Genomic DNA, 72,089 nt, shown 5'->3' on the forward strand with positions numbered 1-72,089 from the left:
AAATTTTCTTACACTTCCCGAACTCGAAAATCAATGAAATTTTGATACAACTTAGTTTCGGGTGTCTACTTTGGATCTGGAAATTTTCACGTGTTTTGCTTGCACGAGCTATTTTTGGTGAATTTTACGGTTCAGGTCACTTTTGTAGTTTGTATTACCATGAGAACTTTAACTCTATTTCTTTAAATTGACTTTTGTAGTTTGATGTAATGGAATTGTGAAATATAAGTTTTCGTTGACATCATCTTAAGATGATACAAGGAAATTTGCCCGCGCTCCACTGCGGGTTATGAACTCGTAAGCTTAACCCAAAATTTACCATAGGTATGAACAATAATTTTATGCATCTTTGAGACAAAGTTCAACATGATGTTGCTACACATATATTAGTATACACAAATCAACACATTCATTTCAAAACATTTTATAAATTAATTGCACAACTAAACAAACAGGGTAAAATAAGTTTCCAAGTTACATTTACATACACTCCCAAAAGTCTCCCACATTGATTAGCCGTTCATTTTGCACCTGTATTTTACTAACTCTATGTTAAAAGTTCTATGTACAACAAAAAAACAACAGATCTGAACGACTTTCAAGTCCCAAATATATACAGTTTCAAAAATTGCCCACATGGTTCTATTTTTCATGTTGCTTCTCTGTTCTTGGGCTCATCCAAAAAATCTTCCATTTGTTCAGTATAGTTACAAAGAACCTCAGTCATCTTTGCACTTGTTCTTGCTGTAGATTGAAATTACATTCCTTGTATAAGCAATATGATTAAAAGGGAAAATTAACCAACAAAAATGTAATCCAGTGTGAGAATTGTAGCGAACACCCTTCATAAATTAAACTTAACAATGACTGATAGTCTGATATTGGTTAAGGTAGATGGTCAAACTAATGTGTTCGCTACTTTGCTCCTTTTTAAGTTTGAATGGATCATAATTCTCTTTGTAGAAAAAGAACTATACGATCCAAATGTTTTAGAAGCTTTATCAAAATAAACAACAATAAAGCAGAACAAAATCTTATTTTGCTTTTCTGGGAAGAGCCAAATGTTTCAGTATTTGTTAGTTGTTAATATTTATTGTGACCTTTGTGCGAATTCCAACTTCAGTAGTTACTTATTGAATAAATGGACAAAAACGAAAATTAACAAATTCTGCCTATCCAAGTGCAACTCTAAACAAATATAAACTTAAGCATTTGAGCTTTTTCTTATGTTTTCACTAAGTTGGGAACCTAATAACAAAATTTCATCTCAATAGTCCTAACCACAAAGTAAAACCATACTTATGGGACCTAACTAATAGTTAAAGCATTAATAACAAATAGATGTAACATACTGGGTTTTGGAAGCTTACACTACTTCAGATTTGCTTGGAGACACCTTGTTCTTGAGAGATTTGATGGGAAAATCTTCAGCGTCCGAAGCACTTTGTTCATCTATTTCTTCGGTAATTTCAGTTTCCCTTAAATCAATATAAACAGAAAAGAGATTAATACATTAGTAAATATCATGTTATTTGAAAGTATAGATACAAATGAGACAGTTCCAGTGAAAACTCTTACCTTTTGTGTTTTTTTCTATTCTCAGGGCTGAAAAGACTCTTCCGAATTAAACTTTTCGTAGGCAATGGTGTGACAACAGTGGGTGAAACGGTGGCAGAGATATTTTTTAACTCTTTATCAAAAAGTGGTGGGGTAGATGAAAAATTCTGAGCTGTCGTATCTTCCTCCTCAAATTCAGCCAGTGATTCATAAGAAGCTTTGGAACTTGATTGAACAGCTTGTATTTTGTCGTCGAAAATCGCTTGGATCAAAAGATCATTTCTGTTGCAATCATTTTTCAAATGTCCAAATCGAAGTTGAAAAATTTTAATCTGCCCTTGACATTGGAGAATTGCATATGGTAACTCTTGTTGATCAGTAAATCCTTTTCCGACAACTAAATCATAACATGAAGTTCCAAATAAACGTTCAGCCGGTTTACCAATGATGATAGCACTGGTCTCATCGCTGGCGTCTTCGAGGATTAAATTTACTTTGAACCTAAGCATATGAAGAACAATATTTAAGTATAAAGCTTATGAAATTAATTATAAACATTTGGTTTACCAGGAGAGGGTACTTAAATATTATGAAATTCGTTATAAACATTTGACTTACCAGGGAAGGGTAGTTTGAACATCGTGCTTTACACAAATTAGCATGTCATTATTTTCATCTTTTTTGAGTTGTTTGTAGCAGCATGGACATGCTTTGTACCACCATCCAGCATGCGTGTCAAAACGTGTAACAGCTGCTCTACATAAGACTGAACTGCTCTGAAATATATTTACAGACAGTAATTAATATATGGATATCTAAGAATGATATGTACTTAACTAATTTGTCATATATCATATGAGGAATATAATTTATTTAACAATAAACTATGCGTATTAGTATCACAACAGGTGCACATATCTGAATTCTAAAACATTGAGAAAAGTTTGTTTACCTTGTACAAATCTGGATCCAAAATATTCAGATCTTGAACAGACATTTTTTCAGCGTTTTCTAAATGTTCTGGTCCCATTAGTTGCCTTGCTGATGTTGACAACATTTTTACAGAATGAGCCAGACCAACAAAGCTGCATATATTTTTGTATTCAAATAAAATAGTATAAGAATCCAAACCATGAACGGATACTAACGTATTCATTAAGCATTTATCAATTGAAAATGAAAATTTAAAATATTACATCATCAGAAATTTGAAAGAATAATTTTCATACTTCTATAGATTTATTGCATGACTATGTAATGCATATACAAACATGGCCTGTGTTTATAAAATCAAATATTTTGACCTTACTGGGAAACAAATTCCACCTCATCTACTGTACAGCAGCAACAACCACTTTTTAAACAATTTTCATAAACTTGACAAACCTTTCCAAGTTTGCACATAGCTTGCATAAGTTCACAATATTACAAAAAAGGTCTGCTACTTTGTAATTTACAATTTTAGCTAGTTGTAGCAAATTATTTGATCAAACTTACACTCAAAAAAAGCAAGATCATAGCCTTTTTAATTATAGAAACATGTATACTAAAATAAATATATAAACATTGTATTTCCAGATGTGTTTAATTGAAATAACAGTTTCATCTTTATATGCATATCATCAGTAAACAGATATATCCATAGTTTTTCCCTCATAATCAATTTAAACATGAAAAAAAATATTTTAAAGTATTTGAAATTTAGGAACTGACATTGCTTTGTAAGGTGTTGCCTCGGGAATGTCTGGATTGATGAAAATCATTGTGGAAATACTGCTGTTCAGCACGATGTTTCCTAGTTGTTTATCGATGAGCAATTAAATCATTATTTTATACAATAAATATGAACAATTGAAAATAGAAGTGATAAATTTCATACCTCTGAATTGTCTAACTTTAAGGCTTGTAAAAACACCCAAAACTGGTGGTGGCAAGTGTTCCAGAGCTTCGAAATCAAAGGTCTTTGCAGTGTCACCCCACAATGTTAGGTTAACATCTTCTTTCCTAAGTGAATGAGTATTAAGAAAAAATTAGTATTTTGAATAAGATGTGCAGCAATTTTGAGAAATTTAGATGTTTGGATAAACTGTTTACCTGATATTTTGCAACTTAACCTCGCATATTTTCTCCGTTCTCTCATTGCCGATCATTCTGTCCTCCAAAGGCTTTACTGCAGTAATGTGTCCCAGAACATCTAAAAATTTGTCCAAAAAGTGTAGTCAGATCTCAAAATTGACAATATGAAACTAAACTGATGCTGAATTTTTTTATTCTATATATACATTTACCTGTGAGAATATCAACTTGATCCATGCGAGAAGACAGTTGGGAATAATCAAGTAAGTAAAACCGATGTGAGGGAATATTTGGATGAACACCTGGCAACTCTTCAAAATTTGTTTTTGTATTGAAGCACACTTGCGCGTCATGTGGGACAATTTTGTAGGACGTTTTGCAACGACTGGTATAAAAGCGAGTGATCTCATAAACATGATCAGCTTTAATTTTTGGAGCAACATACTCATAATCAATTTCTTTTGCAGAGGCCTGAATTGCATCTTTCTACATGATTAAAAATAAATTCAACAAATTAGGCATATAAATATGAACAGCACATCATTTAAAGTCAAAAAATTATAATCTGATAAAATGATATACATCAGAGCAAAAGTTAGAAATCATAACCACAATTTAAAATTGAAAACCTGAAAAAACAAAATTCTTACCATTTCGTCAACCAATATACATTGAAGACCGCCAAATGTATTATCTTTTCCTATAACCTTAGGTCTCCAAATTCTGCATACACGGACTCTGATTTTCTTATTAAACTCAAAAGGTAATAAACTTCGGATAGGATCTATCTTCATTCCGCTACAAAACTGCAAGTAAATTTACATGGCATTAGATGTCAGTCGCCCGGGGCATTTGTTTTATTTTCTTGATCACCTTTAAAATAAGAGGTGGTATACGTTATTTATAAATGTAGACATCGAAAATGCTAATACGCAGAAAGAATGAAACAGAGAAATTGAGGATGAAATTGAGCATGACATAAGCGGAAAGAATGACACAACACAGTACTTGCACAATAAACAAAATAGCGGAAGGAATCAGCAAGCTATAACTTCAAGGACTACTAAAAGCAAACAGTCACTGTCCTATAGGACTTGTGCCTTTATTGAATAAAAAAAAATACTATTCATAACATACTCAATTTGTTTTCTTAATTATTCGTTTCCTCTGCACAACTCAAATTAATTCAAAGCTTTTTCATACCTCAGGGAAGAGCACCGTCTCTCAATTTGGGTTGTGCAGATTGGTAAAAGTTTTATTAGGATTAGAGACTCATTAATACAACTATGCCTCAGTAGAAAGTTGGAAAGACAGACAGAGGGTGAACTCTGACTATTGTCAATTCGGCCAACATGCAAGATTTATTAGAATTAGAGATCCATTAATACAACTATGCTTTAGTCTAGTACTTTTTTTTTTTTAATTTTTTTTATTTATCATTAATAGAGAAGACTGAAAACTTCAAATTAAAAAATTAGACAAATAAATTTGAAAAGGATGAAGATTTTAGAGAGAAAGTAAGGAGAAAGAGAAATAGAGGGAGACCTTGGGTGAAGAGGTGATTGACGATTTCGTTGGGGGAGTACCTTAATGCAGTTTTTCACAATTTTTTTCAAGTTCTGTATCAACAATTAAAAAACGGATAAACACAACATGACTGAAGGACACAAATCGGAACAAAAAACAACCTAATTTCGCGACAAACCTGAGTAGCAAGCAAAAGCCCCGGTTTTTTTTTTTTTTTTTTTTGGGTAATGGCCAAGCAACTAATATATGGGCGTGTGGCACCTGTGAGAAACGATAAGAGTACAATTTTAAAACCATTCATATGCAAGCTAATCAATTCAATCATGCTCAAACCAATATAGCCTAATACGAAAGGAAAAGTTGGAATTCAATCATGTTAAATTCATAATTTTTTAACATCCATTTCCATCATAATAACCACCACATCATCATATTATCACAACCATTAAATCAAAAGAGATATTTTAGATTAATTACTCAATTCATCTTAACCACCAAATCCAAAAAAAAATCTTGATGTAATGAAGATAAAATAAAACAGGAAAATTAAAATTTCTAAAGCATATATGTCTCATATAGGTCTGTTTGATAAGATTTGAAGTCAATTAGTCAAATGGCAGGCCTAGATTTCCATCAGTTGCTGAGGTAGTGGAAAATAACATGCGAACTAATTCAATGATTTCATGTTCGAGACTTTGTCGGTGCCGAAGCGAAGAACTAATGAGAGAATCAAAGTAGAGAGAGACTATGTGTACCTGAATTGAGTTCAGAGGCAAAATCCTTGAACCAACCTGGGATATCTAAATCTTAATGTTGAAGAACCCTTCGGCTCTGCATAAAAAAAAAAAAAAAAAACGTTTTTGTTATTAAATTTTTTTTTTCTCGGAAACCAAACGATGGGTTAGAAAAATCGGAAAAAAAGGCCAAATTGGGAAGCTTTGCCCGCGTCGATGGTGGTGAACACGAACACAGAAAATTAGTAAAAAAATCAGAACCCATAGGATTGAATAAATCAGTCGGAAAACTCAGGATGTGACTATAAATTGAAACTTTCAATAGAATAACCCTCGAATTTTAAATTACTTACCTTGAGAACAGAGGGTTTTGCAACCTACAAACAAACATCCAAATTTTGAAAAACCTACGAACCCAAAATCACAAAAACACCAAAACTAAAACACGGAATCACATTTTCTCAGCCACCGAGCAAAAAATTACGAATCCAAAACTAAAATATAAAAAAAAATCCCAAAAACTTAGGGCTGCATGAAGTCCGTACCTTGGATTTTGAGGAAAGGAATATGGGTTACGACGGATCGGCAACGTTTGAGAGCGAGAGAGACTAAACGCTTGAGAGTGAGAGAGGCGAGTTTGAGAACGGCGGAAGCAGAAATTTGAGAAAGAGAGAGAGGGAACGGATGGAAAAACCATGAAGATGCACTGGAAGTGGAAGGTCCAGCGATATGATGAACGGACGCAGGACTGGAGAGTTCTAGAGGCATCCACACCAGATGCATTGGTTTTCAACGATAAGGCGGAAGCAAAAGCAGAGAAAGAGGAGATGAGTAAAGTGACACCCGTCCCGCTCAACACGCGTCACTATGCTAAGCATGCCAGGTGATAGAATCATTACTGTAGAAAGAAGTCTCGTGAAGAGCCACTTGTGTTTCTGAGGCAGGAGTCAAGAGACATCTATTGGACGCAGAGGGTCAAAACCGTCATTTTACTGTGTAAAAGACCAAAAAAGCAAGATTTGAAGAGCAACTGAAGGGTAAAATTGGAAGAACACTGGCGAATGAACAGTAAAAAGGACACAAAGGGAATTAATTGATAAGTTAGGCGTTTAGTATATATATAATTTGTTTTACATCCTTGATTAACCACTCTGTATTACAAACTGTAATCTTTTGTATTACAAACTGTGAACCTAAACTGTGATGTAATCATTTATTGGTTATGTATGTATATGTATTTATATGTATGTATATATACAAACTGTGAACCAAAACTGTGATGTAATCTTTTGTATGTATATGTATGTATATGTATTACAAACTGTGAACCCAAACTGTGATATTGTCGACGATCATGGGCTTCAGTGACTGCTATGTACACAGTGAGTGTACGTGCACACATACTACCATAGGCAATGATCAAGGGATAGATGATACCAATGGTACATTCTGGCACAAGCTAAGATTCCAACCTAAGAAGCCGCATCTTTGTCTTCACGAAACTTGAATCCGCACTCAAGTCTTATTGCCGCTAGGAGTTCGGGAGACACAACACCCTGAGAAGAAGCCTTTTTTCCCTGTGTTAATTCTGTTCCTATCATTAAGGCCGAGATCATCTCCTGCGCCCCAACCCCTGTAAAGTACAACTTTGCTAGGCTCGTGGGAGAATCATTTATTGGTTATTTCTTGATATATATATATATATATATATGTATGTATATATGTATGTATGTATATGTATGTATATATACAAACTGTGAACCCAAACTATGATGTAATCTTTTGTATGTATATGTATGTATATGTATTACAAACTATAATTTTTTGTATTACAAACTGTGAACCCAAACTGTGATGTAATCATTTATTGGTTATTTCTTGATATATATATATATATATGTGTGTGTGTGTGTGTGTGTGTGTGTATTTATATGTATGTATATATACAAACTGTGAACCTAATATGTGATGTAATCTATATGTAGTTGTATGTGGATTATTTATTGGTTATTTCTTGGTTATATTACAATATCATTTGTTCGTGTTTTAATATATATATATATATATATGTATGTATGTATGTATGTATGTATGTATGTATGTATGTATGCATATATACAAATCAGTAGTTGGTATCGATGGCAAAGAAGGGGGCATCTTCGTCAAATCTTGTAACTACATGGAATGCGCACAATATCAATATTTTGTGATGTTTGCATCAAGGAGGTTGAGGCCGGACATCATTCGGGCACTCACTTTGACAAAGAAGGATATGCAAATATTAGAGCTAACTTCAAGGCAGAGACAGGGCATGATTATGAAAAAAAGCAACTAAAAAATAAGTGGGATGCACTTAAAAATGAATGGAAGTTGTGGAAAGAGCTAGTTGGTAAAGAAATTGGCCTAGGGTGGAATTCAAGCAAGGGTACCGTTGATGCCTGTGAGGAGTGGTGGAACAATAAAATTCAGGTTTGTGTATTTATCTTTTAATATGTATTATGATATTATGCAATATGTATTAACCATATTCTTTCTTACTTGTAGATAAACAAAGAATATGAAAAATTGTGAAAAAAATGCATTAGTCCTAAGATGGAGGACAAGTTAGATAGGATGTTCTTGAGTACAATTGCTACCGGTGAACATGCCTGGGCACCTTCATCTGGAGTACTATCACCAGAGTCAAGAGAGGAATCTGTAGGACAAATTGATTCATATGATGAGGAAGAAACTGAGATTATGCAGGGTCTAAGGCAAGCAAGTAAGAAGGGAAAAAAAAAGCGGCTAACCAAGGAGAATTGCAAAAGAAGAAGGTTGATAAGAAAGGGGAAAAAATTGGAGGTGCTGCAAAACTTTGTGGTCAAATTGACCGTCTTGTTGAAGCTTATGAAACTAGGAGTTCTGCAAACTCATTGATGAGGTCGCTGCATATAGGTAGTAGTATTCCGGAAGTGTTAGCGGTTGTTGCACAATTGCCTGGTTGTGAGCCACCTAGCGAGTTATGGTTGTTTGCTACATGTTTATTTTGTTCTACAGAGAAGCGAGAGGTGTTTACCACGATACAAGATCCTGAAGTCCAGCTGACTTGGTTGAAATATATGTTCAACAAAGAACAATAAGAAGCTATAACTATGAATTAGGACTTTGTGTAGTTTGTACTTTGCATTAAGACTGTGTTGAATGTTGCTTGTATTTTGTGTTTATTGAATGTTGGATTATGATTTCTTGTTAAACGTTGGATTGACTTGTTCTTGAATGTCAGATTATGACTTCTTAGTGATTGTTGGATTATGACTTGTGAAATGTTGAATTATGTGTTAGGTTACAGGTATATTCAATATGAACACCTTTGATGATGATGTTGAGGAGTTGGAGGATGGTCTAATTATATGCGATGTAGCGAGAGCTGTTGAAACATATTATTTAAAATATGTCTACAAAACTCCATGTATGAATTCTTCCCATACAGGTAATATTTGGTTGATGGAAGCACTACAAAGAAATGATGTGCGATGCTATAGAATGTTTAGGATAAACAAAGATGTCTTTTATAGATTATCCAATGACTTGCAAACTAATTATGGATTGAAAGGTTCAAGGAAAATGAATGCAACTGAAATATTAGGAATGTTCTTGCATATGTTGGGACATGGTGTGAAAAATAGATTAGCTCAAGAGAGATTTCAACATTCTGGTGAGACTGTTAGTAGATATTTTGGTGCTATGTTGGATATCGTATGTAAGATGGCAATAGATATTATCAAACCAATGGATTCGGAGTTTCGTGGCATTCCCCAAGAAATAATGAGAGATACAAGATACATGCCTTATTTTAAGGTAAAATTTGACTCGTCTTCTAACTTATTTGCAAACTATAAGTGTAGGTTGACGGTTTTCTTCTATATTATTATTTTTAGGATTGTATTGGTGCCATAGATGGAGTGCATGTTGAGGCTTCAATACCACCTCCGGATCAAGTTCCATACATTGGTAGGAAAGGAATACCGACTCAAAATGTTATGGCTGCATGTAATTTTGACATGCAATTCACATTTGCTTGTGCCGGATGGGAAGGCACTGCACATAATACAAGGGTTTTTCTATCCGTGCTACGGAATCCAAATTTAAACTTTTCTAGGCCTCCAAATGGTAATCTTCATACTTTTATTATAACATTTTACATGCTTTGTATAATTATTACAATACAAAACAAATTTTCAATTGTCAGGAAAATATTACTTCGTAGATGCGGGGTACCCACAAATGAGATGTTATTTGGGACCATATAAAGGTGAAAGATATCATCTCCCGGACTTTCGTAGGGGTGCCGAACCAACGGGTCACAAAGAGGTATTCAACCACATACATTCTTCTCTTAGGAGCATCATTGAATGAACTTTTGGGGTATGGAAGAAAAGATGGGCAATTTTAAGGGATATGCCTAATTACCCGTTCAATAAGCAAGTGAAGATTGTCATTGCTACAATGGCTCTTCATAACTACATACGGAGGTATTCTGAACGTGATCGTCATTTTGATGACCCCAGGGACTTTTTCGAAGAAAGCGATAGTAGTGATGATGATGATGATGAATATCAAAATTATCAAGTTGAAGGATCACATGAGATAGAGGCATTAAGAAATAGAATAGCAACAAGTTTGATGAATGCATCTAATTAGACTACTTTCAAGTACATTAACAATATTGTACTAATGAATCCTAGCTATTCACTCTAAAATATTTCTATTAAAGTAGTTTGTCATACTAATTAATATTTAAGATAAAGTTTATAAATATTTTTCTTCTAAAAATAAAATATATTTAGTAATTCACTTTTATTTGTTAAGAAAATTAAATTAATAGCACATCTAGTATTATACCCTTTTTGGTCATTTCATACAGTCACAGCTGTTTTATAAAAAAGTTTACCAAACACTATCATACTGTTTTTTTTTTTTTTTTTTCAAAAGCACTTTTACAAAAAAGTTTACCAACCACTTTGCTGCTTTATTTCTCAGCCGCTTATTCTCACAACACAACCGCTTATTCTCTCAGCAGCTTTTTTTCAAAGCACAGCAATACCAAACCAGCCCTAAGTTTTATTATCGAGTATCTCCATCTTGAAGAACCTGTCCAAGTTAACCATCCATTGAATGTATGACACGATCCATTGCCGCTTTGCCTTCGATTATGATTTTCTTGAGTCTGCTCCACTTTTTGTTCGGAGTTGGGACGTTTAACCTGAAAGAGTTTTTCTCATTCTAATGTAAAATCTAAAATAATAATTTAGAAAGTATATTGGGTGCCCATGAATGTTACTTTGGTCAAGTGGTTTGTAATTCTAAAACAAAGGAAGCCCACCAAATAGCAAGGCCGAGTTAAATGCACAGAGAAACCCAACACAAACAGGAAGGGTAGCAAGGTCCAGGAGGACTTTTGCATGCAGCCAATTAACAAAGAAAATTGTTAGACCCACCTCACAACCTTATTTATTCACCCCATCTTATAATCTTACCCCTCATAAAAAGTTAAAAAATTAAAACACTCTTTTCTCACCCACCATATTCCTAAAATATCCATTAATTTAATTATTTTTCAAAAATTAAAAACTAGTAAGTTTCTAATGATTCTTCAAAAGAGTGTCGATATTAAATCATAGTAAATTGTGAAGATCTGAACATAAACGTGGCTGACTTGCATTGAAGAAGAACAAAAGTACAAACACCAACCTCTGAACTTAAATTGGAATTACTCTCTCCTTTCAAAATATTGTCCAAAATCATAGGAAACTCAGTGCTAGTTTTAGGTTCCACTGCATGTCTTCTCCAGTTCAAGATGGGAATTGGTAGTCCTGCACATCTGTAATGCCCAACCTCACAAGGCCTTTAATCCATGATGTCCGTATTCACCAATGAAACAACTAGTACGTTTGAAGATCTGGTGGTAATTAACAAAGAAGAAGGTTTGTAATCAACATAAAAAATAAAACCAATTGGGTAATTTTACCCTTTAATCCACTCCCTTGTGAAGGGTTTAAGACTTACAAGCTACCAAATAAAGCTAGTGCATTCTCTTTGTGTTCTTTATTTTTTTTTTCTTTTGGCTATAAAATATTTAGGATTATTTTTTATTAGGGCTTTAGAAGTCATTTTACAAAAGGTTAAATGTGTCATTAAATTTTTCATCAAAATGTGGGTGGGAAAATACGAGTGTGGGGTGAGTATAACAACTCTCTTAAGAAAACACTGTTTTGTCAACAGTGTTCTTCCATTTTGCCCTTCAGTTGCTCTTCCAGTCTTGCTTTTTTGGTATATTACACATTAAAATGACGGTTTTAACCCTGTATGTCCTATAGAAGTCTCCCGACTTCTTCCTTAGAAATCGTAGAAATCAAAAAGGAAAAAGTTGTGCTCTGCAACACAATCGGTGATTTTGATTCCGCTTCGTGAGATCTGTGCGATCTTTGCTTCCTCATCTGTTCAATCTCCTTGCCGCCCCATCGTGCTCCCAATTTCTGTAGCCTTTGATAGGTAATTAAATCTCACTTCTTCTCAACTACCCAAAAGCCAAATATTTGATTTTTTTTGTGACATCCCACATCGCCCAGAGGTGTGATCCTTATATGTGTATTCTCATCTCTACCTAGCATGAGGCCTTTTGGGAGCTCACTGGCTTTGGGTTCCATCGGAACTCCGAAGTTAAGCGAGTAGCGCGCGAGAGCATTCCCAGGATGGGTGACCCATCGGGAAGTTCTCGTGTGAGTTCCCAAAAACAAAACCATGAGGGTGTGCTGAGGGCCTAAAGCGGACAATATGGTGCTACGGTGGAGTTGGGCCCGGGAAGTGGTCCCGCCCGGGCCGGGATGTGACAATTTGGTATCAGAGCCTAACCCTGGTCGTGGTGTGCCGACGAGGATGTCGGGCCCCTAAGGGGGGTGGATTGTGACATCCCACATCGCCCAGAGGTGTGATCCTTATATGTGTATTCTCATCTCTACCTAGCACGAGGCCTTTTGGGAGCTCACTAGCTTTGGGTTCCATCAGAACTCCGAAGTTAAGCGAGTAGCGCGCGAGAGCATTTCCAGGATGGGTGACCCATCAGGAAGTTCTCGTGTGAGTTCCCAAAAACAAAACCGTGAGGGTGTGCTGGGGGCCCAAAGCGGACAATATAGTGTTACGGTGGAGTTGAGCTCAGGAAGTGGTCCCGCCCGGGCCGGGATGTGACATTTTTGGTTGTGCTTTGTTACTTCTTTGTTGAAATTTGGTGGTGAATTCGGTGGTTCATGTAATCATCTTTAATAATTTCTAATCAGATTACAGAAAAGAAAAACACACTTGTAAAGGAATTTTGGGAAAGGAAGAGAGAGAAAATATTTAAGGGTGTAGTCAACTTGGATTTTACAGAATTTTAATAGATTTTTTTTTAAGTAACGGATTTGAAAGGATTTTAATAGATTCACAATTTTACGTGGATTTTAACAGATTTATATGGATTTTTATTATAGATTTTTATAGATTTGTATAGATTTCTTAGGGACTGTTTGGTATCCTATTTGAAAATTTTTATCATTTCTCAAAACATTTTTTAAGAACATTTCTTGAAAACAATTTTCTTTAAGACTCAAAAACTTGATTGGTTTGCAATTTAAAATTTTTAAATCTTACGACTTAAACTAAAACAAAGAGATCTAAAAAAAGGAGGTTGCAAGAGACGTAGAAAGAGGAGAGAGGAGGAAAAAAAGTAAGAGATGATTGAAGGAAAAAGAAAGAAGAGAGAGGATCAGACGAGATAAAGATGAAGATAAGTGAGAAAAAGAACCTAAAGAATGAAGAGAGTGGATTGGAGAAGAGATGAAAAAGGTAAAAGAAAAAAAAAGGAGAGAGAAAGAAGAAAAGAGAGATAGATTTGGAGTGAGAGAGGAGGAGAGAGAGAAAAGAATGGAGTGAATTTAAATTTAAAAACTCTAAAAACTCACTTTTTATGTTTTTAGAGAATTGACTATATTTATGAGTTAGTCTTGAGTTCAATTTTTGACAATAGTCCTACCAAACAAGTTTTTAAGGCCTAAAACTTGAAAATTGTTTTTGAGTTTAAAAGGTTGGATTCAAGTACACCACCAAACAGACCCTTAGGATTTTAGTTGACTCCTACAACATAAAATAAAATTTCTTTCCTAGTTCACAATCTGAAAGGAACATAAATATATATATCTATTGATATAGAAATACAAACGAATGAAATATGTAAATAGAATGGGTCATTGAGAATACCGATCCAAGAGTTTGAATAATTGTAAAGGATACTTTCTGCTTTAGAACATCATATCCATTCAAGAATGATGATTTCAAGTTCAAGAACAGCATATCATGAATAATAATATATGTGAAGGAATACCAAATGACAATCGAAATTGAGTAGGAACGTATATGGGCAGCAAAATCCTGGGATAAAAACATTTTAACTACGGCAAAAAAAAAAAAAAAAAAAAAAAAACACTTTATCTCAAAAACATGGACACTAATTATTCAAAAGTGCAAATGGGAAATGTTGCAAGTGTGGCAAACAGGTTCGTTGGGGCAGTCACGAGCAAGGTGACTGGGTTTCCGACAGTTGTTGCAGGCCTTCTCATTTGTGCAATCGACTGCAATATGACCCAGCCTGTAGCAATTGTTGCAGAGCCTTGCATCGCGGGATGAAAGACTAGGGTTCAAGCAATCACGAGCCAGATGGCCTTTCTTACCACACATATGGCAGACTGGATCCACTGGGACATTGGTTTGCTAGATGTCCAGGCTCCTTGCAGTTCTAACACATAGTTGTTGAGTTGCATTCAGCAGCAATGTGGCTGATAAAACATATAGCATTTGAATATTAAAAACACTTTCACCGGAGAAAATCAGGATTTGCGGTCCTCCATTAAACCTGTTTCGAAACCTTAAACGGAAAATGAAAGGTTCGGCAGAACTCACCCAGGAAGTCCGCAGTTGTTGCAGACTCTCATATTCGGGCAATCTCTTGCAAAATGCCCTGGCCGTCTACATTTATTGCAAAGATTATGTTGCCTGAAAAATAACTGAATAATCATTTCGACATGAAATTGAAGGTGAAGCAGCAAAAGACTATATCAGTTTTGAATCTTTGATAAACATATGGAGTCCAAATACCAAGGAATCAGTTTGGGTGCAATCTACACGATTTAGCTATCGAATTATTATCAAAAAGGAGGACTCAGCCAGTGAAAATTAAAGTCAACTTGAACAGTTTAAACAAAATTTCTTTGAGTATTCAAATGTCGCACTGGCACATGAACACAGAAAAGTTTTACAGGATAATCCCAATTCAAAAATACATACAGCTATAATCCCAATTCAAAAAAATCTTGGCCCGATTGTTACCCATCTTCCTAGATGAACAAACCAAGAGCATGAATTCAAAAAAATACAAAAACATGCAAAACGCGGGAGTCAATTGGGAAATGCTCTGAACTCATGGTAGGACTGTTCATCTTCTATGGTTTGATGTGAAAAGAAATCTGAGGGGGGGAGGGTTGGATTGTTGATAGCATTTGGTATTTATATTACCCACTCTCAAATCCATCAAAATACTTCATTCACAAAAATCCTAATAAATCTTTGACATTTCCACTACACCTAGATTTGTATGGACATTTTAAACTTTTAATTGACTACCCATGGAGTTGGATGTATTATTTAAATCCTTCAAAATCCTAATTTGACTACCCTATGATTTTAAAATCTTTTAAAATCCACATTGAAACTCGTAATTGACTATACTCTGATTTTAAAGTTTATTAAAATACTATCAAATCCTAATTTGACTACACCCTTTTTAAGTTCAATTTTTATTTTTTTTATTGTGTTATTGATTTTTTAGAGGATATTTTGAGAGTCCGGAGGCCATTGCATTTCCCAATTCCTATATTAATTTGAGAGTATTTATATTATTCTGATTAAACATTTAAGTGAATTATTCTTTTTGATTTGTAAATAAATAACAATTGAAACCCTTGGTTTTTTTTAAGCGAAGGTGAGCAATCATTGAAACCCTTGGTTTGATTTTCGGAACTCCCTTAATTTGCGTTTTCGTTTGATAAAATTGAAATGTATGTTTGGAATGTGATCTCCTTAATTCAATGATCTGCTGAATAGACTCATTTCAAACTGACCAAAAACCTATATAGAGGAAAGATTCATATTAGTCATCATTTATTTTAGTAGCAAGTGAATTTTAAAAAGTGTGTATTGTTTTGTGCTTCACTCTGATACTTCAGAGATATTGTCTCACTACCATTTTGACTTCCTTTCCATTACCATCTGTTTGGCTACCAAGAAAACTGTCAAAAACACCAGAGGAATAGAGAAATTTAAGTCTCACCCTTTCTGTTGTGTATCTCTAGAGAATATGAAATCTTTAATTTGTTCATTCTGTCTCGACTACAGTATCCGGAACAATTGTTACAATATAGTGAATATTTTCTTGGATCTGTTTGTTTTCAGTAAGAAATAGTAATTAGATATTTGTGAAGGCAATTATCATTAGAGGGTTTTTAACTGCACTTTTTTAAGCAGTACGAGAAACGTAAGAAGGATATAACTTTAGCACATATGAATCGGCCAGAATATTAAGTCACTCTAATGACATCGATCTTCCCCGGAGGGTAGAATGAATAACAGATTAATAATGCAATAGTTACACCTGCCTTCTTAATAATGGTAATATAGCTTAAGTTCACAGCAGCAGTCTTACTTGGAGACCTGCAACATCATCTGTTGCCAATAGGGTTACAAAACCAAAGTCCGAATGAGCTCCAGCTCCAAAAACTCCATTCGCTGGATCAGAAACTTGACCTATATAACAAATGGGCATCGTCTTAGGAGTTAAAATAGTTGTAGGATATTAAAGTTACAAAACTTTTGATCGAAATATACCATCGTAATGTGGCAAACGCAGTGTTGCTATAGCCTCGCCAAGCATTTCTGGTTTGTCGAAGAAATGGATGTCGAGATCAAGAGTAAGGGCCACAAGCCTACCAACTGACTTAGCCACCTCCCTGAAATGATTTTCATGAAAATCATCCACTCTAGAAAGAACTAATCTAGAAGAAGAAATATGGAAAAGTGTTATTGAAAGTTATGAAACTAATCAATTATGGAAAAGGATTATTGCTTATTTATTTGGAAATTGATGAACATGACTCACTTTTCTCAAAGTAGTTCGCGCTGCTTCCATTGTAACAATCTAAAACTATGTGGAATATGTTGATATAGGAATTTAAATTTTTTTCAGTTTTTAGTGTGTTTATATATTTCAGCTTTAATTTCTATGTGGAATTTGATATTATTGGATGGTTGTTTATTTGAAGTAGGGTTGGAAGTAGGGTTCCTAAGAGTTGGAAGCATCATGGAGTATCATGGAAGAATAGAATAATGGAAAGCTAGCTAATGCATGGATTCAAACTTTCGGCTAAAACTTAAGTGATGCTTTAGTGCATCTTAGTTTAATATCTACTTTAGGCATAATGCAAGCCTTGATGATGTTTAGTTAGGTAGAGTGGAGACCTCATCATCATTGTAAGGATTAATTAGTGGTTTAAGTTAGGTGGAGGTGTCATGGAGGGGTCTTAACTCTCCATTGTTTCCGTAGCTTTCCTCTTAGTTTTCTATAGGTTCCTCTATATATGTTTTGTTGTTCTTGTAACTAAAAATGATGAATGAATGAGATACAATTCATTCCTTGAAAATCAATATGGTATCAGAGCCAGGGGACGGGCCCGTACTGCCACGTGATTGGGTGGGTCCCCATTGGCCCCGCGTGATTGTCCACGTAGGCCAAAGATGCCACGTGTTTGGGTGGGTCCCCATTGGCCCCACGTGATTGGGTGAGTCCCGACATGGCTCCACGTGGTTGTCGATGTGTGGAAATTCACGTGTGACCCATAAGTGGGGTCTCACGTGCGGGGGAGTGTTGGAACCCCCAGTCCCACATCGGACAGAGGGAGAAGAGAAGAGTGCTTTAAATAGAAATACCCCTCTCTAATTAACACCGAGGCCTTTTGTGATAAAACCCCACACCTGAGGATTGTGCAGGTGGTTAAGTGGGGACAATATCGGTGTTGTTGGAGTGGGCCTTCGGCCCGTCGACCTGAAAATTTCCACATGGTATCAGAGCAGGAAAAATAACCTGCTTCTGCTTCATCCGAACGTGATCAATCCTCAAGATGGCTGAAGACAATCCTCTTAGGTCAGATGCTGAAAGTTCACTGGTTCTTTCTTCCGGAAATATGTCTGAGGTGGATGTCAATCCAAATCAAAGGTTAAGCTCAGTCTTGTTAAATGAGTTTAATTACTTACCTTGGTCGAGAGCAGTGAGCCTTGCTCTAGGTGGAAGGTTCAAGCTAGGGTTCATAAATGGAAGCATCGAAGTTCCTGATGCTTCCTCACCAACATATGAAAACTGGCTTTGCAAGGATCAGCTAGTTATGTCATGGCTCCTAAATTCCATGGAGCGTAAACTAGCTGAAATATTCAGTTATTCTGAATCATCATTCGAGCTATGGGAGACAGTCAAGGAGATGTATGGCAGTCAAAACAATGTTGCACGTGTGTTTAAACTAAAGAAGGACATTTCCAACCTGCAACAAGAAGGAAAGCCATTTGTTCAACTTCTTGGCAGCATGAAGAGCATGTGGAATGAGTTGGAAATGTATCGGCCTCATACAACTGAAGCGTCCGTGCTACTGAAAAGGGCAGAAGAAGACAAGATATTCCAACTCTTGTCAAGCCTCGATTCAGGATACGAAGACCTACGAAGCCACATACTCATGAACCCCGAACTACCTTCCTTCACCAATGTATGTGCAACAATCCAACGTGAAAAAGTACGAAGGAAAGTCATGAACATTGGCACAAAGACCAATGTAACTGAAGCAAGGTCTTACCTAACCAACGAAAGAAAATACAAAGTGAAGAATCCACACTTGAAGTGCCAACATTGCAACTATACTGGCCATGTTAAGGAGACATGTTGGATTTTACATCCAGAATTAAAGCCAGAGTTCATGAAGGATAACAAGGGCTCACAAAGACTGAACCGTGCACCACACAGAGCCAACAATGCATCTACCTCAACCTCACATGGGTCTGACGCACTCAAGAGCTTCACAGCAAATCCGGCTGCACTCATAAATGAGTTTGTAGCATATCTTCAAAGCAAGAAAGAAGAGGTTTAGAGTGATCAAACGGTCGTTTTTGAAGATGGAAACTCAACAGCTTTGCTAGGCAAGTTCGCTGGTTTTCTGACAGACACACAACACATGTCCCGAGATGACATGCAAGGTATCATGACTGCTTTCAAAACTGCTCTTAATGTAAATATGATGCATGATTTTTGGATTGTTGATTCGGGTGCCACAGATCATATGATCAATCATGTTTCTAAGTTTCAAAAGTTTGAAAAATTTTCGCAACCTTCTCAAGTCTCAACTGCCAATGGTGAGAGTTCCAAGGTTTTAGGCAAGGGAAATATCCACTTAATGTCAGACAAAATTGAGTCAGTAGCCTTATATGTTCCTTCTTTTCCATTTCAACTTCTATCTGTGGGAAAAATCACCAATACCTTGAATTGTTTAGCCATCTTCTCTCCTCACAATGTCATTTTTCAGGATTGTCTCACCAAGAAGACGATTGGTGAAGGGTTTTATCTAGATGGTCTCTATTACATATCAAAGAGCAGTCCCAGGGGATTTCAAGCCAAGTCCAATCCATCCCAAGATAGTCAATTGTGGCATCAACGTCTAGGTCATCCTTCTCAACCTGTTTTGTCATCTTTGTTTCCAAATTTAGGGAATGATTTAATTTCATGTGAAACCTGTCATTTGTCTAAGGACACTAGATTGCCTTTTAACCCATCCTTATCTAGGACTAGTAAAGTTTTCGAACTAGTTCACTCAGATGTATGGGGACCAACGTTTGAATCTTTTGATGGTTATAAGTATTATGTGATCTTTGTTGATGATTTCTCTAGAGCCACTTGGTTGTACCTTTTAAAGTCTAAGAGTGAAGTGATGGAAGTATTTAAGGATTTTCACAACCTTGTTAAGAACCATTTTTCTTCTCAAATTCAAACTTTAAGATCTGACAATGGCACCGAATACACGTCCCATCTCATGTCACAATATTTGAGCAATCATGGTATCATGCATCAAACAAGCTGTGTTGGCACACCTCAACAAAATGGTGTAGCCGAAAGGAAAAATCGTGACATACTGGAAAAAACAAGAGCATTAATGTTACACATGAATGTACCAAAGAGATTTTGGTCCCAAGGAGCCATGGCGGCTGTGTACATCATCAATAGACTTCCTAGCCGAGTCTTGGGGTTTAAATCTCCCCTTGAAGTCATGAAAGGAAGAAAAATCGACCTCTCACATCTTAGAACCTTTGGTTGTGTCTGTTTTGTTCATGTTCAGTCACACCATCGAGATAAATTGGACCCTAGAGCTCTCAAATGCATTTTTCTTGGTTATTCATCAACACAAAAAGGATATAAGTGCTATGATCCTCAACTGAGAAAAATCATTGTATCCAAAGATGTTCGATTCCATGAAGCTAACCTTTTTTTCAGCAAGTCACTTGAAGCCACAGGTCAGGGGGAGTGTATCTTTGATCTGCTTCCTCTACCAAGAATCAGCACTCCAGATGAAATCAGCACTCCAGATGTTTTAAACGAAAGAGGTTCTAACCATGACAACAATGATGAATCTCCTACACCACTCACTGAAGTCAACAATGAAGGCACTCATCCTGATGGTTCTGTGGATGATGATAACAGCAGCAACCAAGAAAATCTTCAAAGTGTGGCTGATAATTTGAACGAGGATGAGACAACTCTCCCAGTACCTCGACGCAACCCTCGGCGTGATAGACAACCTCCCACAAGACTTCAAGATTTTGTCACATATAAACCGAGGTATCCAATCTCCAATTGCGTGTCGTATCAAAAGGTGACTCCATCTCATGCTGCTTTTCTTAATACCATTTCAAGTCACAGTGAGCCTCAAAACTTTCATGAGGCTAATAACCAAGTTGTGTGGAAAGAAGCAATGCGAGATGAACTCAAAGCACTGGACCAACATAACACCTGGAGCATCACCAAACTTCCAAAAGGAAAAAAGGCAGTGGGCTGCAAATGGATCTATAAGATCAAGTTTAATTCTGATGGTTCAATTGAAAGACATAAAGCCAGGCTGGTGGCTCGAGGATTCACTCAAACATTTGAGGTAGATTACAAAGAAACATTTGCTCCTGTTGCAAAAATGAACTCAGTTAGGGTCCTATTGTCTGTTGCCGTCAATAAGGGTTGGTCCATGTACCAAATGGACGTAAAGAACGCCTTTCTACATGGTGATCTTGAAGAAGAGGTCTATATGAGATTGCCACCAGGACACCCTCAAAGCCAGGAGCCTGATTTGGTGTGTAAGTTGCATAAGTCGATTTATGGATTGAAGCAATCGCCTCGTGCTTGGTATGCAAAACTAAGTTCAGTTCTTCATAGTGTTGGTTTCAAAAGGAGTAATGCAGATTCATCATTATTTGTTCGCACGGGAGCTGCGAGCAAATTAGTTGTGTTGATATACGTGGATGACTTAATAATTACAGGTGATAATGCTGCAGAGATCTCCACACTCAAAAAGTCACTTCAACAAAGATTTGCGATTAAAGATCTTGGGGTGCTGAAGTATTTTCTTGGAATCGAAATGGCATCTTCTCACAAGGGACTATTTCTTAATCAACGAAAATACGTCATGGACCTACTCAAGGATGCTAATATGAGCGATGCTAAGCCTGCACTTACTCCTCTCGATAGCAAGCTCAAACTTGACTTGGGAGGCACACCACTCTCGGATATCAGCTCCTATCAGAGGCTTGTCGGTAAGCTGATTTACCTAACGATCACCAGACCTGACATCTCATATTCAGTGAGTATAGCCAGTCAATTCATGCATTCCCCCACCATCGAGCATTTGAACCTTGTAAAAAGGATCTTACGTTACTTAAAAGGGTCTGTTGGTCGTGGCATCCTCATGACGAAGAATGACAACACTCAAATCATGGGGTACTGCGATGCAGATTGGGCAGGAAATGCCATCGATCGCAAGTCCACCACTGGTTACTGTACCTTTGTCGGTGGAAATTTGGTCACATGGAAGAGCAAAAAACAAACTGTCATCGCAAGATCAAGTGCCGAAGCTGAATATCGTGCAATGGCCTCAACCGCGTGTGAGCTGATATGGCTAAAAGGACTTCTATGTGACTTAGGTGTGTTCACGACTCAACCAATGACCTTATTTTGTGACAACCAGGCTGCTATGCACATAGCATCAAATCCAGTCTTTCACGAGAGGACGAAGCACATTGAAGTCGACTGTCACTATGTTCGTGAACAAGTACAGTCGCAGGTGATTCAGACACATTATGTAAAAAGCTCCGATCAGCTGGCCGATATATTCACCAAACCTCTGGCCTCTCATCAGTTTCAAAGACTCCTCTCCAAGCTTGGATCCATCAATCTTCTGGATCCAGCTTGAGGGGGAGTATTGGATGGTTGTTTATTTGAAGTAGGGTTGGAAGTAGGGTTCCTAAGAGTTGGAAGCATCATGGAGTATCATGGAAGAATAGAATAATGGAAAGCTAGCTAATGCATGGATTCAAACTTTCGGCTAAAACTTAAGTGATGCTTTAGTGCATCTTAGTTTAATATCTACTTTAGGCATAATGCAAGCCTTGATGATGTTTAGTTAGGTAGAGTGGAGACCTCATCATCATTGTAAGGATTAATTAGTGGTTTAAGTTAGGTGGAGGTGTCATGGAGGGGTCTTAACTCTCCATTGTTTCCGTAGCTTTCCTCTTAGTTTTCTATAGGTTCCTCTATATATGTTTTGTTGTTCTTGTAACTAAAAATGATGAATGAATGAGATACAATTCATTCCTTGAAAATCAATAGATATATTACAGAAAAGTAAAACGAGTAAAGCCAGTAGCCCTGATCCTAGGTAGCAGAGGCAGAAGGTGAGTGATTTCAAGATTTTAGAGCTTTGATTTAGAGTTTTGTTTGGTTTTTGGTTATATTAGACTTGAATTTACTTTTTTTTTTATTTTTATTCATTTGTCTGATTATATTCGAATCAGAGCTTGGGTTTAGATTGCCTAGAACACTGTTCATTCAACAGTGTTATTTCATTTTTACCCCTTTTCTGTCGTCACTGTTCATTCTACAATGTGATTCCGTCTTTAGCCCTGCTTTAGTCTTTGGTCTTTTATTTCATTTCTGATTCTTCCTTCCCACGGCGTTTCAGTCTCTCGACCGTCGAATGTGAACCACACAAATGAATTTATACGCTGTTTGCCACATCCATATCTTTTTGCATCTAAACGAAAAACACTTGGTTTGTGTGTTGCTGATATTCATATATTACAGTTTTGTATGTGGTGTAATTAAGGTAATATGCATGCTTTGAAATGCTCAAGTGGAACACACAGCTCAATGGCTAAGCTAATAGCTTCCATAATTTCGATTTGATTTGGTAAATATTTATAAAAAAATGCTACTTTTATTACATATATCGATTGCTAAGATTTTGGAAGGGTGTATGGGTTTGGGTAGTTTTCATATTATTTTGTGAGTTTGCCCACTAGAGGTAGAGCTTTTGTAGACAAATATTGGTTATCTGGGCAAAGTTCTTGCCTTTCCAAAATGTTGAAGAGGTCATTGAAACTAAACTAATTGATTAAGTTATAAAAAATTTATAATATTTTAAAACATTATTTGAGAATTCTGACATTTGAATTGAATTGGTATTGATTTTTTTTTTCCGTATATTTTGGATCGACGAGATGAACCGTAGGTTGGCATATTGCTGTGCTCTTGAATGATGTTTTGTTTGGCATATTACTGTGATCGAACCTGGTTGCTTTTCATCTAAATATTACTATATTTCAAGTCACATCTTATGCAATTAGTTTTTGTTAGTAAACGTACTGATAGGAAGTAGACTACGTAAACATACCGATAGGAAGAAGTCTATGGTTTAGATAAAACATGTTCTTTTCTAGTCTTCTGTTAAGATTATCTGTATTTATAGTGTTATGGAAAGATTATTTGTTTGCTACGTTTTTGCATAAATTTTCATACATTTCTACTTCTATTCTAATTCCATGTATATTTGCTTGCAGTTCTGCAGCGGAATGAATATAGATCCTATCCAAAGTTTATTACCATTTCAATTTAATAAGAAGATCAAAGTCCATGTGTGCAGAATTTGGAGACCTAAAGTGATAGAAAAAGATAATACGTTTGGCGGTCTTCAATGTATATTGGTTGATGAAATGGTAAGAATTTTATTATTTGTAGGTTTTTAATTTTGGTAATACCGTATTCCACGAATTTGTCAATAATGTTAAACCATATTTTGCAGAAAAGGTATGGATATTTTAGTTATTCGCAAACTTATGGATGATCTTTCCTAAGAAATAGAAGAAATTAGATGTCTACATTGAATGGTTCTTAATTAAGGAAAACTAATGAAAATAGTTTCAAAAGTTTACATTTTAACAAAAAATCAGACCATAAGTTTATTTAATGGTTAGTACAAAGCTCAACATTTAATGAGTCAAATCAACATGGTCCAACATAAATAACCTTGCTGTTTTTCCAAATTTACCCTTGATGACTTTTTATTTTATGTTTGTAGTTTTCCGTTAGTGTTTTCAGTTCGGACAATGCACGCCATTCCGTTTGAACATCCCATAGCTCGATCCCGTTTGAACATCCCATAGCTTGATCATTCAAGCTTCAATCCTCAGCAATTCGTTTGATCGACGACTTTTGTAGCAAAACCGAACGGTGGATTTTGTGTTTCGATTTCAAATTTTTGAGCTTTTTCTTCTACATGGACATGATTCAATTGTCAGTTTCTGGATTTTTGGAATCATCGGTTTGCATGTGATTCAATTGTTGAGTTTTGGAATTTTGAGATCTTCATCGCTATTTTATCATCAATAAGGCATTGTAGGTAAGTTTTGATTCACTCTTTGTATTCTATTTTCGATTTGTTTTGGATTTTCGTTTGTTATTGTATGTATTTTTTGTATTTATGATCGCTGATTCTTGTACATTTATCGTTTATAAATATGTTCGTCGATTATTTTGTGTTTGGATATATGTTTTCTGAAACTGTTAGTACATATGTTTCATAAATAGTGTTCAGTTTCGATAAATAGTGTTGTAGTCTTCATAAATAGTGTTTTGTTATTGGTTCAAATTAATAAATAATGTTTGTTATTCGTTGAGTTTTAGAAGTAGTGTTTTGTTATTGTTTTCTGTTCTAGAAATAGTGTTTGTTATTGGTTCAATTTCATAAATAGTGTTAGGTTTTGGTTCATTATATATGTATATTGTTTTATAGATTGTTATTGGCTATTTTGGACAGTTTAAGAAACTTTGTTGTTGGTAATTTGTTATATATTTGCAATGATTTGTAACTATTTGTTTTTGTGTTTATTAGATATGGAGAATCGTAACCTGGCTCAATTTTCTTATAGTGGTGTATCCGTCGTTAGTTCTATTACTGCAGAGTCTACGTTCAACCAGATAAACTCTCAAGGTCGAATTTGCCCACCTATTTTTGTATCCCTACTTCAATGATAGTGTATAAAAACAAAAGCTTGAAAAACCGATTTACATCAGTGTCAATGATCATATATTTTTTTATAGGTAGCTTGTATTTTTTATCAGCCTCAAGATAAAGCTTGAAACACTGATTTATACACTACCGTCCATCAGGTATTCCTTGTGTCTCCTGAGACAACAAAAATGTACAAAATAATTTGTATCAATGAATGCTAATAAAAAATGCTATACAAAAACACTATTTGAAGAGGATAATACTATTTGATAGCATTTTTAAGAAGAAGAATTTTTTTTATAAATGAATGCTATTGAAGAAGGTTTGTGGTGTAGCATAGGCCACAATGTTTATGAAACTGGACGAAAAATTAGGCATTATTTTTAAAACTGGACCAATAAGTACACACACCATTTATGAAAACAAACAAAAACGAGAGTTAGGCATTATTTTTGGAATTGGACCAAGAAGTAGGCCACACTGTTTATGGGACTGCACCTATAAGTAGGCATTATTTATGGAACTGGACCAAGAACTAAGCAATATTTATGGAACTGGACCAAGAACTAAGCAATATTTATGAAACTGGACCAAGAACTAAGCAATATTTATGAAACTGGACCAAGAACTAGGCACTATTTATAAAACTAAACCAAGAAATAGGCACTATTTATGAAGATGCACAAAAAAATAGGCACTATTTATGAAACCAAAACAAGAGTTGGACATTGTTCATGGAACTGGACTAAGAATTAGGCCACACTATTTATGAAACAGAACGATAATACAACAGTGTTTATGGGACTACAAAAATTTAATGAAGTCATGAAGAAAAGAGACGACAAGGTGAACGATGTAGTTTTTATACAGAGAACTAGTAGTTATTTGTAGAAACATGTTATTTAAAGAAATATTTGCCCACTGTATCAATCGCAAACATACAAAAAGAAATAGAAAAGGGGTAAAGTCTTCCCGAATTATTACAACAAGAAGTAGCAGTTAACATAACCAATTAATATTACAGATAGATACTGATATCACCCAGTCGCATTTTCGGCAGAGATCATTCTCCTCGTCATCGCCATGCTGTATTTTCGCTATCTCAGCCTGTGCTCTCTCCATAATTTACCTCTTCTGCAGTACCAAGTCCTTGTGGAAATCCATCCTCATCTTCTCAACAAAAAAATTAATCGATTTTGTAGTGTTTTTCGAAGTAAAATTCATAGATTTATGGAATCACAAACATTCAAATATATACCTCTTCGTTGACGGTGTGCTCAGATGAAAATTCTGGCTTTTGTTCGACTTTTTTCGGCAATTGGTCAGCCATTGATGACTTTTAGTGGTATTCAACTTGATTTTGTTCTTCAGATTACTAAATGTTGCTAGATTTCGAGCTTCAAATTTCAAATTTTAGGGTTTTTGGTTGGTTTACAGTGGAAGAATAACCATTTTCAAATTTTAGGTATTTTAAGGGTTGAGTTTGGTGGAAATTGATTGTGCGAATTTAGAGGATGACAGTATTGTAAATATATGAAAGTTTTAGCTGGCTGTGTAACTTTCCGTTAGGGATATTTTTGTAAATTGACTTTTTAATGTTCTGGGCTTAGGGAATTCAACATGTGTTCAAATTTTAGGGTTTACCTTTATTGTTAATATTTAAGCCCTTTTGGTTAAAGAAAATTTTATGGTGGTTTTTTGTTAAAATAAAGTTGGGCCAAATCCTTTTCATTAAAGTTCCCTATTAATTAAAACATAAGTTATAAAACAATTTTGAAATAATATGTTGAATAGGTTTAAAATTATGATCATTACGAAAATTTCTCGAATGAGGATCAGAGGAAGACTAGATAGATTGTTCTCCACTCCTCTTATCTCCCAAATAAGAAATATCATAGCTCTGTTTTAAAACATCTTCCTTATCACTGCCAATGCTTGAATTAGATACGGAGAAACGCCTACTAGATTTCTCTTCAGATCTTATATCACCAAAATAAGCAACGTTATCAGGCTTGTTTCCAGTTTGCATCTCACTCCCATACTCCACCCTAGTGTTGCTTGACTGTTTCCAGTTTGCATCTCACTCCCATACTCCACACTAGTGTTGCTTGACTGTCTCTTCACACTCACTTCACCTATAGAATTGTATCGGGAAAGTCTACTTGATTTCTCTTCTGATTTCACATTACCCAAATAAGAAGTTTTATCAGGTTTCATTCCAATTTGCACCTCACTTACATTTAAATTGGATTATATTTTCTGACTTCCAGAAATCATTAAATACACTGGTATGCTGCTCATAAAGACTGTATCATAAAGACTTTTACAGTACTTGGCATCATGTACTCTGTGTGTGTGTGTGTGTGTGTGTGTGTGTATCTTCTTAATCTTCTTTTTTTTAATCGTGTAGAAAGATGCAATTCAAGCCACTATGAAAGAAATGGATTCTGAGTACGTTGCTTCAAAAATAAAATCTAATCATGTTTATGAGATCACACACTTTTCTACCAGTTGTTGTAAACCGACCTACAAGATTGTCCCCCACGACTTGTGCTTCAATACAAAAACAAAATTTGAAGAGTTACCAAGTGTTCATCCACAGATTCCTTCACATCAATTTTACTTACTTGATTATTCTCAACTATCTTATCGCATCGATCGATATGATATTCTCACATGTAATTGTATATATATTTAAAAAAAAAATGATATAACCATAGTATCATTTTGTCAATATCTTTTTAATCATTTTGATTAATCTGACAACAATCTTTGGATAATTTTTAAGATGTTCTGGGACGCATCACTACAATAAAACCTTTGAAGGACAGAATGATCGGCAATGAGAGAATCGAGAAAATATGTGAACTTAAATTGCAAAATATCAAGTAAATAATATATCAAAACATACGAAATTTTTTAAATTGTTGCACGTCTTATTCAAAAGATTAATTTTTTCTTGATATCCATTCACTTAGGAAAGAAAATGTTAACCTTACGTTGTGGGGTGACACTGCAACCTTTGATTTCAAAGTTTTGCAACACTTAACACCACTAGTTTTGGGTGTTTTCGCAAGTCTTAAGGTTAAACTATTCAGAGGTATATAATTTTTCTGTGCTATTTTCAATTGTTCACATTTGTTTTATAAAATCATAATCTAATTCCTTATTTATAAACAACCAGAAAACATTGTGCTGAACAGCAGTATTTCCACAATGATTTTCATCAATCCAGACATTCCAGAGGTAGCCCCTTATAAAACAAGGTCAGTTCCTAAGTCTCAAATAATTAAATTTTTTTTTTTCATCATGAAATTGAGTTAAATGGATATATCTGTTTACATCTGTTTACTAATGATATACATATAAACATGAAATTGTTATTTCAAGTAAGCACATCTGAAAATGCATCATTTATATATTTGTTCTTAGTTTGCGTGTTTTCAGACTTGAAAAAGCTATGATCTAACATTTTTTAGTGTTAAGTCTTGCCAATACTTCACCACAACTTATCTGCAAAATAAACCGGTTAGAAAAACTTAGAAAAATCCATTAATCATAAATTGTAATATATATATATAACAATTACCTAAAATTGTACGTTACAAACTAGCAGACATTTTTTTTCTTCAATATTGTAAACTTATGGAAGCTATGAAGAAACTTGGCAAGGTCTGTTAGCTTGACTAGAATTGTTTGAAAAAAATATGCATACTACGAATTGTTGTTGTTGCTATAGAGTAGGTGAAGCAAAATTTCTTTCCCCTTAAGGTCAAAATATATTAACTTATTAAAATTCATGTAATTTTTTTTTTCTTATTAGCAAAAAAAATACTCTCATCAAAACGTGTTTATTTTAGTCTGCCATAATAGCATTTGCATATACATGTAGACAATCTTTCAACAATCCACACTTTAGAAACACAAGTCATATTTGTATATGCATTGGACAGTGATGCAATAAGTTTATCGATGTATCAAAAATATTCTTTCGAATTTATGATGACACTATGTTTTACATTTTTTTCTTCGATTGATCAATGCCTCATGAACAAGTTATTACTATCCCTTTATCATTTAGATTCTTATTCTATTTTATTTGAATAAAAAAAATTATGCAACTTTGTTGGTCCGACTCATTCTGTGAAAATATTGTCAACGCCAGCGTAGCAACTAATGGGATCAGAACAATTGGAAACCACAAAAAAACTGTCTATTCAAGATCTGAATATTTTAGATGCAGATTTGTACAAGGTAAACAAACTTCTCACAATGTTTGAGAATGTAAAAGTAAAGCATTTCTTGCATGAATTTAAATAAAAATCTAAATCTAAAGAGAGATTAGTATATACATGTAGGAAATGTTTAAAATTACCAATTAAATGATACTAATTTGAGTTATGATAAATAATAAAATCTAGCTATGAAGTTTCACATACATGTGTCTCTGTGTTACATTCTTTTTCTCGCTACTTTTTTTATTGGAATTATGCGTTGGTTGTTGCCCGAATAGAAATTTTAATTGGTTAAGCTTTGACGACGGAAATAATATTTTCCAAGCAAGAAAACAGAGGTAAATAAATAAAACTGTTGATCGATGGTTTCATCCCTATCACACTAGGTTACACGTGATTCAAGTCTCGTAATAATTTTAATGCTGGTATCTTCTATGGGCATTCCGTTTGCATCATCTGCAATATTTTTTGTATGTGCGGATATAGCAATGTCATCTGCTTATATTTATCACAATGATTTTTCATGTGCATCCTCAGTTCTCTCTCTCTCTCCCTCCCTCTTTCACAGAAACACACACATACAGACAGAGGGAGAGGGATGTTGTTTTGGGGGGGGGTGGTGTTGTGGGTGGTGGTGGTGGTGTTAGGAACTGGAAAACATTTGTGGTCTGAAACAATGAGGACTATGGTTAACATAGTGATCATGGCAGGTGGGAATTGGAAAGCATATTGTTAAGAATTGTTCTTTTTTTGTGGTTGAACCGTAAATTATCTTATCGGGAGTATATGCACAAAAAGACAAACTAATAAGAAATTCTATAATCTTAATGACTTCATTCTGTCTCAAGATTACTCCATTTCGTCAATATGACAAATTAGTTAAGTACATGTCATTCTTAGCTTTAAATCTTGAACAGAAAAAACATATAAGTGAAAGCAAAAAAAAAAAAAAAAAAAAAGATTTGGTTTCTCTTTTGTCCAACATGAACAGTATGTTTTGCATATACATATATCTCAAAATTGGAGTGATGCTTTCGATGTACTGTCTATACACATACTACAAGCACTGTCTTATGCACGTATATGTATATTTCAAGATTGAAGTGATGCTTTTGATATGTTATCCATCTTCCATCAATACATGATCCATATATTAATCATTGTCTGTGCACATATTTCAGAACACTTCAGTCCTATGTCGAGCAGCCATTACCCGTTTTGATTTGCATGCTAGATGGTGGTACAAAGCATGTCCATGCTGCTACAAACAACTCAGAAAGGATGAAAACAATGATGTGCAAATTTGTCTAAAGCACGGTGTCCAAACTCCCCTCCCCTGGTAAGGCAAATGTTTGTAACTACTTTCATAATATTTAAGTACTCTCCCCTGTTTATAACTTATTTCATAAGCATTAGGTTCAAAGTAACTTTAATCCTTGAAGATGCTAGCGATGAGACCAGTGCCATCATCATTGGCAAACAAGCTGAACATTTATTTGGAACTTCATGCTTTGACTTAGTTGTCAAAAAAGGGTTTACTAATCAACAAGAATTACTGGATGCAATTCTCCAATGTCGAGGGCAAATAAAAAAATTTCAACTTCAATTCAGAAATTTGAAAAATGATTTCAACAAAAATGATTTCTTGATCCAAGCAATTTTCGACGACAAAGTATAAGTTGTTCGATCAAGCTCCAAAGCTTCTTATGAATCAATGACTGAATTTGAGGAGGAAGACGTGGCTGCTTAGAATTTTTCATCTACCCCACTACTTTTTGAAAAAAAGTTAAAACATCTCACCATTTCACCCACTATTGTCACAACATCGCCTACAAAAAGTTCAGTTCGGAAGGGTCTTTTCAGCTCTGAGACTAGAAGAAAACATAAAAGGTAAGAATTTTCGTTGTTAGTATCATATTTTTATCTATATTTTCAAATAACCTGACAGTTACTAATGTATTAATCTCTCTTCTGTTTATATGAATTTAAGGGAAACTGAAATTACCGAAGAAATAGATGAACAAAACACATCAGACACCGAAGATTTTTCCATCAAATCTCTCAGGAACAAAGCGTCACCAATCAAATTTGGAATGGTCTTTACTGCTTCCAAAACCGAGTATGTTACATCTATTTGTTATTAACCCATGTATTCTCATAACTCCAATTTTATCATATTTCTTATACAAAAAATTTAATTCCAATCTATAGCAAGAAGAAGTGCAAAGATGACTGAAGTTCTCTGTGACAATATAGAACAAATGGGAAATTTTTTTGATGAGCCCAAGAGCAGAGAAGTAACATGAAAAATAATGTGGGCAATTTTTGAAACTGTATATATTTGGGACTTGAAAGTCCGTCCTTTTAGTCGTTCAAATCTACTTTTTTTGTTGTACATAGAACTTTTAACATAGAATTAGTATAATACTGGTGCAAACGACTAAACAATGTGGGAGACTTTTGGAAATGTATATAAATGTAACTTAGAAATCTTCCCTTTGGATTGCAAATATGTTTTTGTTGTAAAGTAAATAGAATGTAATGTGAACTTAAAAAACTATTTTGCCCTGTTTGTTTAGCTATTCTATTAATTTATAAAATGTTTTACAATGAATGTGTTCCTTTGTGTATAGTAATATATGTGTTTGTCAATGTAGATAAGCAGTTTCTAACTTTTGAATATCAATTATTATTAGGTGCCGTTATTCAACTTTGTCTCTTTTTGAAGACATGATTCGTATTTGCTGTAAAATGTAAAATTATTCTGACCAGCAATTTTACATTCCAATGACGCAGCCGACCACCCTCCTCTCTCACAAGTCTTTTCCCTTACATTATAGAATTGAAAGAGTTAAGCTCTCCTTTTACGCAACAAACAATCCCTCTCTCTTTGTAAACCAATCCAACCAAACCTTTCTTATTTATCTTAAACATATAAAACCAACACATTCTGTGATAGTAAAGATAAAAATGCATTTTTTTTTAATGAAATGATATGGATTAGTCAAGTTATATATAAGACTTTGTTGTCGGACTATATTATAGATGAATAATAAATATTATCTGGATTCAGTTGCTTAATTTATTTTTGAATAATTTAGAATTGAGTGTGCCAAATTTTTGTTACGGTTTCAAACCCACAGCAGAATGCAGGCTTGTTTGCTAGTATATTTTATGATTATGGTTAATACATATCTTACAATTCTAGGACCTGTTTCACTCAGCTTATATTCAGGAGTTTGTTTTGTGTTTCCACTTTCCACTAAGGCCATATTTGAATATGTAGGACTAGACTAGTTAGACAGTTAAATGACTAATTAAATTTAATTATGTGTAACTCAGGGAGAATGGGGATGTCATCTTCTTACTCGGAGGATTAGATAACTTTTAGAAATCAACCTCTTATGAATAGTTCATCCTAATCTTCCCCAGTAAGAAGACTGTATCCATATATTCTTTCCTTAATTGCACGTGAAATCTAGTCTAATCCTGTGTGTCAAGCGTGATCTAAAAATTTAAGTGATTACACTTTAACTGTTTTTTTTTTTTTTTTTTTTTTGGGTGTTGGGTAAGGGGTCAGAAGTGATTTTATTTTACAAAGGTGGGGGGTGTTCCGATCATTTTAAGTTGATTGTAAGAGCCAACTTTGTACATTCTAAAGTGGGAAAAAGAGTGCCCTATGAAGACTCTTCATGTGGAAGTCCCCCCTTCTGGGAAATAATCCGGTATTAGATTCCTAGTTACGTTTAGTCCAATGTGGTAAAACTACAAGCATATCTCATTCAAAAGGAATGATAGGGAAACAGGAAAGAACAGCTGAGTTAGCTTGGATTAGGCAATTACTTTGTGATTTGCATGTGCCAATTACACAGCCTCCCATGATTTACTGTGACAATATATCTGCCATAACTTTGTCTACAAATCCAGTATTTCACTGTAAGGCTAAACACATAGAGATTCACTACCACATTGTTCACGAAAGGGTAACCAGAAGAGATCTTCAAGTTCAGCATGTATCTTCTACAGATATTCTTACCAAATGCCTCTCTGCTCCACTGTGTAACCAGCACTGTGGCAATCTCATGCTTAGCTCCTCGCATGATCCTGAGGGGGAATATAAGGGTGGTGAAATCAAAGGCTCTAAGAATGACACTTGTCATCAGATAAAGGAGAGCTGATTGTTAGGATTGTTGTCTGTTATAACAGTTGGTTTGTTAGGATGAATTGTCAAGATTCTGTTAGAAGGCATTCGATACCAGTTGTGTATAAAACAGCAAAACCTCTATTAGTTGTAACTGTGTGATATCAATAAGAAATTTATATATGCAAGATTGAGAGAGAGGAAATTACATGAGCTAGACCTTAAAATATTTCAGTACAACTAAGTTGCTCTCCCTCTCCCAGAAAACTTTGTCTCGTTCATCCTTGTTTTCGTTGATCATTGTAATTATAGTCACATTAATTGTGTGAGACAAATCCTTGTGCTACCATGACTCTACACAAAAACAAAACAGTTCCGGCAGTAATTGTGTTTGGATATTCGATTGTCGACCCGGGCAATAACAACGACATTGAAACTCTGATTAAATGCAATTTCCCCCTTAGGCCTTCTCCAATCCTGGGCTAAAACTCAAATTTCCACTTCTATTGCCCCTCCAAACTCAACCTAACCCAAGGCTAAAATGTGGCCTAAAACCTAAAACTCAGTATGTTTTGAATGTTTTGGTTGATTTTCTGAATTTCTTGTTTTGTTGCATCAAAACTTGCTTTAGTGTGATCTGCCAATTTTTCAATTGCGACTTCCCAAGAAGGTTTAGCCTGAGCAGCAGGTTGTTGTATTTGTTGTTGAAACTGTGATTTAATCTGTTGATTTGTATCCCACTTGAAATTTGGGTGATCTCTCCACCTCGGGTTATAAAAATTTGAATAGGGACCATTCTTAGGCCTTTGATAATTATTGAATGCATTAATTTGTTCTGTAGCATGCTTCGGATATGCGTCCCTATGCAGGGAGCCCATAAAATCATGTGTTGTGATGCTACAAATGGTACATGCGGCTGTAGTAGGCTGCTGGACAGCAACCTGCTGCACAGGTGTTGTCATTCTTTGTAAAAGCATGTCAAATTTTGCATCAAAAATTTCTAACTTTTTCTCCATCTTTTCCATTTGTGTAGATACATGAGGTGAGCCACTGGACATCTCAAAAAGGCCCCTGGTTTGAGGTAGATCAACCGCCCATTGTTGAGATTCTGTCGCCATTTTCTCAAACAATTGATACACATGCAGTGCATTTTTGTCTGAATATGTTCCTCCACAAGAAGCATTAACAATAGTCTTAGTAGTCAAATTCAGCCTTCTGTAAAAAAATTCATTTGAGTATCACCATTAATGCCTGAATATGGACATTTCCTGAGCAAATCCTTGTAACGTTCCCATGCTTCATGAATTGCTTCATTAGGTTTCTAAGCAAATGTCAAAATTTGAGTGCTCATATCAAGTGTTTTTGAAGATGGGTAGTATTTACTTAAAAACGCAGCACTGGGTTGGTTCCACGAAGTAATGCTTCCAAATGAAAGTGTGAGTAACCATCTCCTTGCACCATTCTTCAAAGTGTATGGAAAAAGTCTAAGTTTGATAGATTCTGCTGAAAATCCTTTCACCAAAATATTTTTGCATCCCATTAGAAATTTAGTTAGATGCATGTTAGGATCATTTGTTGATAAACCATGAAATGAAGGTAAAATCTCCAACATATGATGCCGTATCTCAAACGTAGACCCATCTTCAACTTTAGGATAGGTAATGCAGCTTGGCACCTCAATGGCATGGGCTGCCAGGGATTCCCTCAGTGGTTGTCCCGCTGTTGGTAGAACAAATGCCATAACTTCTTTGCTGTCCAAAACCCCCGTAAATAGATTATGTAAAATTGTTCCCTGCAGTGAAGATTCCCACTGCAGATTCTGCTCTCTACATCTCTGTCTAGCTGTTCGTTCAGGTTCTGGATCAAAATCTGCAATTTGCTGTTTTTGTGATCTGGTACAGACCATGCACAATCTGCCGAGAATAAAAAAAAAGATGAAAATTAATTTTTTTTAATTATATACGGAAATAATTAATTGAGAATATGATAGACAAAAATCTATTTAAAATCAATTCCCGACAACGGCGCCAATTTCTTGATAGGATTTTTACCACCTGCATAAACGAGTTAAAAACACCTAAAATACTTGCAAGAGAAATAAGGTTATTGTAGTATAATTGGCTCAAGTAAGGTAGTTCTCCACAAGGATTAATTTAAAAAGATCAAAGCAAAATCAATTCTCAACTAATTAATTAAAACAAAGTTTTTGGAAGAGGTGATTTAATGACCTAACTTAAGAAAAACGAATTTAATTAAAAAGATTACTTAAAAACCATAACTTTAAAGAAAGATAAAGGAAACAATTTTTAGCATTCAAAGTCAGAAAGTACTAGGGTTCCGCCGTCACCCTAACAATCCTATGTAGCTCTTCGAAATTACTTATGAACCATACATGCATATTTTGAAGGTTAGGTTTTCCTAGAGTATATCTTACTTGGAACCTCCAACATAGAACGTATATCTAACATGCAACCCGTCCGTGGTGTCCAGATCGAATGTGAACATGCAAAACTCATTAAGTTTTATAAAAACCCTTTGAAAAACCATATAACCCGTTCGTTGTCTAGCTCATTAAGTTTTATACAAGACTCATCAATTTTAGGGACAGCCCTCAGCCAAAATTGCATCAAATTACTTTTCTAAATATTCTAGTGGTTGCGAATCACTAAGACAAATAGATAGTTTAAAGCACAGTGATTAACAATCCAAAACTTGCATGCATAAATTCATAAGAAAATTAAAAAGAAACTACATATTCTTGCTAAGAATCATGGCCTCACCCTAGCAAAAAGGATTAGTTACGCATATTCATAATTAAAATCAACATAACTGTATTAAACTAGAAAAAGAATGAAAACACCTTGTAGAATAAAATCTGAAAATCTCTAAACTTTCCCCAAAATCTTCTCTCCAAAAGTTGCATGCGTTCTCTCCTCTCCAAAAAACCCTAGGTCTGCCAAAAGGCTTATTTATACTACCCGCATTAACACACTCCTAATAAATGGTCTTAGAATAAGACTAGGAAACTAAATAAATTAAAATAAAATAGGAAACATAATCCTGAATTGACTTGGTAAATTCGCCCAGAAATATGCACAACCATGTTTTGGACCCAAATCAGCTCCAAAACTGGCCCAAAGCTTGGACTATTCTGAACACTTCTCCAAAAGGCCCTGAATCCATCTGAGGTCATCTTGGGCTCCAAAAACGCAATTTAAGCCCAGAATTATCACTTTCCAACAACGCGTACTGCTCCATTATTTAATCTCCAGAAAATAACTGCTTGGTAGAAAAATCCCAAATTTTGATATGAAAAAGCCAAGAGACACACAAACGTCCTCCAAATTGAATCACTCCAAAATTCGTCAATTTGATCATGTTTTGCTCCAGAGGAATTCGAATGTCCTATATTGAGAATATAAAGCAAAGTATCAAAATTCTACCAAAATAATTACCAAATTATACTAAGAATATGGTGAAATATATAATATAATATTGACTGACTCGTCAACATCTTCCTGCCTAGAGTGACATAGGTGGGCAGCCACTTATTGCCGTCGAGGAAACTGGTGGGTTTCAGCCAGCTGCTACAAAGGTCGAGCTAGCCTCGCTACAAGCATCTGCCGAAGCCAGCAACCATGAATTTTGTGCCGAAGCTTCCCCCCTTTCTCTAGCTCGATCGTGCCATTGTCGAATACGTGTTCTCTTAATATCCCTGAGGTAAGTACTAGTGATGCTCATGTAACTAATGATGTTATAAGTACATATAAACTGCCACCAAGACAAAATCATGGTGTACCTCCTAATAGGTTCTCTCCAGAAGGAAAAGTAAAGTATCCCATAGCAAATTATGTGTCGTGTAAAAACCTATCACCTGAACGCCAAGCTTGGGTGAACAATGTGGAGTCAATTCAAGTGCCAACTCGAGTAGAAGACGCTTTAAGTCGAGAATGGACGAAAGCAATGGATGAAGAGATGAAGGCACTGTAGAAAAATAATACATTGGAAGTAGTATAGTTGCCAAAAGGGAAAAACCCAGTTGGATGCCGATGGGTTTTCACAGTTAAATACAAAGTTGACAGGTCACTCGATAGGTATAAGGCGCGGTTGGTGGCAAAAGGATACTCAAACGTATGGTGTTGATTACTAGGAAACTTTTTCTCCAGTAGCTAAGATGAATACGGTACAAGTTCTTATCTCATTAGCTGCGAATTTGAATTGGCCATTGAAACAGTTTGATGTCAAAAATGCGTTTCTTCATGGACATTTGGTTATGGACTTTCCTCCATGATATGATAATGGAGGAAAAACAGGAGTGTGCCTATTGTAGAAGTCTCTTTATGGGCTTAAGCAATCACCTCGTGCATGGTTTGGAAGATTCACTCAGACCATGAGGAATAATGGATATTATCAGAGTCATTCTGATCATACTCTATTTGTGAAGCAGAGGAACGGTAAAGTGACAGCCTTAATTATTTATGTGGATGATATGATAATAATAGGGGATGATTAAGATGAGATTGTAAAACTGGAGAAGAAACTTGCGGCCAAGTTTGAGATAAAGAGTTTGGGTGACTTAAAGTATTTTCTGGGAGTTGAGGTGGCTCGTTCATCCCAAGGTATTTTCTTATCTCAAAGGAAGTATGTTCTTGATTTGTTAAGGGAAACAGGTATGCTTGGATGTAAACCTGTGGATATGCCTATTGTGGAGAAACATAACTTAGGGATTTATATGAATCAAGAACCAGTGAATAAAGGCAAATATTAGAGGCTGGTAAGAAGACTAATTTATTTAGCTCATACCCGTCCAGATGTAGCCTATGCAGTGACTGTGGTGAGTCAATTTATGCACTCACCAAGTATGGATCATATGAGTACTGTTATGCATATCTTGGCATATTTAAAGTGGCCTTAGGGAAAGGAATCCTGTATAGAAATTCCAGTCATCTGGAAATTGAGGGGTTCATTGATGCTGATTGGACAGGTGATGTGACTAATAGGCATTCTACTTCTAGATATTTTACGTTCTTTGGTGGAAATTTGGTCACTTGGAGAAGTAAGAAACAACATGTGTTGTCTAGGTCTTCTGCGAATGCCGAATTCAGAGGTATGGCGCATGGAGTATGTGAAGTACTCTAGTTACGTAAGTTGTTTTAGGGTCTTGGCTTCAAACCAAAGGGGGTGACAAAGTTGTATTGTGACAATAAGTCGGCACGAGAGATTGCAGAGAATCCGGTACAACATGACAGAACGAAGTATGTGGAGATGGATCGACATTTCATTAAGGAAAAGCTCGAGAAGAAGATTGTGTCAATACCGTTTGTGAGCTCAGAAGAGCAGCTTGTAGACATCCTCATTCATGTCGTGTGTAGTAGAGTTTGTGATGACTCACTTGTCAACAGTGGCGAAGCCACGTGAGGGCAAGGAGTGGCGACTGCCACTCCCCTAACCCCAAAAAAAAGACTTAAGCATTGGTTTTGCCCCTCCTCTGCCAGAAAACCCACTGGTTCTGTTGCTGCTGGTCTTCGTCTCCGACTCTCCGGTGGTCTGTCTGGTTCAAGCACTGACTTTTTTTTTTTTTTAATTTTTTTGTGTAAACAACCAGGCCAAAATGAAACGGCTCGTTTTGATAAGTTGGATAAGTTGGAAGGCAAATAAGTTGGAAGAAATAAAAAAAATTATATAGGGGGACAACGCGTACCCCATTCATTCAATCTCTTCCTCTCTCTCTCTCTTTCTCCGTGGTGTCGTTTTCCCCTTTATCCCTTTTCATCCTCCAATCAGATCAACAAAGTGCAGCCGCTGCTCCCCCTTTCAAAGCAGAAAACGGAACGGAACTAATGAGCATAGTAGCACCGTTCGGCAACAAACCAGTCAGCACTCAGCAACACTGCCAGGGCCCAGCTTCCAACCATCAAACCCACTATTTAGGTAAATTTTTTAATTCCCAAATTTATAATCCCTAACCCTAATTAATTATTTAAAATGAATTTTGTTTAATTGGTATAAAATCATATAGATATAGTAAAGCATTCAATGCACTAATATGGTTATTGGTTATTGATTATTGATATGAAATTATGAAATTATTTTTTAGGGTAAAAATTAAAATTTGAATTCTTAATTATTGATTAATTAATTGAATTATTACATAATGTATTATGTATACAATTATTCATATGATTAGTTGAATTGAATTTTTATTTATCGAATAATTTGTATGCTTATTGGTATCGATTAATTGAATTGTTGGTTGGATTAGCTATTATGCATACTATAGTATAGTCTACTCTAGGATTAAGAGTCTAAGAATCATTTTTTTTCTTTCCATTTTACAGTTGTGTAATGGAACGATACTATAAGAAACAATGCTTAAATCCTCCTTCAAGCATTTTGGGTAGTCCTTCTCCTTCACATATTCCGAGTAGTCTTCCTCCTCCTTCAAATATTCCAAGAAGTCCTCCTTTGAATATTCCTAGGTCACAACAAAGTAAAGCCACTGAGTTTGATGAAATATTGGCTAATCTTCCTGCAAACCCTGGACATAGACGTCGAATGCTTGATTTTCCACCTAATTATCGTGAAGCAATTCGTAGACACTATCTCCAAAATGATCCTTGTCAACCTAGAGACCACATTATGCTAAGAAAAGTTAGTGACAAAAGATGTTTTATCATTGGTTGGTTTGATAAGTTTAAGTGGTTGGAGTATAGTATATCAAAAAATGTTGCATTTTGCCATTATTGTTATCTTTTCAAATGTGATTTCGATCAAATGGGTAGCACTAGAAGTGATGTCTTTACTGAGAAAGGGTTTACAAATTGGAAGAAAGGACCCCAAAATCTTCGAGTCCATGAGGGAGGTGTTGGAAGTCTTCATAATAAAGTTGTACAACAAGCTAGAGATTTGATGGCACAAAAACAACACATTGAAACATTTGTGAGTAAGCAAACCGATGAAGCTCGCATTAATTATCGTACTTTATTGAATGCCTCACTTGAGTGTACAAGATGGTTGTTGGGACAAGGTTTGCCTTTTCGTGGCCACGATGAATTGTCCAAATCAAGCAATAGAGATAATTATTTGGAGCTTATGCAATTTCTTTCCAAGCATAATGAGCAAGTTAGGAAAGTTGTGTTTGAGAATGCTCCCATAAATCTTAAGTATACTTCTTCCGATATTCAAAAAGATCATGTCCGTGCTTGTGCTATTGAAACTATAGATGCAATCACTAAAGATATGGAAGGTGCATTTTTTTCTCTTTTGGTTGATGGATCACGTGATTCTTCAACTAAAGAGCAAATGGCAGTGGTATTGCGTTATGTGAACAAAAAAGGAGAAGCAATTGAAAAGTTTTAAGGTGTGCAACATGTCACCTCTACAACTAGTAGCTCGCTTGAAAAGGCTATTGAGAGATTATTTGCTACAACAAATTTGAGTATGTCCAAGTTACGGGGACAAGGCTATGATAGAGCTAGTAATATGAAAGGTGAGCTAAATGGCTTTAAAACAAAGATTTTGAACAAGTATCCTCAAGCATTTTATGTTCATTGTTTTGCACATCAACTTCAACTAGCTCTTGTAGCCGTTGCAAAGGGAATTGAAGGTGTCGCCAGTTTCTTCAACAATGCTTGTATCTTGGTCAATACTATTGGATCATCGTGTAAGCGTTGTGATGCATTTAGAGAGAAACAACTAGAACAAATTAAGAAAACTCTTGATATTGGTGATCTTGAAACGGATAGAGGGTTAAATCAAGAGAGTAGTCTCATATATGCGTCCTTGTGATACACGTTGGAACTTACATCATGGTACTATAGTGAGTATTATTGTCATGTTTGAAGCCATGGTGTAGGTGCTTGAATGGATTAAAGATGATACCAACCAAGACAATTTCGGAGAAGGAAGTAAGTTATTCCATGACATACAAACTTTTGATTTTGTGTTTCACCTTTTTTTTTATGAGACTCATATTGGGAAATACAAATGAGTTATCACAAGTATTACAAAAGAAAGATCAAGATATTATGAATGCGATGGTGTTAGTGGAAGTATGCAAGCAAATGCTACAATCCTTGAGAGATGATGATTTTGGGGACTTGCTTGATGATGTACAAAAGTTTTGTGAAGAGCATGATATTGTTGTTCCTAACATGGAGGATTTGTATTTCGTACCCGGAAAATCAAGGCGTAAAGCTCCAAGACTCACAAACTTCCATTACTATCGTGTGGACCTCTATTTTCAAGTCTTTGATATGCAATTAAAGGAATTGAATGATCGCTTCGATGAGGTGAACACCGAATTGCTTCTTTGTATGGCATGTTTGAGTCCGGTGAATAATTTTGCATCTTTTGACAAAGCAAAAATTGTTCGTCTAGCCCAACTTTACCCTCAAGATTTTGATTGTATCGACCTCATAAATCTTCCAATTCAACTTGACAATTAAATTCACGATATGAAGATGCATAGTGAGTTTTCATCATTGAGAGGAATTGGTGATCTTGCAAAGGAGTTGGTGAAGACCGGAAGGTGTGCAAGCTATATGTTAGTGTATAAGCTTCTTACATTGGCTTTGGTGTTACCGGTTGCAACCGCTTCGGTGGAGAGAGATTGTGAAAACACCATTGCGTAACAAAATGGGAGATCAATAGTTGAGTGATAGCATGCCTGTTTACATTGAGAGAGATGTATTTGCTTTTATTGATAATGAGCCTATTATGCGACATTTTCATGATATGAAACCTCGCTGGCAACAATTGTAATTTGCTTGCATTGGTAAATTATGGAAGACGTTACTATATAAAAGGATTTGGTTGTTGCTATTCTTTTGAACCTTGCAATCGTTTAACTTCGCCCCTCCCCCTGTCAATTCCTGGCTTCGCCACTGCTTGTCAAGTTGGGCATATGTGATATCTATGCTCTAACTTGAGGGGGAGTGTTGCGTGAGTTAGTTTTCAAATAAGAATGTAAATATTGTGTAAATATTAGAGTCCTTTATTAGGAATGATATTTCTTAAGTCCTTTTTTTAGTTTACCTTGGAGAACAAGGATTGTATGTAATATATTCCCAATTATGCAATACATGAAATTTAAATTGTAGATCTCTATTTTGTCTACCTTGATGTCTATAATCCATCTCTTGATCTAGTTCGGAACCCGACCGATCGACACTTTGTATACATAATACAGTAAAAAATTTGTGAGAGAAAATATGTATTATTAAAATAAATAAATAAATAAAAAATAAAACTCATTGTCAACCATTACGTACGAAATTAACTGGCTTATAGGGTGTTGTAAGGTGAAGCTTATAATTAATTTGCGCATCCCTTGTTGCTCAATTGCATGGTTTTGCGTACAGGACTCAAAGTGGTGGATAAAGCATGTTGTGGCACGGCAGACTTAGAAGACGGATTTCTGTGCAACTGTTACGAGTAAACGTGTTCGAACGACTCAGAGTCCATGTTTTGGGATATTTACCATCCTTCAGAAAAGTCCTACCAGGTACTTTCCTTTCTTGTCCTCGAAAAACTATCAACAAATTTTTCTGATGTTGGCCGAATTGACTGTGGTATCTACTTATGGTGAAGTAAGACACACAATGTTTACATATGAACATTATAATTATCGATCGCGATGATAATAAATTAGTAAACTGGTGAAGAATCATATTAGAAAATGTGCGGTAAAAGAGGTCTCTTCAATCAGAGAATGTGAACTTTGTCGAGGACCATATCCCAGTTTGGGTACAAAAGCTATTTTGCTCCAAGTCTATTTTGATGGGTTTTCATTTTTTGGACTTGCCTCCATCTAACGTTTTCTCACCTGGATCCGAGAATAACGACATGAACTAAATGTCCTGTCCAAGCCCAGGAACTCACTCCGAGTGGTCCTAACAAGTGATGATTTAGATGAGATTTGACATTTTTAAACCACGAAACGCTCGGTTTCCATTTCAGTTGTAGGTGTAACCAACCTACTATTAATGATATGGCAAAAAGAAATAATAGAAAAAGAGCTCCAGTATAAAGATCCTAGACCCAAATAAAAAACTTGGCTTACAACCTTCTATATGCCGTAATGGCGGAAAACAATTATATTTATTCATCTTGGTTAGAGTTTGATCCCCAACGATTACCATGTACCCTAACTATTTACCCACTAACACTATCGCTCTACTAAAAAACATTGTAGCCTACCTAAAAATGAAAACAAAAATATCATGGTGTGACCATCTTGATATAATTACAACCTTAACACATATGTAGGCTTGACCAACTAGCTAGGGCAACACGCATGTCCCTTGTAAGTACTGAATTGCCTTAGTAGACAAGGTATTCATTTTTTACTAACTACGTCCAAGTTAAAACTCTTTCCCCTCCCCTTAGTTTTGCTTAAAGTAATAATATCGTTTATAATAAGAAAAATGTGCATGTGCCTTAAGTCCGAGTTCAAATCTCCTTTTTGCAGGTTTTAATAGTTTACAATATCGTTTTGGTTATATGAAACAAAATACAACCTTAAGAATTCTTGAATTTCTCTAGCTTAATTTTCTTTTCTTTTTTCCTTTGTTGTGTAGATTATTTGTTTGTTGGCTTGTTTGGCCAATGTACCCACAAAAATGTTGTAGAAAATTCACTTTTGTTTATTTGAGTTCCTTCATACATTTTCAAAAGCACTTTTAATTATTTATTCAAACGTAACTGAGGCTGGTATAGCTCATTCGACATAAACTTATTAATCTTGAGTTCTGACTGGCGATGGCCATATACGTTATAAAGTGACATCAAAATCATTGTACTCACAACTCAGGAATGTAGGTGTTGGTAAGTGTCGAATTATTATCGATTAGACTAACGAATAAGTAGTCATGATTTTGTGTGCACCTCAAGCCCATGATTTGCAATTGACCTGATTATTAGAGAGAAGAAAGAGAGGGGAGGAAGTGAGGCAATCACTTCGTACGACATAAATTCAAAGACTACAATAATTCTTTTACCATAAAAGCTTTATGATAGACAGTTGTAGATGAAGATGAACAAATATCCTGTGGGGACATTCTCATCAACAATCTACCTATTTCCATAGATTTAAAAACTACGCAGAAAATAAAAATAAAAATAGCTCTCATGGTTGATGATTGTAGTCGGGGTCAAGTTTTATGTTCTCAAGTTGTCTTTTTCGAATAATGAGTAAAACTCTCTTGTTCTGTTAAAGTTCTTTTAATAAAAACTACAAAAATAGAATGGTGAACACACAAAAAGATAAACTTTCTATAAATTATAGACTACACCAAGATAAAACTCGTAGTTAATGATTATAGCCTGGGACCAAATTTTACGTTTCCACGTAATCCTTTTCGAACCATGAATAAAGATCCTTCGTTACGTCGAGGTTCTTTCAAAAGAAAAAAAAAAAAAAAAACCTACAGAATGTAAGAGCAAGCACAAAAAAAAAAAAAAAAAAAAAAGGAAAAAAAAAAGAAAAAAGATGAACATGTTGTATATCTAACAAGAGAGGTAGCTAGTTACATGAAGTATTACTTGGTAGAAAGGGGGGAGAATACAATTGGAGGAAGGGGCAAAACAGGGGGAATAGAACAGAGTATGCCATCTATGGGAAATTTGATAAAATTATGGTCTTAACCTATCCTGATTTCCGAGTACCGTGATTGAAAAACCCTATTTCTTTTAGCAAGAACTAGGGTTTTCTTTGTCTGTTCTGCTGTGATTTATGAGGCTGCAATTCTCTCAAAGTGTCCAAGCCTGTTATCTGCAAGTCTTGAGCTGCAGGCAGATTTTTTGTACTCAAACCATGTAAACTCTTCGTATAGGCTTTCCTCCTCTCCGTTCATGACAGATTGCAATGGAGCTATCTTCTCACTTAAGGGTGGTCCCCCAAAATAAATCATTGACACTCTTGATTTAAAACCATTTGCCAAAACCCTGTGCCTCACACTTTGAAACCTCCCATTAGTCAAAACCTGCAAATTCACCAAAAACCCTAATTAGTAAAGGATAATACTTCCCTCGTTCCCAGAAAATCGAACAAACCAGGGAAACTCTTATATTTTATTTTCTTCTCGTAGAGTTTATATTTTTGTGATGGGCAGAAAAGCAAAAAAAAGGGGGATGGTATTCATATCTTATCCAGGGTAATAGGGAATTGAGAGTAAAATAGGAATCTTTCTCTACAGTAAACTGATTGGGATCTTTGTAATTATTAGTAGTTGTCAGTAAAAGGAAAAACAAAAAGACAGCAAGGAAATTAATTAGGAAAGTTTCCTATTTCCGCACATGTTTTTCTCATTTTTCTCGTTCCAAAAGTAATAAGAAGTGTGCGAAAATATTTTCTCAAATATATTTACTAGAACAGTAGTAGTACCTGTAAAGAGTCACCAACATTGATGAAGAAGGAGTGCTGATCAGGGGGGACTGAAATCCAACTCCCATCTCCCAAGGAAATTTGGAGGCCAGACGTGTTGTTGGATCTTAGCACAGAAATGATTTGTGGGTCTGTGTGCTCTCCAAATCCAATCACATTTCTGGCACTGGCACTACTCAAACCTTGAAGCTCTGGGCATAGTGGGTAGTGATTGAGCCTGAAATAAGAGTCACTCTGTTCATCCATCAGAAGTTTGCTTAACACATTCCTTGGTTGAATCTTCAACCCTTCAGCCATCAGTTCTAGAATCTCACAGGCCATTTTCTTCACAGCTGATATGTAATCATTCAAAGCAGAACTGCAATTACAACCAAATAAAATCTAAGATAAGACCTTTTTGTTAAGAGCTTTTCATTAAAACAGGAAAATGATTTCGCACATCATATTTATTTCTGCTATATACCAGAAAAAAAAAAAAAAAAAAGGGGTTGTGCACTGCAGGGAGGGAAAGGGGTGTACAAAAGTTATTTCCCTATTAGAAAAGATCAAAACTTTGGAATTAAATTCAAGTTATGATTGGATAACTTTTTTTGTCAAGAAGTTATGATTGAATAAGATACCAAAACTCTTCTGGGTTATTTCCAAAAACTGATAGAAACCTCTGGGAATTGGACTCTGTATTGGTTGTGAGGAGGAGGTACTCTACCCCCCCAACATCACCATTCTTCCCAATATGCTTGTTCCCATATCCCAACGGATTAGGAGGCCCTGCCTTTTCCTTCTCAGAGAGTGGCATGGAGAAGAATTTGATGGCCTCAGATTCCAATCTGGTAATGAAATCCATTGGAACCCCATGGTTGATGATCTTGAAGAAACCATACTCCTCACAGGCCTTGACAATGAGTTGTTTGGAGTCTGGTTTTGTGAGGTCTACCAGAGGAATCCCAGAAAATAATTTGGAAACATTGTTGCTGGTTCTAGCATAAGAAAAGTTCTCACTAGGTGGTTTGGTCACAAACACCATTGCAGTACTTGTTATATTATGTTTATCTAATGTGTCAAAAAAGAGGGAGAGAAAAGAGGAGAGTGAGAAGGGGTTGAAAGATGAGAATTCTAGAGAAGATGGGGGAATATTGGTGAGGCGATGGATGGTGGGATTTTGATAATCTGAACAAAGTTGATATGGCTTGAGTAGGAGGGCACTTGGAGGTAACTGGCTTTAGGTTCTTGGCTATTTATAGGGGAACATAGAGAAAGGGCTGGAACCTTCATGGAATTAATATTTTAAAGGATGACAATTTTTTAGTGTACACAGAACACAATCACATGCTGTTATATTAATTTAGTATTTATAACTTTGAATGAAAATTTATTATGACTTTGAATGGAATAAAATATGAGTTTCCTAGTATTTTACTCTTCAATCTTTTAAATGCCATCACCTTCCAAAGGGATCTAATGAGTAGTGACTATACGCTGACTGCTCTCCCCTGAAAAGGACATCACAGTCAATTTGAACACAGAGGAAATGGATACATATGATATGGTGGGTTCATTGAATATTTATCCTCTATTTTTTATTTCCTTATAATTCATATCGTTTTCTACATAAAATGAAAATGGCTATATAAGTTCTAGCTAAATGGGATAAGAAGTATTTTTCAGATTCAAGTCGTCTTTTTTGTTTTGACAAGAGATTCAAGTTATAAGTTCTAGCTGAATGGGTAAGAAGTATTTTTCAGATTCAAGTCTTCTTTTTTTGTTTTGACAAGAGATTCAAGTCTTTTTGTTGTAAGCATTAAGAAAGATATGGGATGCACGAATTACATTTAATATAATTAATCTCTTTGGACACATGTCCTAAACAATAACAGAGATATAAAATGCGTAAATTATGTAGCTAGTCGGCCTCTTGCACGCATGCAAATAAGCATGACAATAAAATTTTGAAATAAGTAAATAATCAGAACTAATAAATCAGATTATGGTTGGTGGATAATATTTAAAAATTTTAATTATTTTATTTTTAAAATTGAGACTAAAATAAATCTACCAATATAAATGGACGTTCCAACCAATGAAAACCCTAATGAACCTAAAATTACTTGTTTTCCAAGACCCACTATAAGTTCTACCTTATAAATTTTGATCGCCAACTTATAAATTAAGATATAGATAAATAATTAGTCATTATTATAATGCTAGAGATACCGTATTTTATAATTTTAATCATCTCTCCCATAGACAATAATACAAGTAAGTGTCTTACGTACGTGCTCTTCTTAATTAGTGTTTTTCGAACATAAAAGCATATTTCCTTTACATATAGATAGGGGTACGTACACTTTTCATACGATTTCCCACTACATATAGATATATTGACTTGCATTTAAACTATATATTAATGGAATTCTCTTTGTCAATCAAAACAGGATGAAAAGACATTTTTAACTTTTATCAAAACAAAAAAATTAAGGACAGTAACGTAAGTATACAAAAAATTTCTATTTTTTGCTCAAGCCTCATCTACATGTGATTTTATCATTTCTAATTTTTTTTTTTAAATAGAAAATAAAATAAAAACCTTTCTCCCTCTCTCCCCACTTCGACGTTTTCTTTTACTCTCTTCCTCTCTCTTTCAATTTAAAAACAAAAGTAAAAAAGTTCACACACACTTTGTATTTGGGCATATACTATATATTATAGATTACCTAAACACTTTTCATATGATTTCTCAATAAATAGATATATTGACTTTACATTTCAGAATTCTGCCCAAACTCAATCTATTCGAAAATAGTTATAATTCATTTACTCGTATATCATGTTTTCGTATCTATAAGAGCTTCGAAGGAAACTGCATGATATGCCATATTCTACTAAATACATCCCCGACAAGCGTTTGTTCATGTTATTTTTTTACGTTATAAAACAATAAAAAAAAATACTCTTTTAAACTAAAAAAAATTAAATAAGTCAATTGGCTTGCATGAGTGAAGGCCAAGAGGCTAGTGAAACATAAAATAAGAAAAAATTGTAAATATTATTTATTATATGATTGTTCACTTTTGGATAAATATATAATAAGTAATTAGTCAGGATATATTTCTGTGCACATCTTAAGCCTATAAATAGGAATGAGGTGAGGATCTTCAGGATCCTCAAATCATGTCCGTTTATCGTACATCGTGTGATTAAAAATTATTTTAATATTTTTATTTAAAATTAAACATGAACAGTATATTACAAAAACTGACTACATGATATATGATGAATAGACATGATTTGAGGATCCCTGGGATCCTCATTTTAAAAATAGGACATATTTTTCGATAATACATATAAAATTCATGCATTTTACACATATTTTTAACATAATATTAAATAAATAAAAATATATATTTTTAATAAATAAATATTAAAAATAGGCCAAATTTTTCAAAATATTATTCAAAGTTATCGAATGATACACGTGCATATGTTTCACGTATTATACCCATTCCATATTTTACTAACTATGATGAAGAGGTGTTACTAGGCCAATAATATATTCTATGTGGTCTTACCCTTTTTGTTTCCAACAACTAACAAAAAGATGAAAGGAAATAACGTAATCCAATTTATTCTACTTGGTTTGCTTAATCTATTATTGAAGTGACCAACTTTTTGATGAGGTAAATAATTAGAAAACATGTGATATAAGTTTGTATGGTAAACTTTTAACTATATGGTACCATTAAAGATGCTTACCACTAGAACTATAAAGAAAAATTAATATATTTATATAGTCTTAATTATTTCTTTTATGTTGAACTGAATCTAATTTTTCTTAAAGAGAACTGGTAATCCACCCCTCAACTTTATTTGCCCACCCCATTTCATATTCTCACCACTCATCAAATGTTAAAAAATTCAGTCTGTCCTTTTTCACCCCTCAAAATCTTTAAAATGTTCTTGCATCAATTTAACTATTTCTAAAAATATAAAACTAGAACTGAAAAATAAGTTCACGCAACTACCCACCCGACGCCCACACCGCCTAACACAATTTGACTGCAACTCCCTTTCACCATGCATCGTGAACCCGCCCTTGAGCACCTTCTGCTTGCCGACGGCGTCCTGTGTGACGCCACGCTTTGTCGCTGACACCAGAGACTACAAAAAGATACTCTCAATCTTCCTCCTCATTGCATTCACTGCTGATATCGACAAAAACTCTGTTGGATCTCCAAAACACTTCTCTTGACAAATCTCAATTACGTCGTTTGGATTCGAAACAATATTAGTTCAAAAACGAATTTTTGAAATTTTGATCGGAAACGATTTAGAGGAGAGTGTGTTTTCTGAAACGGATAGCTAGGCTCTTCCATTTTCTTCTTATTTTTATTCTAATTTTGCACTTTTGTATTCTTCCAGTTTGAAGAAAGCTATGCATTAATTCTCTTTGCGTTCTTTAAATTTTCATTTCTTTTGGCTGAAAATAGAAGTCATTTAACACAGGGTCGGATGTGTAATTAACCTTTTTATTAAAAAGTTGGTGGGAAAATAAAATTGTGTGGTGAGTCTAGCAGCTTTCTTCTAAAATTACAAAGAGCGACGAGTAATTTTATTTTAAAGAACATTTTTATGATTGTTTCTCATTATATGTCATCCAAAATGTGATGTGTATACAACACCTATTTTTAGCGAAAGAAATTTCATTAAAAATAGTAAAACAGCGTTCATACTACATATTAAATGTGCCTTTTAAAACAACTCAAGAGCCCACACATGTCAAAAGAACATCACAACCTTCCAAGTACATCAAAAGTACAATATATTCTTCAATCATGGATCTCTTAGTCCTAAACCTTAAACTAGTCACACAAACTAGAACATTGCAAGCCCAAGAACTATTTTTGAGGCTGCACGAGTAAAAGACCGTATCAATCTCTAATGATTTTGCAATCATAGGCTAATTAAGAAGCATTGCTTGGAGTCCCATTCAACAAGCGTTGAGTTTCCTTCTCGTAGTCTTTTGCTGAGCGCACAAACCATAAACAACACCACCTCATATCTGAACAACAATCACCGCTCTAGAATCTGAGATTAAATAAACCACGACTATGACCACAACCAAAAAATCTCTCAACAAAGTGAGAGAGCGATCATAGTTACGAACTGAAGGCTCTCCTCGACAGGGCGAGAGAGTGACTGCAACTAAAAACAAATGGTGATATGTACATAACACTTGATTACGTAGTCTTGCTAATATTAGTGAAATTTTAGTAGTTTAATTTGATATTTTGATTTGTCATGTTTGTACAGGTTGAGATCCGTATTCAGATTGATACATTAGGTTATCGAAAAAGAATGTATTTGTAGACATCGAAATTTCGGTGAAATAAATGTTCATCAACACATTAAAGTTTGACATGCTAGGGCATACGTGGCAGGTACCAAGTGTCTCACAAATCATACACATGGATGTGATTCATCAAAATTGGACAAGTCATTAAGAAGGACACATATAAACACTTGGCGGAATATTTGATTTTGATTTAATTAAATCAATGTTAATTGATGGAGTCAAATTACGAACCGGCCCACAAATCGAGTCATGGTTCTTTCGTCAATTAATCAAGCCCACAATCAAGGCCAAATCCATCCTCATGCAAGGTTTGGAAAGTCTATAAATATGAGGCTCCAAGACAAAGAAAATGTCCAGAAATCATTCACACTCAAACGTTGAAGACCCTTGAAGAACCACCAAGCACCTCTACACGTACTGGTTCCCCCATTGCCAAGAGCCTCAGCACGACCCTTGGATCGACAACAGACACATTACATTTCGGAGATTGAATCATAGGATTCAAAGTTGTAAAGAGATTGTAACCCTACATTTACATTAATATTATTACTTTGTACATGTGTTCTCTTGTCTTATTTGTCTTATTTTCAAAATACATAGTTTTTAATTTTTTTATATTTAAGTGGGTCCAAATTGACACGTGGCGTCAAGTCATTGTCCATGTATGCACCACATCATCAGTTAACAGAGGTTTTGACGGAAAACTTAACGGATGTATGAAAATATCCTAAAATTTTAACTTTAGGCACCAGACTGGGATGAAAAAAACTTGATGTAAGAAATGTTGAAAACCAGGAAACTTCAGGGTAGTAAACTAAGATTAACCCTTATTATTATATCAAAAAACCATAATAAAAGTGAACACATTTCATAGAAGTCTTCTCACAAACAAGTTAAAGCAAATTGGTGGTCAATCAAATTTATCTTAGATTGTTCCCATTTAACTCTAGTTAAATGTAGTCTAGTATATATTGCAAGAGAAATGAGTAAAGCTGTAACCTTATGTTAACAATCACGAGCTGATGGTCCAATGGTAAAGGACGAATTGTAAGGCTTCCTTCAAACTAAAAACTGGAGGTCTCGAGTTCGAAACCCGTTGCTGGTGTGGAAGCCAGACTTGTGGCCAGGAGAAGATAGAAATGCCTTTGTGAGTCTTCCCAACTCCTGGAAGGAGTGGATAACCATAACTTGCCACTCCTTGTCCCCTTAAAAATAAAAAATAAAAAATAAAAACCTTATGTGTTATAAACAGTATGAATTCCTTATTCCCGTGCCTCGTCAATGAAAAGACGTCATATGCATGCAAGGAAATATTCTGCACAAATCATTGATGACCCCAATTAACAACATTCGTAAACTAAGAAAGTATAAGCCACTTAAGTAATTTTGTTCAGAAAATGACATAAATGTCGTCACAACATGCTTTTTCTATCTATTTTTAAGTTATAAGACTAACCGAAAGAGCTCCTTAAAAAAGCAACTACTTTGAAGATAAACATTTTGAAGCTAGATGCTCACCATCATAGGGCACTAAACATACGCCAATATTTATCAAACTTATGAAATTTTGGCATTATGTTACATCTAGCAAAGATTCGAACGCAAGTTGGTGGCTAAAATTGTTATAAAAACGAAAAATATCCATGTGAGAGTTGGTTTTTCCCTCTTCAAACAATTTCTCTCTTGTTACAAATGAATTTTAAAGATTATGGAAGAGAGGACCTTGACTCTTTGATGAAAGTTGAGGTTACACTATAAAATTAGTTGGTAATATAGGGAGTAGTCCAACTACTTATAAACACAAGTAACGTCCCTTCTTATCCCTATGTGAGATTGACTCTCAACCCGCCCCATCACATGTGACGAATTTTCAAACCTAGCACATGAACAACACAAATTGAGTGACGTAAAACACGTGTGGTCTTTGAGCATCCCACATGGTACAACATGCTCTAAGACCATGAACAAATTTAGGGTTCCACCATAAAACCAATTGATAATATGGGGAGTAACCAACTACTTATAAGTACATGCAAGGTCCCTCTTTTCTTGACGTGGGATCAATCTCAACACTCCTTAATATTGAGAGGAGTTTCTCCTCAATTTACTTCTTGTTCAATTCACAAAACTTGTGCTTATAATTGGAACCGATTATATTATAAATCAAAGATCATCTCCACAAAAGGTAAATTAAAACTAAAATTGTTTAGTCAATCAATGGTAGACGGTAGCGAATAGATTGACGGTCTTCCCCCCCCCCCCCCCAACAAAAAAAAACCAAGATAAAGTACATTTTGGCGACTTACCCATTCAGTGACTTTGGCATTGGACGTTTCAAAAATAGGTACTATCGGGTCGGGTGAATTGAATTCAATAATAGACGCCTGTTGGCATTCCAGCCTTCCTTCTTCTTTCAGGGCCTATCCGAAAGAGAATCCAATACTTCTTGATTTGCCTGTCCACCAGCTTACTAAGTGATAGATGTTTCGGGATTTTTAATTATTTCCAGAATCTATGTATTGCTTGACCAAGAGGTACCAAATCCATTCATTTGTTTTTGTTTAGTTTATGATTAAATGATTTTATATTTTATTATTTTTAAGATATATCTTTATAGAGTGATTTGTAATTTCAACTATTCTGATCATAAGTCCAAAATTCCCTAAATTGACCACTAAGTAAAATGAAAAGAAACTCCTTCTCAACTATTGAAGAGCCAAATTAATTTTGTTGTGGAATAATGAGTTTTAACTCAAAACTTCTACATAGCTTAAACATTGTTTGAGAAGTGAAAAAGTTTATTTGCCTCTATGATTGTCTCCATCTCTTACCCAAATTCATTCGAGTCCTAATTCCAAAATAAATATTTTGTCAAATGATGAGAATATAGTTGTAAGTACACAAAATTACCGGAACAAATTTAACTGCTAAAGTTTGAAGCACGCAAAAACTTTACTGTTAAAACCACTAAAAAATCTTTTGTTGATTCTCTTTCTTTCATAATATTACTTGGAATTTAGATCCAGGTCCAAAAACATAAATGGTTTTTAGGAGTGAGTTCAATTACCTAATTATATGTATTTATTTTTTTAATGCTCATTTTATATTTTCTAAAAATATTAAAAATCAATTAAAATCTTCTAATGTTATGAATTTTCAACCCAAAAAAATATAATTAATATCTTATAACAAAAAAAATAATATATTGACATAAATCTATCTGCAAATTATTCTACCCTAACTCAAGTAACAAATATATGAATGTATATCATACCTATAAGTAAGATATGAAACTTAACTAAAAGGTAGAAAAAACATAATATATCTACAAGCAAGACACATGAATCTTACTTGATTATAAAAACGAATATGTCATATAGGTAGATAAATATAATTAACCTGTGATATAGGTTGATTATAAAAATAAAAAATAAAATCTATAAATTAATGGGATTTAAAACAGGATAAAGAACAAGAAAGAACAAAATAAATAAATAATCAAAGAGATAATTAGGAAGAAATTTGATTTTTATAATAAATCTTATCATTTAAGATATGATTATTGATAATAAAATAATAAGATTTAAGGAATTGAACTTATTTTAATAAATTGGACTATTCCTACTATTGGTTCAAAAAATTGGACCTATAACAAGTTTCCCCATATTACTTTTGCGTAGAAAAAATTACAAGTTACGAGCTCTCTAGCTGCCTCAAATTCTCAAGTAAATTTCATGTTGACAATTAGAACCCACGTTTCAAAGTCCCAATTTTGCGACAATAAGAGAGCATCATATATCATACATATACGTGTTCAAAGAAAGTCCTCCAGTTGAACAGACGGTTATCAAAGTAGGAAATTGGCGAGATTTGCTTTTGCAATGGAAGCAGAGAGAAGCCCCCTCTCCCCACCTGCCCATCTCGACCGTGTTTCTAGCAACTTCTCCCGCTCAGAAGGAGAGGTCGTACGTAAGCTTTTGCCTTCCCAATCTGTCAGGGACAGCAGATCCTTGACCGGAGATGGTGTCTCCTTCTATGTTTTTTTTTTATTTATTTGACGGGGATCTACTGTCTCTAAAATGGTGTCTCCTTCCATGTCTCATTTCTATTTATTTGATATGTGTCATCCACTTTAACAGAAGTTTATTTCTATTAAGTTGTATTATTTTGAGTTCGGACGAAAAGAAATTCCCCAAAAATACATAACGAGTATCATAATCCCGAGCAACTGGTGCCATCAGCCAACCACCTCAACCACCCCACCTCACCGACGACAGCACCCTCGGCCTCGATTTGTATCTCTCTCTCCCTCTCACTCCCTTTAAACCCCCGCTTCAGAGTCTAATTGATCCCCACGATATCGTTCTCTTCCAATTCATCAGAAATTCAATTCAAATCGCCGACTTTGATTTAGTTCGATTCAAATCAAATCGACGGATCCAATTCAATTCAAATCAAATCAACGGTTCCGGTTCAATTTGATTCCAAACGACAATTCCGTTTCAACTCAATTCCAATCTTTATCGATATATTTTTCATGTGGAACATCGTTTCCAGTTTTTCCTGGAACATGATCAGTTTTAGAGTGGACACCATCAATGAGAATTATGGCAACTTTTGGGATGGTTGGGGTATTCGGCTCGGCGAGTATTTTTTGGGGGTGGGCAACATTGAAGACGAAGGCGTTGGGGAAGTAAACAGTCTCGGCGAACCCAGATCCACTTCGGATCTACTGATCCCGAGGCTAAGGGTCAAATGATCCGGATCGTTGAAATTTAATCAAACGGCTATAATTATTATAATTTTAGAGGAACTTCTTGTTTGTAACCATTAGATCAAATTTCAATGGTCCTGATCTTTAAGCTTAAAATTATTAGATTTGGAGAGGAGCTGGGTCTTCAGCTTGACTTTTGGTATATTGGAGGTTTTTTTATTATTTCTCAACATAAAATAATAAAGCTTAACAAAAGTTAACCACTATTAAAATGAAAGACACGTGTCAGATAAATAGAAATGAGACACAAAGGAAGACACCATTTTAAGGATAGCAGATCCTTGGCCATCTGTCAGAGTCTATCTCTCACAATCATGATGTGGCCTCTTAATATTCTTAGCTCTATTTTTTCGGTTCTTGTCGGTCGTAGCCGACTACTTCTTACTATAAAGAGATTATATTCATATACCTTAAATAACTTCTTTCATATTTTTTTAATTTTTTTAATATTTTAATATTTTCTATACACTACTAACACTTGATAAAAAAAATATTAAAAAATTAAAAAAACATGAAAGAAGTAATTTGAGGTATATGAATATAATTTTTTTATTATATTATTGCTATTTGCTGTCGACACCGGCACACTTGTTAGTTGTTACTGTTATGGGTTGCCAGCTTGGCCAACTCTCTCTCTCTCTCTCTCTCTCTCTCTCATTCATTTCCCATCACCTTTGCTTTCGTACTTGCTTTTGCTACTCCTACTCACTTCCGGTCGATGCTTCTTATCATGATGATTATAACGTGTGCCGCTAGGATCTCAGTCTCATGAATCTCATCTCCCTATATGTAATAACCTACCTAAATTGTTTTGGATAAATTTTAATGAGATATATTAACAGGAATGTGATAAGGATTGGGTTGTGCATGATGACCTAATCTTTAAGCATTTGAATAAGAGAAATTGTTATTGTCATTTTAAAAGGTGACTGTATGCTCATCTCTTATATATGAAATAATACGAAGAAAATAAATGCAAATAAATGAGTGGGAGTATCCAAACGATATTCATCTACCTCTTTATACGTCACTGAAATGATGAGAATTTAGTCAAGCCAAAGTGAGTGAACGACCACTTGTTCAACTTACGACAACATGAAACCCTACAAACATATGTATTAATTAAGCTTATGACCATTTGTATGTACACATATCCATAACCATGTAATTAACTGGTAAAAGAAAGGTTGAGAGCATTTCAAACGCAGATTTAAATTCTTGTTGGATATGACAGGAAGCGTATTTGATATTAAAAGTTATTTTAATTAAAGTGTTATTTGCTGACTGAATTTGAAGTTTTTGTGAGTACGTGTCAAATTTGACACTAATGAAAAGACTATTTTTATTAGTTTAATGGTGGGTCTCTTATTTCACTAGTCAGGTCAGTCTTGAGAATTTGAGAGTCTTAGGCAAGCCTTCGGATTGGGGCTCTAGACCACCAATCATTTGTATATTGATATGTATAAAAAAAGAATTCGCTAAATAAAAAAATAAAATAAAAAGTCTATGCTACATTAAACACTATTAAAATTTAATATCATAAGAAGAAAGATATACAAACATTACTTAACTACACATGTCTTGCATTTTTAGACACAAATATACTAATTAAGTGTACATAACCTAATTTTTCAACCTTTTTTTTTTTTTTTTAATTTTATCAATTAATAAAAGAGCTAATCTATTATGTTGATGCACAAAATTAGTGAGACTTTGGAACAACGTAAAGTGTCAAGTTTGTGACCTTCGCATGGTTGCTTCGGTCACATAGTGATGATGATATGTAAAGAGATAGAAGCAAACACAAGATGTACGTGGTTCACCCTAAGTTCGGCTACGTCCACAAGGAGAGGAGTTCTCATTAATATTGAAGGGTTTACACAATACATAGGTTCAAGCATAATCATCATTAGTGGGTTCTAATGATGAGTTTAAGTACAATAATGGCATTCGTCCTTCATTGTAGGAGAATGATCTTCTTTTATAATTAAGGAGAGTATCCGACTTTCGTCTGAGGTCGATGTGGGACTCTAGAAGCTTTATTTTGACGTTGGCACATGTAGTGTTGTGATTGGCCTCCTGAGTGGAAGGAAACTCTTGTGCTTTGACATGGGTACCTCAGCATGAACCTCTTAGTAAGTCCTTGAATGTATGAAGTTGACCCGTGCTTGGTAGTTTCATGATAGGTCAAGGGTACAATCCCGAGTGAAAAAAGCTTCTCAGTTGGGGACTTACAAAATCCAAGTCACTGAGTAATCACAAAACTTTCGAGTGCTGAAGTGTATTAGCGTATAGTAAGAGTCCCCCAAATTTCCAAGCGAAGAGAATAGCTGAAGGAGTGGCTTGATATTCTTGAGTCGTTAAAGAAAAAAGACTTAAAAAATTCTCTCTTTTTTTTTTTAATAATTTTTTTTATTTTATGTAGCCCTATGTATATATATTTTCTTAAGCCCAATTCCTTCTTTCTTTTTGGTGAGAAGAGAAAAAGTAGTTGAAATTTTTTTCTTTCTATACATGGCTTGAATGGTTGAAGTTTTTTTCCTTTGGGCACATAGCTTAAATAGTGGAAGCTATTCCTAGGACACCATAAATTAATTTTGCTTCACATTGTCTTGATCAAGAGTGTGTGAAGCTTTCTACATATTGTAGTGTTAAAGTTTTGTAGGTGAAGCTTTTTGGTTGAAACTTTGTAGGTGAAGCTTTTTGGTTGAAGCTTTGTAGGTAAAGTTTTTTTGTTGAAGCTTTATGAGTGAAACTTATTTGTTGAGGCTTTGTATGTGAAGCTTTTTGGTTGAGGCTTTGTAGGTGAAACATTTTGCTTAGGCACCTAGCTTGAATAGTTGAAGCTTTTTGGTTGAGGCTTTGTAGGTGAAACATTTTGCTTATGACATTTGTAGTTGCCTCCTATGTGTTGAAGCTTTGTTAGCCTACTCCAAATGTCATAATTAATAATTACTTAATTGTTTAATTAATAACTATCGAAATAATTATTAATTAATTAATTTCGGAATTTTTATTTATTTATCTTTTAGCAAAAAAAATTTTTGTCTTTTTTTTTTTTTTAACTAGACAAGAAAATGTGGGAGAGACCACATATACAGATTTTACTTCCACACTCTTGAGCAAGAGAATGCTAGGCAAACCACATATTGTAGTAGTTGAAGGTTCAGAAGAACCATATAAATTGATTTTACTTCGTACAGTCTTGATCAAGAGTCAAGATTGTGCGAAGCTTTCTACGAGTTGTAGTATTTGCATTGTTACAGATGAAAAACGTCTGGAGTAGATGCAAGAGGGTTGAACAGCTTGATCTTTGTATGCCATGCACTGAAGCCTTTGTTGGTGATTATAACCCTTGTTGGGCATAAGTGCTCCCCCAGTTGGGTTGAGTTAAGCTTGCTTATCCCCTTTTGGTTTGTAAGGCTTGAGGGTTTTTTTTATTATTTGTGAATGCTAAGAGTTCACATGTACAAGTTATACTGCTCCTCACCCAGTTTGTGGGAAGAATGGTGAGTTGCCAAGGCAAAAATATTTACTAATAATACTAGTTGTACTCTTCATTGCCTGGTTAGTGATACAAAGGTGAGTTCCTTCATCACCTATAGTTGGTGTTAAGAGTGGCAAGTTGCCGAAGGATATTAGAGTACGGGTAGTACCCTTCATTGCCTGGTTAGTGACACGAAGATGAGTTTCTTCACCACCTGGTTAGTGGCAAAAGTGGCAAGTTGTCAAATGACAAAATTGTATATTAGTCTACGGGTTGTACCATTCATCACTTGGTTGGTGATATAAAGGTGAGTTCTTTCATCACCTGGTTGGTGAGAATAACGGCAAGTTGCTGTATGTATGAATGTTTATGTATGATGTTTTGTACACCTTCGAAACTCAGTTGGTTTATGTATGAGAATAATGGCAAGTTGCTGTATGAATGTTTTGTACACCTTTGAAACTCAGTTGGTTTATGTATGAATGTGTTAAAATGTATGATGTTTATGTTGATTGACATGAGTGATGCTTATGAATGTTTTGTTATGCATGAAGGAATCCATTGTTTGGATATGTGAGCCATGTTGGTTGTAACACTTAGTTTTAATTACTTTGTGTCAAAATATATATGTTGAAGCTCTGAGTTAGAGTATAGAGGTAGGTTAGCGTAGATAAAGTGTTTCAGTGCTAGGAATGTAAAAAACTCAGACGAAATTGTCTAAATTCCCTCTTCATTAAATATTTTTTGAATGGCTTGTTTTACAAAGGATCTTAAACAGTTGAAGGTCAAAACATTTGTAATGTGTATGCTTTCTTATAATAGCATTTCCTTCAGCACCTAGTCCCCCACTTTGAAAGAGCGAGGCTTAACTCCATGGTCATAATAGTTGAAAGTACATTCACCCATGGTTGTCTTGATACGAACCTTTGTCCTTCTTGTTGTAATGAGCTTACTGAAAGTAAAAATCCTTCATCTTGTCAAGAGACGAATACGTTTGATTACTTAGCGGATAGCTAAGTGAGGCAGGAGAGGATGCGATGGGTGTCTGAATAGCCTTCTCAATGACATGATTGTTGATAGGGGTTAACCATATGAAGGTTCCCTTGGTATGTCCTTGCCTCAGCAATGACATGATTGTAAACTTGTATCACCACCTCAGAGTAAGTCTTCCAAGTGTTAACATTGATTATATACTTGAAGAATTATTCATGCATGCCAACCATGAAAGCCCTGAGTGCTGTTTTATCATCTGCCTCAGGGTAACAAAAGTACTCGTGGCTGAAGTAACTGGCATATTCATGCAATGACTCATCCGACTTCTGACGAATGGTGTATAACTCGTTAGCAGAGTGTAAGCGATCAACTTAGAAGATGTGTTGAGCCACGAAGAATCTTCTTAGCTCGATGAATGAATCTACAATATTAGGTTGAAGACGACAAAGAGAGTTCAGGGAAAGATGAGACATCGTTCTTCATCATTGTGTCTTCGGTATGCCTTGGTGGATTCAAAACATGGATATGCTTAATTAGATATTCCCTCCCATTATAAGATTGTAAGCTAAACTTCTGTTTCGTTTTTCTTTATAGATGGGTGCAAATGATCCTTCTTGTTATAGGGCCTAGCCTTGGCTGACTCCATTCAGGTATCTTGGTCTGACGTTAGGCCTTTAGCTTGTTCACTTTCTCGAGAAGCTGCTGAATAATAAGGTTCTGAGTAGAGTTAAACATCATTGGAACCTGCTTTCATAAGTTTTCATCATTTCTTGAAAGTAGGGAAGCTTCGTCAAAGGCATGTTGCTTTTCCTTAGATTCAACGTATTGCCTGTCAGGATATGCCTGTTGAAAGTTCCCGAGTCTCTTACGCCTTCTTGTTTCCCCAAGTTTTGTCGTTTCTTTCTTGGATTGGGGGCTGGCCTACGTTGTGGTAGGGGACTGAGCCATTCAATTACCTTTGAGTCTTTGATCCTTGAGCTTATGTGGATGGGGTTTCCTCGACGCTGCCTTAAGAAGTCTTGACAGTCGTAATAAACAGCCTTCAATCTTTCCACTCATTCTGAAATGAGGTGCCTTCATCCACTTCTCCTACTTCGAGTCGAAGTAAATGGGTTAAGAGAAGTTTTGTGTTTATTAACACATTGATGGGTAGTTCGCTCCTCATTAGGAATGTCCATGTTGAAGATCAGTGACTCTCTAAGTTAGGGGGTACCCAAGTAATGGTTAACATCCACAGGGGCGATGGGCTCGTGAGATTGAGTCTGCTTAGCCTCGCGGAGCATCTCGAAGAGTTTCTAATACTGTTCTTGGAGGATTTCATTCTTCATTGTTATCTTGTTGTTTTGAGCCTTAAGTTCTTCGACCTTAGCCTAAAGAGTAAATTTTTTTTCTTTCATTCCTTCGCCGTCTCACGCTAGGCATGAAAGGGGTGTCGTTCTACATGTTGTGGCTTCCTTGTTTCCCATGTTGGAGATAGATGCCTGATCAAATGAAAGTGTACAAACGATGGAAACCAGCTTGACAAAGCTGGAGATAGTAGGAATAAGTGTCGTTCCCACATACGGAGCCAAATGTCGATGCCCAAAATTAGTGAGACTTTGGAACGACGTAAAGCGTCAATTTTATGACCTTCGCATGGTTGCTCCGGTCACCTAGTGATGATGATATGTAAAGAGATAGAGATAGAGAAGTACAAAATGTACGTGGTTCACCCTAAGTTTGGCTATGTCCATGAGGTAGAGGAGTTCTCATTAATAGTGAAGGGTTTACACAATACATAGGTTCAAGCATAATCATCATTAGTGGGTTCCAATGATGAGTTTAAGTACAACAATGACATTCATCCTTTATTGAAAGAGAATGATCTTCTTTTATAGTTGAAGAAAGTCTCCGGCTTTCGTCCGTGATCGATGTGGGACACTAGGAGCTTTATTCTGACGTTGACACATGTCGTGTTGTGATTGGCCTCCTGGGTGGAGAGAAACTCTTGTGCTTCGGCAAGGGTGCCTCAACATAAACCCCTCAGTGAGTCCTTGAAAGTATGAAGTTGACCGGTATTTGGTAGTTTCGTGATTGGTCAAGTATGGTACAAACATATTCAATCTTTCTTTTGACATAGTTGATCGATGATAAGAATTAATCAACTTTAATTTTGTATAACTTCTTTCTACAAAGGCAATTGTAACTGATATAGTTAACTAACAAAATTCTGTAAACAGCTCATGCATTCAGGAAACAACCATTCATTTGTCTTAGATAGTTCAACACTTCCATTGCTTGATTTATTTCATTCGATAAAGTTTATCTCGAGATTCTTAGCTCCAGAAATTAGTATTTTCCATCAATATCAGAATACTCACCATGTTTCACAAGTACCTTAAGATTGACACAAAAACTCTTCAAGCTATCATTGTCTACAGCTTATCACTTCCACTTATGAAACAAGTTTGCTGTTTTTTATTCAATTAATTATAAAACAAGTAAATCTTACAAATGTTGGGTTCAGTCGTTCAACCTAATGAGCTATTATATTTAGACAAAGACTCAAAGTCTGTGAACTTCTTATTTGAACAGACACAAGGTTTGTAATATTAATTTATACACACACACACACACACACACACACACATATATATATATATATATATATATATATATAAATTGGGGGCTTCTTCAGAGTGGGGGCCCCAGGCGGCTGCCTACTTCGGTTACCTTCAAGGCCGGCCCTGACACTAGCATTTCAACCAATAAAAATATGGATTATATGTGTGTTTTCGTCATGAGGAGTTACTTGTCTTTCCACTTATAATTAACGTATCTTCACCATACAAACATCATAATCGAAATTTTTCATTCTCTTTATCATCGTCTACATACTATATCGCCAAAAAGTCATTCAATTTGTAGATCATTTAGCCATCCAAGCATATCAAACCAATTGATAATATTGATAACAAGTAGCAACCTCAGGATGAACCGTGAATTTGTTTGTTGCATATGAATGACCCACTTCACCTACATCTAGCATAATCCGTATAAAATCTCCAAATTGAATGATTTTTTTTTTTTTTTGCAAATATGGTATTCAAATGGTGATAAAGAGTGAATGATTTTGATTATGATGTTCGTATGGTGAAAGATACATTAATCATAAGTGAGAAACATGTAGGTTCCCCATGAGAGAACATACAACCATTTAAAACTCTACACTAATAAAAATAATATTTAACTACTCGGTGGGAGAAACACTAAACTTGATATGATACTTTAAATTGCCATATCAACCATCAATCATAATTTAACCTTTACAATCTTACATTTTCACTGGAAATGATCTTACTACTATCTCAAGAGGAGTAAGTTTCACCCTTTTTCTTCAGATTTTCATCATATTTTGTGCTGTTAGAATCGAGCAAACAAAGTTACAAAGCAAAGCTATAAAAACAAAGAAAAATGTGCAAAGGGGTAAAATGAAATGTGAAAAATACTATTCTTATCTAAGCTGTATTCTAACTAATAAATTACAATCTCATAACTGCTCCATATAGTTTCTTTTCTATAGTCCACAGAATCATAGGAAATATTTGCTAGTCATTCAGATATACTTTTAACTAGTTTTCTAGTTCAGTAGACAAATCATTGCATGTTCCACAGGATAAAAAGTGAAACTTCACTGCTAAATATTAGGATAATTTGGACATAAAACAGCTCATGCTGCATGTTTTTGCGCTTCAATTTTGATGTGACCCATATTCGAGGAAATGAAGATTCACCTTGACCTAAATGTTGTTGTATGGATGAGCTTTTTGAGCCTAAAAACGGGACATGGATACTCTCCGGATCCATTGGTCCTAATCCATCAAGTCATATCATCTGGGTCATTGAAATTTGATCCAACAACTGCAAACAGGAGTCCATTTTAAAAAGTTATAATAACTTTAATCGTTTGATCAAATTTTAATGGTCTGCATGATGTGACTTGGTGGATTAGGACCAATGGATCCGATCCATGTCCCTAAAAGGCTAGGGTTTAAAGATGGAAATGACATGAGGAATTTGAATGCCATCACGTCTTCATAAAAGAAAAGTACTACACTTATTTTCTCGGAAAAGACTTGTCTTCGTAAAAGAAAAGTACTACACTTATTTTCTCGGAAAAGACTTGGCTGCTGAAGAATTCAGCAGCAGGTCTTGCTTACAACCAATCTCGGCTGGATATGTGTCCAAGTTTTGATTAGCCGGGATTGGGTGTAAGCAGGACCTGCTGCTGAATTTTCAGCAGCCAAGTCCAGTTCTATTTTTTCACATCTCTCTTTCTACTTTTCACTTATTTTCTCACATTTCTCTTTCTACTTTTTAGACTCGCTTACATTTTTCCCTAATGGTCCAATTAATATCTTAGTAGATATGGTGTTAGGTTTCCACTCATGCGTCCTACATTCCAAATTCTCATCTCCAACGATAATTATTGTAATAGTTTCAAACTTCCCCTTCCCAACTTTAGAAAAAAAAAAGATACAGATCCCTTGGGAGTTTGATATACTTTCATAATCATATGCATGCTGCCCTACACTATAAATGCCACCAAATTTCCAAAGTGTATTGAGCTTGATGTGATTACAACTTTTATTCATTGCCCAAGAAACTATCTTATCTCATATGCAAAGTTAGAATGTACTGCCAAAATTCATTGTTGGAATCACATTTTTGTTAACGATCTTTAGTTTTGATTCATTGTATGAGAATTTGCGGCTTCAAGTGCTCCAGTATCCTCAAGTGAAACAAATCAAATGCATTTCTTGCAATACAAAAAATCTCGCTCTTACCTTTATGTAGTATTCACTTTCTCTTGGGTAAAAATCAAAGATTTTGATGATACAAACACATGAAATGAAATGACGACACGTGATGTGAATGTGACAGAGAGATCACGACGATATGTCGACACGTAAAACAAAAGTGTCAGTGAGAGTACGACGCTATGACAATACGTAACGTAAAAGTGTTAGAAAAGTATCTAGAAAGTAAGCGTGTTAGAAAGAGATAAAATAATACTTATATGTCGTGAAAATGTATGTGTTAGATGAAAATTGAGTATTATCAAAATGTCATAATCGTCTTAACGTAGAATACAAATACAATAAGGCAATTTCAGAAACCGTTTACCCAGCATTAACTGTGATCAATGAATAAGATCATCCAGAATAAAGAAGTTGAGGAAGTAGGCCAGGACTTTAATTGAGAAAATCTTGAAATGGAAGCACAAGTCTTTAATTCATTGAAAGCATTTGTAAAGAGCATAGGGCCGGCTAATGTCTGTGGAAGCATATATAATATCCCACCAAAAATACTGCACGAAAACGAGATCCTTTAAATGAACGATCCACGATGGTTTGGAGGTCAATAATTTCTCACTTAGTCAAGACTCATCGAAAGCTTGGACCATGATAGGTGTAAAATCTATGTGCTATTTTCAAGCCACGTGTGTGCTTTCCATTGGAATACAGTTGACAAAGAAAGTGACAGAGTGTCCAATATGTTTTTAGGTAGAAAGGTACCACAGGTTTCAGGTCGAAAGGGCACTTGGTCGTTGGTCAATTTACAAATATACATTTTAATAATTAAAATTAAGAAATAATTTTGTGGATTCTTTTTTATTTCAATTCCTCCATCCCTTTCGGAAGGGAAGTCCTAATATGACCACAGTAAACCCTCGTCCTCTCAATATATTTTACCGTTTTTCGCTCGATCCGTGTATTCCAGCTCGTGTGTTCGGTATTCCACTGTGCTCATGTATTCCAAACAGCAACCCAGATGCTAAGGCTTTGGCCATGGCCGGGTTCGAGTAAAAGATGATCCGTACCCGATGTAATTTATGAGAAAAAAAATTTTCAATTTTTAAAAAAAAAATAAATAAGGTATTGAGCATGATTACAAATTAGTGTCCAATCAGTTGAAAAGATTTGTTAGACATGTCAAAACGAAGGCACAAATAAGCGCTCAATTATGTCTTGCACTATTAACACGACACTCATATGTGACCTATGACCAAAAGGCACGCCCATAGAGAGAACAAATATTATTTTAATTGTTGCACTGTTGCTATTGTTATAAAAAATTAGTGTCCTTAAGTTTCGAGGTATTATTATAGTTCAATTGCTTTTAAGTTTGGATACATACACAAGATTCAAAATTGAGAGCTTTTTCTATATCAAAATAGGAATAACATTACACTAATAGCTAGTTATATATATATATATACACACACACACACTATAAATTTTAATTAGAAATATAAAAAAACAACATACATGATGCAACGAGAAACATAAACGAAAATGAAAAATCGACAAACATAAAATTCCACAACATATGAAGTCCACCAAAAAAGAGAAAAAAAAAATGAATTTGTATTTGATAATATGATATCATGACACCAAAAAATAGCGATTCACGAATACACCATTTAAGGTTTAATTTTTGAACTAGAACGCATACAACCGAGAAGGCTTTTAGAGTAAACCTAATTAACTGGATACAACAAACTCAAAAATAAAAGCCCGTAACTAGCCGTTGCCATTTTCTGTCACCACTCACCAAAGGCAAACGGTAGAAGAGAAATGCTATGAAATTAACACAAGCATGGATCGGATGTAGCTAGTCCTTGTTTTTGATTTGATAATCCACCGAATTTCATAGTGGATATGCTTGGAGGACTATTTTGTTTGAGATTGACTTCCAACCATATTGCATTTACATCAAGAATTCAAGTATTGTACCTCTTTTTTTTTTTTTTTTTCTTTTTTTTTTCTATCAATGAATTATTTATGTTTCTTAAAAACAGACGGATGCAGATTTTTATTTAGTCATGTCGAAGTCCTATTCTGGCAGACGATTCATGAAAAAGTGGAATGGGATTTAGACTAGGAATAAGATCCTCTTCAGATGGGGATTCTAAAGATCTCCATATTCTAATCGTTCATTGTATATCGTGCAGTTAATTTTCGTCATGTACTATCTGAAGGATTATTTTGGAAGATGACATGTTCATTTAAGCAACATCATTAGCATGCAATTAACAAATTAAAGGCGGAATCATGCTAGCATGCTCTTAAAAACAAAACATTACCCATGAATGTTCAAAGCCTAGTAAAATGGTGAACCAATAATCAACTCAAAACAAAGTGAGTTGAAATATATACCTTTGTAGATTCCTCTTTGTATTTAAACAAAGGCTAATCACCCAAAGAGAGGGCCTTCATTCCTTGCATCTTAGATCTATGGATTTGGATGGATGAAAAAAGGTTTCTCCAAAGTTCCCAAAATTGAGAACCTCTAATGATTCATCACCAAGGCATAATGAAGAAGAAATGAGTGACCTTGGAGGAGTTTGATTGCTAGATGATCCCTCCAAGGTGGCCGAAATTTTAGAGAGAAAGGAGAGCTTGTGTTCTCATCCTTTCCCCAAAAACAACCCTTAATGAATTTTAGGCTATAAAGTCCTTTATATAGTCCCTTCAAATAAGTGACCTAATGGACCAAAAGCCCTATTCTTCTAACATGGCCGGCCTATAGGGTTTATTGGGCTTTCAAGCCCTTTGTTTATTCAAGTTGTCATACAACTTGAGTTAATGGGCTTGACATTCAAATCCCATTGGGCCTTGCGGCCCAAAACTAACCCGAGGTCTTTAACGAACTTATTCGTTTGATTAATTAACATATTAATTAATCCTAGCCTTAGATAAATAATTAAACCATTTAATTATTCTTACTCATCTCCGTTGTTTCTTCAAACTCTACCTTACTCGGTGAACGATCCATTAGGTTCCTTTTAGCGAGGCAGTGGGCGATTAAAACTCTTTCTAATCGATTGTGAATTGAAACTTACTTTCAATTCTCCCGTTAGTGATAATACACTTTTAGGGCTTCCACAAACCATGGTTGACGCCTAGCAGCATGTCATGGTTACCCAAGCTAATCAGAAGAGGTGGAGAACCTATTCAGTTTTAGGATTACAAATGCAATACGGTCTTTCTCTAATACAATACTCTTGACCACATTGTTTGGTTTGATAGTTTATTCATGTCTACTATCCAATGTGAGTCTTGTGCTTATATGATTACCTTGAATGTGATTTGGAACACATTCCTAAATCTCATTCATACTTTGGCCAAAGATTCTTAATCATATCATAGAGTATTCTCCCTCAAACAGTTTGAAGGTTAGAGATCCCTTGTTGCGCATTCACTTGCCTCCATGGCTAAGTGGCTTAACCCCAACGATGCCGTGGACACCCTCCTGATGGAGTGACTTTGACATAATCAAAGATTAAGGACCTAACCACAAGACAACTGTGATGCCTCAGGTCAAAAGACTAATTTACATTATCCCAACCATGAGTTCTCATGTGACATGAATATGAGAACTCTTCGTTGATCGTGTTCAGTGAACTCATTCTTTATTGAGCACCTACGTACTTGTCTTGATGTCACACACACCAATGACTCGAGACTAGTCACTCTCCCTGAGAGAAGACATAGCACGTACTGATCTTAACGGACTGTCAATGCCCAATTGACAATCCTATGATCAGGAACGTTTAGGATGTGTCAACGAAAGAATGGTCTCATGAATCTAACTTCTTTAGATCGCATTCTTCCAATCACATATTCCTTGGACTTATCGTTTAAGCATATAACATTTATATGAGACGGCTCAAACAATAATGTTTGCCCTTAATATTAAACTAGATTAGTTTAACATGTGAAATGTCCATAAAGTATCATCATATGATTGGTTTTAGGGCACATTTCCAACATTATCTGTGTTTAATTTTAAATAAAACAAAATCAAATAATTTCTGACCACACAATACACAATAAATCATTAGGATATGAGAATCTCTAAGATCCACACAATTTGAATTCGGATAGAATTCAATTCCATTAGTCTAGTCATATATAGTTATTTCACAATCAGCGTGCAAACACACGTTGGATATTATTACATCTGTCACGACTAAATATCACAATATATAACAGGTGTTCACGGAAGCATTTCTTCCTCGATCTAGAAGAAGCACATTCCTTCACTCGTAATATCTAAAAATGATGTATAACGATGTGAAGTGTACAGATTCTACTCAATTATTAGTCAACGATGTTGACAACCAATGACTCAAACAACTTGAACAATTGCATGGTGGTCAAAATTGATTGCCGCGTGATGAGCTGAGATATGACCGTTGAGTCAGTAAGTGCCCTTTAGTTCATATTTTATCTTCCTTAAATAGTCAGTTAAGTAATCACTTCAAAGCTCTTATCCAACATATTTTAAATTATGCATTTTAAGCTAGTGCTGTAGGACCACTATGAGTCTGTGACTAATAACGATTATTATATTTAGACCAAGTTCCCATTTTTCATTTTCTTTCTTTTGTGAACCAAAATAATGTACTTACTTTGATTCTAGGTTAGGTACAACAGTGATGCAAAAGCCTTTTGTCCTAGACTCCTAGTTTACACAAGTTACTAATTTATGTGTAATAAATATCAGTGCACGATGTGTATATATTTTAGGGTATACGTTGACAAATTTTTTGATGTGTATTTTTGTCTCTTAAGAAGGAATGTATAGGGAGCTTTGAACAAATCCACAATCAATCTCCTCAATATAAGACTTGTTTGTACCCTAATTACTGAGTGACCCAACATTGGCTTCTTTGTACCCTAATTACTACTCGTTTTATTGAGCTTAACATAAATATCCTCAATATACGACTTGTAGGAAATGAAAGGTAATTAACCTAACTTACTTATAAATAAGAAACAAACCCTAACTCTGATGAGAAACAAATTATACAAGGAAACGATCTTTTAGATCCTATAAGATTCTTACTTTTAGTTTATACAATCACATTCCTATTTAATATTAACTGCAATACTCCTCCTTTTGTGTAGAACTAAAGAAGTTGCATTAGGTATTCAAGAAAATATGGAAGCGACTAATCAAATATTCTTGTTAGGCACATGCAATGCATGCTCGAGTCTTTAAGTAGTGATGCACTTAGGAGCATAGTCTAACCAAAATCTAGTTACAGTAAATTCAATGGGACAAACTTGTAGTCTAAGGAGAAAAGATGAGTTAATGCAATATCAATGCTTGAGATGAAAGGCGGCAGTAAATGCACAAGTCAAGGTATGACCAACCTGATGTGGGTGCCAAACCTCTTTAGGTTAGCAAAAACTTGTGGAAAAAAGTGCTTTTGATATGAGGAAAAAATAATACATTAAGGCCAAGTGAGTATACTACATAATACTCCCTTGATTTTGACAAAACTCCCCTTGAGAACTACTAGCATTGCAAATGAGGCAATGTAACTCCTTGGACAAACTTCGGAAAAGTAAACTTCAATAGTAGCTTCGTGAAGAGATCAACGAGGTTGTCTAAACACCCCAAAATTACAAAGACTTGGGATTTAGGGAAAGGGGGATGATGGGAAATAGAGGAGATGGTGAAAAAAAGTGGAAAGTGAATGCAGAAATGGTGATATTAGGGTTGAGATTTAGGTGGTATGAAGGAAAATTGCAAGCGAACCAAGAAAATGAAAACAAGTGGCATTGGAGGGCTCAAAATAGGACCGGGCCCTAGAAACCCTGCACAAGTACAACTCATCAAATATAAGGTGCCTGGGGCCAGGGGAGTCCAGTATGGAGAAAACCAATTTAGATGTCAACCCAATTCCCAATGGGCAACTCATAAATTTTGAGCTCCAACCCAAATGAAGAAACAATGACCAACTTGATCAACTTATTGGCATTCTGTTAGAGTGTTACTCGTCCAATTTCTCAATAATCAAGGATCCTAAAATTTATACTTGAGGAATGTAAATATGAGTTAGAACAGTTGGTTATGATAGTGTGTTCGCCTCATTGCAAAACCACCCCTTATGATAAACTTTTATCTCTCATTCTCTTTGCTCATGTGGTTGTCTCATTATTTTCTTTATCTTGACCGTGGTCATTTACTTACGGTTGTTAATTACATGACACAGTTTAATGAAGCATTCAATCTAAAGCCTCAAAGCAATTCTGTGAAGCACATGTACAGTCATTCGCACTTTGTTTC

The 72,089-nt window shown here is 35.1% G+C and overlaps 4 protein-coding genes, 1 long non-coding RNA gene, 1 other non-coding gene and 1 pseudogene across 7 annotated transcripts; 4 read left to right on the forward strand and 3 right to left on the reverse strand.

The window, feature by feature from the left end:
- Positions 1–499: 499 nt before the first annotated feature.
- LOC137723057 (uncharacterized) lies at positions 500–2,052 on the reverse strand. The gene is made up of 3 exons (XR_011066845.1): positions 1,579–2,052; positions 1,371–1,478; positions 500–744 (listed from the first exon to the last, which is right to left on the reverse strand). It is a non-coding gene; the product is annotated as an uncharacterized lncRNA (long non-coding RNA).
- A 119-nt stretch (positions 2,053–2,171) lies between these two features.
- Positions 2,172–4,890, reverse strand: LOC137724728 (uncharacterized). The gene is made up of 8 exons (XM_068463442.1): positions 4,837–4,890; positions 4,284–4,439; positions 3,846–4,119; positions 3,652–3,751; positions 3,437–3,561; positions 3,271–3,352; positions 2,510–2,642; positions 2,172–2,333 (listed from the first exon to the last, which is right to left on the reverse strand). Exons 2-8 carry the CDS (start codon positions 4,425–4,427, stop codon positions 2,172–2,174), a joined length of 1,020 nt encoding a protein of 339 aa, XP_068319543.1. The 5' UTR covers positions 4,428–4,439; positions 4,837–4,890.
- A 3,142-nt stretch (positions 4,891–8,032) lies between these two features.
- LOC137724560 (L10-interacting MYB domain-containing protein-like) lies at positions 8,033–9,013 on the forward strand (annotated as a pseudogene).
- A 26,207-nt stretch (positions 9,014–35,220) lies between these two features.
- Positions 35,221–35,322, forward strand: LOC137727181 (small nucleolar RNA R71). Its single transcript, XR_011067751.1, has one exon. It is a non-coding gene; the product is annotated as a small nucleolar RNA R71 (small nucleolar RNA).
- A 4,996-nt stretch (positions 35,323–40,318) lies between these two features.
- Positions 40,319–41,332, forward strand: LOC137724729 (uncharacterized). Its single transcript, XM_068463443.1, has one exon. The coding sequence runs from the start codon at positions 40,319–40,321 to the stop codon at positions 41,330–41,332; it is 1,014 nt and encodes a 337-aa protein (XP_068319544.1).
- Positions 41,333–42,009: 677 nt separating this feature from the next.
- LOC137724730 (uncharacterized) lies at positions 42,010–42,606 on the forward strand. Its single transcript, XM_068463444.1, has 2 exons — positions 42,010–42,342; positions 42,436–42,606. The coding sequence occupies exons 1-2, from the start codon at positions 42,010–42,012 to the stop codon at positions 42,604–42,606; spliced, it is 504 nt and encodes a 167-aa protein (XP_068319545.1).
- Positions 42,607–45,452: 2,846 nt separating this feature from the next.
- LOC137725988 (gibberellin 2-beta-dioxygenase 1-like) lies at positions 45,453–47,557 on the reverse strand. Of its 2 annotated transcripts, none has more exons than XM_068464837.1 (3): positions 46,979–47,557; positions 46,359–46,716; positions 45,453–45,957 (listed from the first exon to the last, which is right to left on the reverse strand). In XM_068464837.1, exons 1-3 carry the CDS (start codon positions 47,380–47,382, stop codon positions 45,706–45,708), a joined length of 1,014 nt encoding a protein of 337 aa, XP_068320938.1. In that variant the 5' UTR covers positions 47,383–47,557; the 3' UTR covers positions 45,453–45,705. The 2 variants fall into 2 exon arrangements, with proteins under 2 accessions (XP_068320938.1, XP_068320937.1); XM_068464836.1 differs by having other exon boundaries at positions 47,018–47,536.
- Between the last annotated feature and the right edge of the window lie 24,532 nt (positions 47,558–72,089).

The sequence above is a fragment of the Pyrus communis genome, chromosome 2, assembly GCF_963583255.1.
Source record: "Pyrus communis chromosome 2, drPyrComm1.1, whole genome shotgun sequence".
NCBI lineage: Eukaryota > Viridiplantae > Streptophyta > Magnoliopsida > Rosales > Rosaceae > Pyrus > Pyrus communis.

What these genes read in the sequence shown, in the direction of transcription:
- LOC137724728 (XM_068463442.1), bottom strand. Translation starts at nt 4,427, where the DNA reads ATGAAGATAGATCCTATCCGAAGTTTATTACCTTTTGAGTTTAATAAG. An exon ending in TCAAGTTGATATTCTCACAG is followed by an intron (nt 3,752 to 3,845) that starts GTAAATGTATAT and finishes ACAAATTTTTAG; the next exon opens with ATGTTCTGGGACACATTACT. An exon ending in TGGATCCAGATTTGTACAAG is followed by an intron (nt 2,334 to 2,509) that starts GTAAACAAACTT and finishes AATATATTTCAG; the next exon opens with AGCAGTTCAGTCTTATGTAG.
- LOC137724729 (XM_068463443.1), top strand. Translation starts at nt 40,319, where the DNA reads ATGGAACGATACTATAAGAAACAATGCTTAAATCCTCCTTCAAGCATT.
- LOC137724730 (XM_068463444.1), top strand. Translation starts at nt 42,010, where the DNA reads ATGGTGTTAGTGGAAGTATGCAAGCAAATGCTACAATCCTTGAGAGAT. An exon ending in CTTTTGACAAAGCAAAAATT is followed by an intron (nt 42,343 to 42,435) that starts GTTCGTCTAGCC and finishes CACGATATGAAG; the next exon opens with ATGCATAGTGAGTTTTCATC.
- LOC137725988 (XM_068464837.1), bottom strand. Translation starts at nt 47,382, where the DNA reads ATGGTGTTTGTGACCAAACCACCTAGTGAGAACTTTTCTTATGCTAGA. An exon ending in AATAACCCAGAAGAGTTTTG is followed by an intron (nt 46,717 to 46,978) that starts GTATCTTATTCA and finishes TTGTAATTGCAG; the next exon opens with TTCTGCTTTGAATGATTACA. An exon ending in ATGTTGGTGACTCTTTACAG is followed by an intron (nt 45,958 to 46,358) that starts GTACTACTACTG and finishes GTGAATTTGCAG; the next exon opens with GTTTTGACTAATGGGAGGTT.